The sequence below is a fragment of the Muntiacus reevesi genome, chromosome 20 (assembly GCF_963930625.1).
Source record: "Muntiacus reevesi chromosome 20, mMunRee1.1, whole genome shotgun sequence".
Lineage (NCBI taxonomy): Eukaryota > Metazoa > Chordata > Mammalia > Artiodactyla > Cervidae > Muntiacus > Muntiacus reevesi.
Genome location: NC_089268.1, coordinates 50,120,839 through 50,189,831, shown reverse-complemented (window position 1 = coordinate 50,189,831; position 68,993 = coordinate 50,120,839). Strand labels below are relative to the sequence as shown.

The 68,993-nt window shown below is 47.9% G+C and overlaps 4 protein-coding genes across 10 annotated transcripts in view; 2 read left to right on the top strand and 2 right to left on the bottom strand.

Moving 5' to 3' along the window:
• The window catches only part of PRP4K (pre-mRNA processing factor kinase PRP4K), a 24,346-nt gene extending 4,126 nt beyond the window's left edge, over positions 1–20,220 (top strand). Inside the window, exons 2-16 of one of the 3 annotated variants that reach the window (XR_010660001.1) lie at positions 2,862–4,058; positions 5,960–6,136; positions 6,490–6,645; positions 7,027–7,108; positions 8,422–8,632; positions 9,560–9,633; positions 10,843–10,933; positions 11,480–11,627; positions 12,577–12,714; positions 13,342–13,495; positions 16,031–16,145; positions 16,712–16,863; positions 17,965–18,051; positions 18,729–19,006; positions 19,334–20,220. Coding sequence is in view for 1 of the 3 variants with exons in the window: in XM_065911964.1 (XP_065768036.1) it covers positions 2,862–4,058; positions 5,960–6,136; positions 6,490–6,645; positions 7,027–7,108; positions 8,422–8,632; positions 9,560–9,633; positions 10,843–10,933; positions 11,480–11,627; positions 12,577–12,714; positions 13,342–13,495; positions 16,031–16,145; positions 16,712–16,863; positions 17,965–18,051; positions 18,729–18,932 (2,986 nt within the window). In the remaining 2 variants the exon portion in view is untranslated. Of the gene's footprint in view, positions 1–2,861; positions 4,059–5,959; positions 6,137–6,489; positions 6,646–7,026; positions 7,109–8,421; positions 8,633–9,559; positions 9,634–10,842; positions 10,934–11,479; positions 11,628–12,576; positions 12,715–13,341; positions 13,496–16,030; positions 16,146–16,711; positions 16,864–17,964; positions 18,052–18,728 lie in introns of all 3 variants that reach the window. The other 2 variants (XR_010660002.1, XM_065911964.1) reach the window with 2 other exon arrangements.
• A 5,403-nt stretch (positions 20,221–25,623) lies between these two features.
• On the bottom strand, positions 25,624–37,925 carry FAM217A (family with sequence similarity 217 member A). Its single transcript, XM_065912968.1, has 8 exons — positions 37,804–37,925; positions 33,586–33,690; positions 32,775–32,859; positions 30,212–30,296; positions 30,036–30,049; positions 29,336–29,410; positions 29,173–29,240; positions 25,624–27,010 (listed from the first exon to the last, which is right to left on the bottom strand). The coding sequence occupies exons 3-8, from the start codon at positions 32,832–32,834 to the stop codon at positions 25,795–25,797; spliced, it is 1,518 nt and encodes a 505-aa protein (XP_065769040.1). The 5' UTR covers positions 32,835–32,859; positions 33,586–33,690; positions 37,804–37,925; the 3' UTR covers positions 25,624–25,794.
• Positions 37,926–41,584: 3,659 nt separating this feature from the next.
• Positions 41,585–48,352, top strand: LOC136151252 (testis expressed protein 56-like). The gene is made up of 3 exons (XM_065912193.1): positions 41,585–41,777; positions 47,214–47,412; positions 48,079–48,352. The coding sequence occupies exons 1-3, from the start codon at positions 41,585–41,587 to the stop codon at positions 48,350–48,352; spliced, it is 666 nt and encodes a 221-aa protein (XP_065768265.1).
• A 61-nt stretch (positions 48,353–48,413) lies between these two features.
• On the bottom strand, positions 48,414–65,071 carry ECI2 (enoyl-CoA delta isomerase 2). 5 transcript variants are annotated; one of them, XM_065912399.1, is made up of 11 exons: positions 64,948–65,059; positions 63,784–63,911; positions 61,611–61,898; positions 59,407–59,505; positions 59,002–59,190; positions 58,711–58,780; positions 55,332–55,434; positions 54,498–54,618; positions 50,680–50,769; positions 49,232–49,375; positions 48,414–48,667 (listed from the first exon to the last, which is right to left on the bottom strand). In XM_065912399.1, the coding sequence occupies exons 3-11, from the start codon at positions 61,716–61,718 to the stop codon at positions 48,512–48,514; spliced, it is 1,080 nt and encodes a 359-aa protein (XP_065768471.1). In that variant the 5' UTR covers positions 61,719–61,898; positions 63,784–63,911; positions 64,948–65,059; the 3' UTR covers positions 48,414–48,511. The 5 variants fall into 5 exon arrangements, with proteins under 5 accessions (XP_065768471.1, XP_065768473.1, XP_065768468.1 ...); XM_065912401.1 differs by having other exon boundaries at positions 61,611–61,764; XM_065912396.1 differs by lacking the exon at positions 63,784–63,911 and having other exon boundaries at positions 61,611–61,764; positions 64,948–65,071.
• Between the last annotated feature and the right edge of the window lie 3,922 nt (positions 65,072–68,993).

Genomic DNA, 68,993 nt, shown 5'->3' with positions numbered 1-68,993 from the left:
GACCTGAGGTAGGTGAGGGGACCAGCAGTGTGTACTTTCGGGGGAGCGCCCAGCCCCTTATGTGTGGGGGGTGGCGTGGGCTGTAGGGGGGAGCAGGCTCGGCTGAAGGGAGGTTGGGCTGATGCTACAGGTCTTGTGGAGGGTTCAGGTTTTTACTATGAATGAGGCAGGAAACAGTAATCAGTTTTCTCTCAGGGGTGATGGTGACTTGATGTTTTAAAAAGCATCTTCCAAGCAGAAGCAAGAGCTCTGACGTCAACTGTAGCACCAGCCTTCTCAGCAGCTGGATGTGCGCATGCCCTCAGATGAGTCCTGTCCTCCTCCTTGAATGTGACGTCACATCTGTCGTGGGGACACGGGCAGAGACAGCACATCCTGAGCACTTGGTGCGACTGCTTGTATATGTATGAACTCATTGCAGTGACGTACCTGTGGTTTGTCAGCAGCGGTGTTTGCCCAGCTTTTACAGCGGAAGAGACTGAGGCACGGGAGTAGCTTGTCTGAGGGCACACTGGGGGTATCGTTGCAGGCAGTATCGGAACAAGGCAGTTTGATCAGGACCCTCGCTCTTTAAAGTGTTGTTCTGAGTGTCCATGGGCAGCTCCCCAGCGCCATGGGGAGTCAGTCTGCCCAGTGTCTGAACAATAAGCACGCCTGACTTTGGGCACGAGGTTTGTGCTGGGCCTTAGGAGCTGGACGTGTTAACTGTGCGGTCCTCGCCACGTGCTCGAAGGTGGGTACTGTTCCTTTCTCCACTAAGCTTACACTCACTGAGGCCACGCAGCTAGTCAGCAGTGGAACCGGGACTTAAGCCCCTGTAGCCTGGCTCTGGAGACTTCACCACCCAGCTGTTCGTTTTCTGGGGCTTTCCTAGAGGGTCTCTAGAGTGAATTCTAGCTTACTGACTGGAATTTTGTACTTTGGGCACTTAGATTTTTATATACCTGAAAATCATTCTCAACCTCCATAAAGGTCCTCCCTGCCTATCTCTATATCTTGAATTAGCCTGGTTCTATTTATCACACACTTTCCTGCTGTAAGTCAAGGTTAAGAAAAATTGACTGATACCTCACCTTCTGGATTATAGGATGGGAGAGTCTAGGGAAGGGAGACAGTTACCTCTATGAGGTTGAAGTCTTTGAGACAATTTGATGATCCCAGAACACTATTTATCCTGTGTCCTCTTATACTCCGTTAGAGAGAAGTCAGGCCAGACTGAGGCCTGACTCAGCTGAGGGCACAGCTTCCGCTGCAGCTCCCTCATGCTTTCTCCTTCCCCACAGTCCACGGTGCCAGAAGAGGGCATTGCTGGTCTGACACCCCAGGTTCTAAGTTCTTGCCCCGTGGTGGGTGCGTGTTCTCCACGGCCCGTCACTACTGTGAGCCAGTAACTTTTCAAGCATCCTCCGCTGTGTCGTGCCCCGGCCCCGCCAGGTTTACTGAAGACTGAGACCAGGCTGGGGGCCATCTGTTGGGCAGCCTGACTGTGGTTCCTGGGCCTCTCCACTGTCTCAGCTCTTGAGCTCCAGGGTCCTGTGCTGTATCTCTCCATCTCCTGGAACCAGTCCACCTGAGAACCTAGCTTCCATTAGACCAGTCTCTTCCCCAGGGTTGACACCCTGGCAACATTGATCTTTTTTCCTTTTTCTAAAATACCCCTTAACCTTTCTGGTTAATTTCATACTCATTCTTCAGGTCAGTGTTGCTCAGCCTATTTTTTAATCCAAATAAATACCTTGTTGATAAACTTCTCTTCCCCGAAGTCCCTGCTGAACAAATCACTTGGGTTTTTCTGTGATCCACAAGATACTTTCCTTGACCATTTCAAAACGATTTAAAGTGATCTGTTGGCCTTCCCATAATGCCCTTACTCAGGTCCTTATCATTGCCGTTCTCCAGTGTGGCGTGTGATTCTTTTCCACTGGAAATTTCCTTAAGAGAAGCAAGAGATTCTTATTTTCCTACTGCCTGATTTAATGCCTACATTATGTGTAGGTAATTTTCTTCTAAATGTTAAAAGAGATTGAATAGACTCATTAATTCTTAACTTGCAAGGAGCTCTTTGTAGTATATGGTACAAATATTAAACTTACTAGAAGTATAGGAGAATCTGGAGGACTTGAACAAAATAATCCATATCATTCTGACCGGATATCAGAAGGAGGATCGACTCCTTCGGGTGACCCTGGAGCCTCAGCCTTGAGGATGCGGCTGGTCAGATGTCAGGAGCAGACGGCATCCGTGGGGGGCCCAGGGCAGGATGGCGCGGCGATGTCATCACGCTGCCCAGAGAGGGGCACGCTGCTGTGGCGCGTGGTGGCTGCTTGCCGCTTGCGGCCCAGAATGACTCTGGGTAAAGCTCTGTGTTGGCTCCAGAGATTTAAGTTTGTGTGTGTGTGTGTGTGTGTGTGTGTTTCTCAATTCCAAATGGGGAAAGAGATTATTGTCCCAGTGTATGTCATTGTGAGTATTTCATGGGGAAAGAATGGGCAGGTTTCTTTAGTGTGGAGTGGTATGGGAAAGGCTGGTTTAAAAACCAAGTTACTGAGTGACTGTTTAAGAAGGTCATTGTTAACTTACTGCCCAAAACTACTGGTTTGAATTTCCTTTTTCTACTAAGTATAATTATGTTAACCTCCCCTGTTATGTATCTCCTGTAATACTTTCAGTATTTGAGTTCAGCCATGAGAAATAAAGTTGAATCACTGTTCAACTCAGTTCTTGCCATATACCTTTGAAATAAAATATTTCAGTGGCTGACTTATTATATCACATCGAGATATATTTTATCATTGCTATTTTGTTACAACTGAATGCTCCCTAAGTAATGTGTCTTTTAAATGTGTTTGATACATTTATAGGATGGAAGATGCTAATTCTGAAAAGAGTGTTAATGAAGAAAATGGAGAAGTATCAGAAGACCAATCTCAAAATAAGCACAGTCGTCACAAGAAAAAGAAACATAAACACAGAAGTAAACATAAGAAGCATAAACATTCTTCAGAAGAAGACAAGGATAAAAAGCATAAGCATAAGCATAAACATAAGAAACACAAAAGGAAAGAGGTCATTGATGCTTCTGACAAAGAAGGTCTGTCTCCAGCAAAAAGAACTAAACTTGATGATTTAGCTTTGCTGGAAGACTTGGAGAAGCAGAGAGCCTTGATTAAAGCTGAACTCGATAATGAGTTAATGGAAGGAAAGGTCCAGTCTGGGATGGGCCTCATATTACAAGGTTATGAGTCCGGCTCTGAAGAAGAGGGGGAGATCCACGAAAAGGCAAGAAATGGAAATAGGTCTAGTACTAGATCTTCAAGTACGAAGGGGAAACTTGAACTTGTGGACAATAAAAATAGTACAAAAAAGCGAAGTAAAAGCAGATCCAAAGAACGGACTAGACATAGGTCTGATAAAAAGAAAAGTAAGGGAGGTGTTGAAATAGTTAAAGAGAAGGCAGCAAGGAGCAAGTCAAAGGAGAGAAAAAAGTCGAAAAGTCCCTCCAAAAGAAGTAAGTCTCAAGATGAAGCCAGAAAGTCCAAGTCGCCCACCCTTAGACGGCGCTCTCAAGAGAAGGTTGGGAAGGCCAGATCTCCTGTCGATGACAAGGTTAAAGTCGAAGATAAAACTAAGTCAAAGGATAGGAAAAAATCCCCTGTTATAAATGAAAGTAGAAGTCGTGATCGAGGCAAGAAATCTAGATCCCCAATCGACTTGAGAGGTAAATCCAAAGACAGAAGGTCACGGTCCAAAGAGAGAAAATCAAAACGGTCTGAAGCCGATAAAGAGAAGAAGCCAGTCAAGTCTCCCTCTAAAGATGCTTCCTCTGGGAAAGAAAACAGGTCACCCAGTAGAAGACCTGGTCGCAGTCCCAAAAGAAGAAGTTTGTCTCCGAAACAGCGTGATAAGTCAAGAAGAAGTCGATCCCCACTCTTGAATGACAGGAGGTCTAAACAGAGCAAGTCACCTTCTCGAACCCTGTCTCCTGGCAGGAGAGCCAAGAGCCGGTCCTTGGAAAGAAAACGCAGGGAGCCTGAAAGGAGACGCCTCTCTTCTCCAAGGTAACTTGATTTCAGAGCCGTAATGGTTCCTACCATTGCAGCAGATTTCAGTGGAGAAGCTAAAACTTGTGGACGATAAAAACGGAGGTGATAAAGAGTTTTATAGTGTTTGATATAATCCTGTCCTGTCTGCTAACTATGTTAATGTTTGCTTCTGTCAGTATTTTGACTGTAGGTGGTTTTTAAATGTTGAACTTACTTTTTTTTCTGGTTCTTAATTTAGTATCTAATGTGCAGAATCACTCCTTAAAATCCAAGTAATTTGTTTGATAAGTCTGAGTCTACGCATTTTATGGGAAAGGTGTTTCTAGAGCAGGGATTGTTCTTTGAATAGTGTGGGCTGGAATTTTTAAAAATGGAGGTATCAGTTTAAGGATTGTGACCTGTGCTTTTGAATTGGTGTGATTTTGAATCCTAACAATATAGGTGGAACTACAGTTGGTTTTTTTGGTCCCCAAATTACAATTGAAAATGGGAAATTTTTTTGTTATTAACTCATATACCTGTAGTCTCAACTGTTGAAAAACGTAGGAGCTTTTAAAATGATTTTTTTAATCAGTCATAGTAAAAATAATTCATATTTACATAGTAAATACATTTGATCCACCAATTCTTGTCTAATAACTTCATGAATCCCTAGCTTTCTACTTTGTATGGGTATAAATATGAATTGATGTTGAAGTTTAAATTATCCTGTGTTTTGAGAAGCTTCAAGAAGGCAATTCTCATAAGAGCTACTGTTGATTCTTTACTTCTAAGTGATGGAATGGTCCCCTGCCTGTAGCTCTGCATGGAGACAGTGTTACTATCTTAATATCTCTTCTTAAGGATCCTGTTTTCTTTCAGTTGCTTTCAGTTTGAAAAGGAAATTCTTATGAGTTCATTAAGGGACTAGAGTTGAATATTTGAAACAAGTTTTCAGTGTTAGTTTACAGAAGAAATGCATGCTAGTTAAAGAGACGTTTAAACCCTGCTGGAAGCCTGTAAGCACTGTTCCTCTCCCTCCTCTGCCACCCTCCTGAGGCAGCAGTCTCTCTTCAGGCCCTTCTCTATGCACTTGATACTTCTTACAAATAGGATTCATAGCGTTCATGTTAGTGGTGGTTTTCTTTTCTCATCAAACACTGTGTGGCAGTATATAAGGATTGTTTGTTACATAATAACAACATGGTACTTCACATTGTGGATGTAGCATAATGTGTTTAACTATTCCCTTGTTGAAACTGATGAAAATTGAGGTTGGTTCCAGTTTTTCACAGTTGTGTGCAGAGATATCCATTGAGTCTGTGTAAAGCTTCTTTTAGGGTAGTTTCATAGAAGTGGAATTACACAGTCTGAGATTACGTATATTTACATTTTAGAAAGACACTGCCGCATTTCCTGCCAGATTAGTTATACCAGTATTTACTTCCATGACTTGGTGGACTGGCATTTTCTCTTAACTCTTACCTGTAATTCCTTTCTTCCAAGGTTAATGTTGATTGTAAAGGGATTTTATTCTTAATTGATACATTAAAAATAAGGCTCTTAATTGCAAGAAATTGTCAACAATTTAGAAAGAAAACAGTCCTCAAATCAAGGAAATGGAATATTATTCCTTATTTGGGCAAGTTTTATCTGAAATGAGAATCAGATAAGCAGGATAAATAAATAACAATATAAATAATCTTTAATAATTCTTCAAATTGCAAGACCAGAGGAAATAGACCTTCTATTGTGTGTCGACCATAACACCAAAATGTTATTGTTGTCGTCTGAGTTTTTGTTACAAAACATATTATTCTGTGTTTGCAATCTTTAGGTTACTGTGCCCTTTCTTAAAGTGTTCTTTATATGTAGGTGAAATTCGCTTATTCTGACTAGATTTATTCTTCTCTGAACCTGTATCTGGTCCCCTTAAGAACACGACCTCGAGAGGACATCCTCAGTAGGCGGGAGAGGTCCAAGGATGCCAGCCCGATCAGTAGGTGGTCTCCAGCTCGAAGACGAGCCAGTCGATCTCCTGTTAGGAGGAGGTCCCGTTCCCCCCTCAGACGGAGCCGGTCTCCCAGAAGAAGAAGCAGGTCTCCTCGGAGAAGGTAAAGACTCCCCTTTGATCCATCAGACTGAAGCTTTTGAAGCTCAGTGGGTAGGTTTTCTTAACAACCAGTTTTCTCTGAAAAATTGTAGCTGTGATGCCATGTCGTTTTTCTGTTGCCAGCATGTGATGTTTCACACACACAGATTTTTGAGTTTTGCTTTAAACTTAAATCATTGTTCATTAAAACATTTCCTCTGGCCCCTTAAAGACTTGATTTTTAGAACAGTTTTGGATTTACAACAAAATTGAGCTTTAGAAAAGTACAGAGAGTTCCTGTAATACCCATACCCCGGCACACTAACTGTAATTGACCTTCTATGTGTATGATATCTCTCTGTTCTTCTCGAATAGGGACAGAGGTCGGAGGAGCAGATCACGCATGAGAAGGCGGTCTCGGTCACGGGGTGGGCGCAGGCGTAGGAGCAGAAGCAAAGCCAAGGAAGACAAGTTTAAAGGGAGTCTCTCTGAAGGAATGAAGGCCGAGCAGGAGTCGTCATCTGATGACAAGTAAGAATGGAGCTGGCCTGTAACTTCCTTTCTGCAAATTAGACAAACGCGGAGTGACTTGGAAGTCTTTAATTTCCGTCTATAGTTTTGATCACAGCTGGTGATGACTTTTAAGCTTAAGGATCTTTCCTTTGTTTCCAGTCTTTGTGCAGTGAAGTAGGTGAGGAGAAAAAGGAGACATAGAAGGTTAAATTTACTTGCTGGGGCTCCAGACCAAGATAGTTTAAAAGCAAGGATAGAGTAAGGTGGCTTAAGGTTTCTGTTCAAACTTACTGCTGACCTACATTTTCCAGCTTTTATTTTTTTAATGTATGCAAGTTATGGTTTTGGACTCTCTAAGGATGTTTGAAATTAACGTGTATGGATGTAACTTTTTCTAAGCCTTGAAGACTTCGATGTTGAGGAGGAAGATGAAGAAGCCTTGATAGAACAGAGAAGAATACAAAGACAGGCCATCGTTCAGGTATTGATTTTAGTAGCATTTTGATCAACAGTCCTTAAATAACCATTATTTTAACAAAATTAAGGATTTTTACTTTAACAATTAAGTGTTAGTAGAGCACTTGAATAGGTCATGAGAAAAAGATAGTTTCTTAATAAAATTGAAATAGTTACCTTTTTGTATACATAGGAGTCCTGCATAAAGTTCTTTTGTAAGACAAACTTTGGAGTGTGCTTGCTTTTTTTTTTAATGTCGATAAACGGGAGAGCCCTCATAAATGAGTGTAACTTGGAAGAATTTCCTTTAGCATAAACATTGTATATATTATAGCCTGATATACATGAGGAAGATTTTTCTCTTTTTTTTGAGAAAGATTTTTCTTTAATGCCTAGTAAAAATGGTAAATTTTCTAATACAGATGTGCATGTTTAAATGGAACGTCTCAATAAAGTTAAGACTCCTTGAAAGCCGAGTGATGCAGGAGTCAGGCGGGAAAGGGTGTCACGTAGGCCTTGGATGATGAGCTGCGCAGAAGGCGGCCAGCTCTCCTTGGCTGTCGCTAGAGGAGGCCTGGCCACGGGGCCCTGCGAGCACGGCCATCCTCGTAAAGTGCCTTCTCTCACCATCATACAACGGGAGGTGAGGGTGGAGTTGAGAGAAGAATTCTGGAAGGCACGAAAGATGCTTGGATGCTGTAGGGAGGACAGCAGAGAAGAAAAGGATAGGATAGTTGTAGCAGCTTGTGTGAACTTGGAGCAACCACAGCATCTCAGAGCAAAGGGCAGAACGAATTACCAGCTTACTTGGGGTGTAACTGGAATTCCAGAGGCGACTTCCCTCCCTGGGGCACTGCAGAAAGTGGTACTGAACTGGATACCTTTGAAGACTTGGTTGAATCTTTTTCTGTTCTTACCCAGGTCCACAATCCCTTATCTCCAACCTTTTGGGCCAGATGTGCTTCAGAACTGAGAAATATGTGAATTTTAGAAAGGTAATGTGGTGCATACATGTATCTTACTTAGCCCCTGAGTAGGGGCGAGCGCAGCACCCCATTATCAGACACTGGGAGCGTTTTGCTGTGAGACACTTTGTGTTCACACTGGGAACATTCAGAGAGTCACGTCTTCAGGTCAGATTCTGCCACCTAATAAATGTGCACCAAACATAGGAACCTTCCACAGTTTTGTGGATTTGGAATTACATATAAGGGATTGTGGATCTAATTCAGTTGAGGCATCAATACCTTTCATTTTTTTTTAGCATTATTTGACACTTAAGTTTTCAGTGCAGTTCCCCCAGATCGGTGACGATAATGCTCTGTGTTGTGATCACAGAAATACAAATACCTTGCTGATGACAGCAACATGTCGGTGCCGTCCGAGCCCAGCAGTCCCCAGAGCAGCACCCGCTCCCGCTCCCCTTCTCCTGAAGATATCCTGGAGCGCGTGGCTGCCGACGTCAAGGAGTACGAGCGAGAGAACGTCGACACGTTTGAGGCCTCGGTCAAAGCCAAGCATAATCTGATGACCGTTGAACAGAATAATGGTGAGTGAGTTGGATTTCTGTTTCAACTATGCTTTTCTTCCCCGAGTTGTTAGCTCTGTCACTTCCCCCGGATGAGAGGCTGTTTGGGGCGGGGGCACGGGAAGGGGACAGGAGTGCAGTGTTCAGAGTGCCCAGTGAGTGTCCTCGTGACGGTGACCGGAGCTCACACTGGGTGCTCCATACGTGTTCAGTACCTTTGGTTCTGCGCTAGAGCATTTGAAAGCAAATCCAAGCCATGATTAATTTCGCCTGGGGAAAGTCTAGTTTGTATGTCTGTTAGATAAGGCTTCTAAAAAAAAGCATTACTTACACTTGGTAAAATTGATGATTTTTAAATATCTCATGTCTATAGTTCATTGGTTTGAATCAAAATCTGGATATGGAGTTTAGCCTTTTGAGGTATGAATTGGCGATTTAAAGAGGAGCTTTCCTTGTAGTATATAATTGTTACTTGTGTGTGCTCAGCCATGTCCAACTCTGTGCAACCCCATGGACTATAGCCCACCAGGCTCCTCTGTCCATGGGATTCTCCAGGCAAGAATATTGGAGCAAGTAGTCCATTCCTCCTCCAGGGGATCTTCCAGACCCAGAGATGGAGCTCCAGTCTCCCGCATTGACAGGTGGTTTCTTGAACCACTGAGCCAGCTGGCAAGCCCAGTTGTCGCTTAGTTATTAGCCTGCTAGTTCAGTGTTAGTGAAAGTTTCCATATTAGGTTTTCCACCTTTCTGAAATGGCATTCTCAGTAAAAAGTGGATAGCTTTGTATAGCTTGGGCTATAAAGTGATATTAAGTTGGGTATTAATGAAAAACTGACACAAAAGAGGAAAAAGTTTGAATTGCTGTTAGTGATTTTTCCATTGATTTATTATTTGTGTTTCAGTTTGTATCTCTCCATTTTCCAAATACTAATGCTAATTTCCATTCAGGTTCATCTCAGAAGAAGCTGTTGGCACCTGATATGTTTACGGAATCTGATGATATGTTTGCTGCCTATTTTGATGTGAGTATTTTTAGTCATAAAAACATAATTGTTAAAATAAGTACGTTTAGCAAACGTGTGTTTGGTGGTATGTACATGCCTAGCTGGGAGGGATCGGGGGCAGGAGGAGAGGGGGACGACCCAGGATGAAACGGCTGGATGGCATCACCCACTCGATTGGCATGGGTTTGGGTGGACTCCGGGAGTTAGCGATGGACAGGGAGGCCTGGCGTGCTGCGGTTCATGGGGTCGCAAGGAGTCGGACACGACTGAGCCACTGAACTGAACTGAGTGAGAAAAAAGGAATCAGAGGGCTTCATATAAGTTAAATGCAAAATGACTTAGATGTGTAGTTATTTTCTTTTTAAACAGCTCTTTTCTTCGATTTACAGACATCTGTGTGTTGTGGTTAGGGGGGACCAGGTGATATGAGTAATTTTCAGGCCTAGAGTCCACTCTGGGCTTCTGTATTGTGCGTGATTGGAAACTTAGGATTTGGAGCCTAATGGAATTCGTTGAAGAACTGGAAATGTTATAAGGACTGGATTAAGGAATTTTTTCTTTTAAACATTTTATCAGTTTTTTCTCTTGAGAAATGGTCTCAAAAGTAGCAGACCATTTCCATCATAAATGTAGGAGACATGAGAAATATGGAGGCTCTGAAGGGAAGTGGGGACACACACAAGCAGAGAGCGTGTAGCAGGGAGATTAGAGATGGACTGGGTGAGCGGTAGGTGGCGTCCAGGTCCCTGCAGACACCAGCGGCCGGCTTCGGTAACAAGTTGGTCTACAGTGTGGGCCGCACACACGGGAGACGGGTTAGGAGGGGGTGAAGTGATTCTGAGGCAGCTGAAGTGTTGGCACCCTTCATTTGCTTGGATGTGAGGGGTTTTCCGGGTCCTGGGGAGTGATGCATAAGGAAATGTCTTCAGAAGTACCAGGTACTCTTCTAGTGCAGCCGGTGGCATTTCATATGGAGATGGGAAGAGACACAGGGTGTTACATGAATAGGGCAGTAGAAGAAACGTGAAGATAATGTTAATTTTTCCCCTGAGCATTACTATGATACAACAGACTTTGGAATCATGTTTCTGTTGTGTTGCATTTATGTCAGTCATAGTAAGAGTTTATTTAACTTTGCATAAAATCTTCTTGTCAAAGTTTAAAGGAACTGCTTTAAATGTCTGCCTAAATTGGGGGTAAATAGCCGTGTTACTCCCTTAATTTCAGAGTGCACGTCTGCGAGCTGCTGGCATCGGAAAAGATTTCAAAGAGAATCCAAACCTCAGGGATAACTGGACTGATGCAGAAGGCTATTACCGTAAGTTCACAGTCCTTACTCATTTCAGAGTGTACCGTAATACTTTGTAACGTTGTGTGGCTCGGTGCCGTCCTGCTTGGGAGGACTCTGGAGCTCACACCCCAGTGCCGTCACTTGAGAGCGCGGCACCGCTCGCAGCCGCGGCTGCCTGTGCGGCCGCCCAGAAGCCTCGCAGACTGAAGTGCAGCGAGACCCGACGTGCACCTTAAGTCTGTTCTGTTACTGTCAGGCCTCAGGTAATCCCCCGGAGGGAGGGGGTGCCAGTCACGCCGGACTGCGGCGACCACGACGCTGCCTCCTCGGGGTCAGGGGCGTCGGCACCTGCCGGGGGAGCAGAGACTTGTGTAGTGCTCGGAGGCCTGCAGCTTCCAGCTCGTAGTGAGGAGGCGAGGCCTTGGCCTCTGGTGTGCAGGACGCCAAGCACACCGGCACGATGTGGCAGGCTACTACCACGCTGTGTCTCCTGCCTTTTGATTTCTGATGTGGGTTGTACTTTTGTTCATTAATGTGTGGTCAGAATTCTGATGTTTCAGTTTACCTTTTTAGGTGTGAACATAGGTGAAGTCTTGGATAAGCGTTACAATGTGTACGGCTACACGGGTCAAGGTGTGTTCAGTAACGTGGTCCGAGCGAGGGATAACGCGAGGGCCAACCAGGAGGTGGCCGTGAAGATCATCAGAAACAACGAGCTCATGTGAGTGCAGGGAGCTGCGAAACCAGCTCAACACAGGCGTTTGACGAGCAAGCGTGTTTTTAAACAGTGGCAGCAGTCTGCAGGACAGTTTGGGAGTTAGGAGACGGCAGAGCAACTCCGTGTGGGTATTTAATTTGCAGTCACTTGTTACATGTGACACCTTGGAACTGTCTGATGGTCTTCAGTTCTTTTCAGTGCCTACAGTGTGAACTCCTGTCCGCTTAGCCTGCTCCTCTCTGCCCTTGTCTTAGGGCTGATCTTGACTGTGACTGTCATAAGCCCGAGACCAGAGGTGCAAATTCGCAGGGTCGTGTTGCTTAGCTGTCTTGTCACGAAGCGTATGGCCTGCAAAAGCTGAAAACTCAGGGCTAGGAATCCTTCGTATCTTTTCTCTGTTGCCTTTTTATGAGCAGCGAGGTCGTTGCCATCCTGCTTTAACACAACCCATGCCACACACTGAGCTGCGTTAGAGTCAACTCAGTGTTGGTTTAGGAGCACTGGAAAGAAGCGTCTAGGTTTATGCGGAAGTCCTGGGGTGCCCTGGGCTTAGAAGGTCATTTCAGTGGAAGTCCTCAACTTCTTCTGTGTTATAGACACTAGCTTTAAAATATGGCCTGTTGTCAAACTGTAACTAGAATTGTAGCGGATGATATTTGCATCGAGGCATCTTGAGATAAAATGTGCCAGGTTGATTTCCCTTCAAGCAAGGTGGGTTTCTGGCTCGGTGTTTCTGTTTTGTTCACTAATTATTTTGGAAATTAGCTCGATGAAAACAGCATTTGGCCAAGTGAGAAGTATTGTGTGAGGGACGCGGAGACTTCCTTCCTCAATAGATTGTTTATTAGTACTTAAAAAAAAACTTAACACATCACTAAGTAAATACACATTATTTAGTTTTCCTAAATTCTTGATGTGTCCAGTTTTGAGCTAATTTTCTTTCTCATTTCAGGCAGAAAACTGGCTTAAAAGAATTAGAATTCTTGAAAAAACTGAATGATGCTGATCCTGATGACAAGTTTCATTGTTTGCGACTCTTCAGGCATTTTTATCACAAGCAGCACCTGTGCCTGGTGTTTGAGCCTCTAAGGTACGACGCCTGAACCTGGACATGAGCCTGAAGACGCGGCTTCCTCATCTCGCCATCCGCAGTTCAGACAAATTCTATGACCAGTTTCCTGGGTGTTTGATGTTTTTTTCCAGTTGGCTCTGGCGTTTGTCTTTTAACTGTGGTGAGAAGTTAGCATCTTGACAGTCGTTAATGTGTGAACACTAGTTGGCTGTGTACTGTGCCACAGGCTCACCTCGTGTGGCCTTTAGCTCAGCAGAGTTCCCTGAAAGGTAACTACTTCAAGGAAGGACTAAGCCAGAGTGACCAGGAGCGGGAGTCACGGAGGAGGGGTGTGGTTTCAGCCTTCCAGTCCTGTGCTCGTGTCACTGCCCGTCCAGGGTCAGAGGGACTTTCAGCCCTGTGTGTCTTCCCTCCTCTTCGTTTTGGAAGCTGGGTTGTGTGCACACAGTTCATACGCTCTCATTTCAGTGTGGAATGATTTGTCAAACATTTGGGCGGTGGGCGGGGGATTCTTGAACAGTGTTTTCATTGTATTTCATATTCTGAATTGATTTTACTTTATGCTTGAAAATGTTTTTGCTTTTTTAAATTTCCATTTTTCATTTTAACCTCTGATTTTGTTGTCTTTTTTTTCTTTCCTAAAAGTATGAATTTACGAGAGGTGTTAAAGAAATATGGTAAGGATGTTGGCCTTCATATTAAGGCTGTCCGATCCTATAGTCAGCAGTTGTTCTTGGCTCTGAAACTCCTTAAAAGATGCAATATCCTCCATGCAGATATCAAGCCAGACAATATCTTGGTAAGTCAAGCAATCAGACGGCCTTGTTCGTCCGTGCAGCTCCTTCTGTAACATAATTACCACTGTGTCTTAGAAATTACATCTTCCAAGAGTCATTCTGTGTGTTAATTACCCATTACAAATGACTTGACCAGTTTTGCACTCTTTGGAAATTGGGCCATGAAGTGTTAGAGTGAAATAATGAAGAGAGAGGAAGTAGGCTGCTGGCCCAGACTTCTCCGGTTGGTCAGTGGGTTTCGAGTCCCCCAGTCCTGAGGACTCTGATGCAGCCCTGTGGGCTTCCTCTGGCGTCAGAGCAGCCGTGCTGCGGTGAGGCGTGCTTGCCAAAGCAAGGCCTTCCTTTGTTGTTTTGTTTCATGGAGCAAGGGATGTTTAAGGGAGTCGCCCTCTCTGAAGTGGATGCGTGGAGTTGAGTTTAGGGTGCCCAGGAATAATCCTCGTCCTTTGTTCTTTACTCTGCGGCAGCTGTGGCTTTGGGGGCCACACCCGGGAAAGCCCAGCTGTGGTTGGGCCTTGTGTGAAAGGCGTGCCTCTTCCATTGCGTGGCTTCTGGTGTGGAGGTCAGGTTTCCCAGTGTGTGGTTCTGAAACCTCATCCCAGTGGGGTGCTTGGTCCACACACACCCCTTCCCTCCCCAGCCCTTCCTCCACCCTGGTCATGCCGTCAAGAGTCGAGGGCATGTTCACGGTTGGGTAATTGTAGCTTGTCTGCCCATAGGACATTCCACATGTTTAAAGAAAGATCCCTTTAAAGTGTGTTTCAAACTCCTTATCAGTAACTTAGCGCTTAGTTCAGATTTCTGTTTTTCTATTTAAATATCTTAAGACTATTTCCTTCCAGACTACCACGTTATTGAGGCGTTCCATTTTGTTATCTCTGGTCTGAGTATATAAGGTATTGCATCTCTAAGGTAACTTGGGGTTTGAAGCGATGAGTATTCTCAGTAATATGGTAGGTACACTATGAGTTGTAGTCTTGCCTAATCAACTTCATTATTGACTTTTACCCCAATTTTCTTCTCTTTTTTTGAATTACAAAATATACTGTCCATATCAAAGAATGCATTAACTACGTGCCAGTCAAAAGTAATCACACAGTGAACATCTCTGTAACCACTTGGAGGTTAAGTAATAAGACATTTGCCATTGTCTCAACCGCTTGTCTTTAAAATTTCGTTTATCTTTGAGTTAGTGCTTAACTACTATAGGTTTTCACGTGGATTTCAGACAGTTTGGCATTCTTCCTAAGAAGGAGAAAATAAATATCAGAGACCATGTGGAGCTGCTTGTTAATGAAAACCCCAAGCTTTTAGCCCAGGATTTCCACTGTCGGTCTGACAGTAATGCGCTAGGCTCCCTGAGGGCCAGTGGATGAGGGGTGCCCGGGTGTGGGTCCCCAGCTGCTGGAGAAGGCCCTCCGTCCACCCGAACGTCCTCTCAAAGTGGCCCCGGGGTTTTTGTCAGTGATTGTTGAAACTGCATCCTTAAGTAGCTGAATGCAGTTTATGTTTAAGAACGTTGAAGCACTTTCCATTTGAAGGTCTCTTTTCCCGATTTCCCCAGGTGAAGCCTGGTGGTTGACCGTTTCTATTGCTCTCTCAGTTCTGTGGACGTCACCTGTAGAGGGCCAGTCCCCCACTGACTGGGCTCTACGATAGCCCGCGAATGGCCCGGGGCTGTTTGTTTAAAGTGTTGGGTTTCTGTGGGGTGGGAACAAGAGGCCAAGTTCAAGTCCCAACTCGGAATTTGTGTGTGTCTCTTTTGAAGGGGGGAAGGGACTCTGGAATGTGACTTACCTCCACTTGTTAACCCCGCACGTGCTCCTGACTCAGGGTGGCAGCAGGCATGGGAGCACCCCCAGCCCGTCTCCGCAGATGCCCCTGTCACTGGGTGTGTGGGAGTATCTGCAGAGGGGAGAGGAGCCGATGACTCATAGCGTGTTCACGTTTACCAGTCTTGCCAGATGTATCTAACATCTTCTTGACTAATGCTTTCTTTATACTTAAGGGATTTAATTTTTTTAAGACTTGAGTGCTAAGTTTGGGATGGTCTAACAGCTTCAGATGAAGAATGTTTCTGTTCTGTTTTTGTCCACATTTAATCTGAATCCTTCTGCTCTCGTTGCCATCATAATTTTCTGGCAAACGAAAGTTAAGTCCAAAATCTCTTTTCCAGTGACCGTCTTCATGTTCCTTTAATAACGCGACTGTGTCCGGGTTTTCTGGGGGGTTTTACTTGGCTTCAGTGCTTTCTCTCACTACTCCAACCTTTTCTAAGTAGCATTGGTTAAAATTAAATTCACTTGGTATTATCCCTTATTTCCTCGTTGAAGAAAGTTCTTTCACTAATTAGAATACTATAGCTCTTAATTATTCATAATTAGGAAATTGAATTATAAAATAATTAGGAAAGGAATTTTTAAATGAGTGACTTTGTTCTCAGTATTGGAAATAACTTCTCAAAGCCAATTATTTTTATGATTATGTCTTAATTATTCCTGGCCTGAGTCAAACTTCCCCGAAAAAATGTTTTGCAGGTTAATGAATCAAAAACTATATTAAAGCTCTGCGACTTTGGGTCAGCCTCGCATGTTGCGGATAATGACATAACGCCTTACCTTGTCAGTAGATTTTACCGCGCTCCTGAAATCAGTAAGTTTCCTCCAGTGCTCCCGACCTGGGCCGTCGTGGGCGGTGGAAGCACCCGGCTCGCTGAGCACCGTTTGCTGTCGCGCTTGAGCGAGCGCCCGAGTCGTTGCCGAGGAGAGGAGCCCCGTGTCCTCCTCCGGTGGGGTGACGGAGTTAGTTGTGGCAGCAGTCGCAAACAGGCGTGGAAGGCCTCAGGTTTAGAAGACTGCCCTCATGATTCTGGTCTGGTCATCACGTCGTATTCATAGCTTGTCTGGGACCTGTGCGGTTTTCTCCTCTTTTGCCTTGGCTGAGCTGAGGCTGGTTAGCCCCTCCACAAAAGGTGAAATGAAAAGATAGAAGAAATATATACTTTTCCTGCCTCTACAGTTCCCTCCCCATGTCCTCATTTGTTAAGGTTTTTAAGAGCCCCTGTTAAGAATTAGTGGGAATGAACAAGAAACTAATGCCAAAGTGTGAAGTATTAATATGATGGTTATAGTGTCCAAGTTAAATTAATGCCCCTGTTGATGGAAATAAATAGTTGGTTGATGGTATCATTGTATACTAAAACTTTATTATGTTTTCAGTTATAGGTAAAAGCTATGATTATGGTATAGATATGTGGTCTGTAGGTTGCACCTTATATGAACTCTATACTGGAAAAATTTTATTTCCTGGCAAGACCAATAACCATATGTTGAAGCTCGCCATGGATCTCAAAGGAAAGATGCCAAACAAGGTAGGGTGTGTGGGTGAGCTTGTTTTTAAGGTCCTAGCCGTACCATCCTGTAGATTTGTGGGTGCCTGACGCTCACCGCTAGTGACTGTAGACCAATTTCTGAGAGGCAGATAGCTGGATGTTCTGGTTCCTGAGCTCTTTCTCATTTCTGGTGCTTAAATTAGTGGGTCTAAGCAGCCAAGAGCTACCAGGACAGGATGAGAGAATCCCATCTTCCTTTTCCTATCTGAAGTCTGTCCTTGTACATTTCTTTCCCCTCCGGAATTAAGCAGCAGGGTGTTTAGGGTGGGGCTGCATTGGGGGGGGAGAGGACGGGGCTGTTCCCACATCTCCGTGGCCTTCCCTCGTCCCACTGCCTGCCCCTGGGTGATGGGCAGAGCAGCGGCAATGCTCCTGGAGCTCACACCTACACTGGTGACAGTGCGGTGGGAACCAGGTGCTGGTTAGGTTGGACAGAGTTAAACGAGGAAGGACCTGGTCCTCAGGGAAGAACAGGCGGCTATCGGAAGCAGGACTCGTGGGCACTCGGTTTATTCAAGGTTGGACGCTGCTCGGCAAAGAAAAAGGTGCCGAGAAAAGTCACATGAAATGACATCTTAGGTTCTATTCAGATTCTCTTGTGTTGAACTTGTTTTAAGACAGAAGTTAGTTATGTTGGTTTTTGCTTTAATGAGGTCTGACCTGGTGTCATTTCAGGGCTGTTACTAGAACATAACGTTTTTAAATGTCCTGAGGTTTCTTAAACTGCCAAGAGACAAGGCCCCAATTGTATAATGTTTTTCTTATCTAAGAACAGCTGGTTTAAGTCTTTGTTTAGTCTTCAGTTTTGAATAATGAAAGTTCAACTTGATATTGTAATGGGTTTATTTAACTCACTGCCTGGGAAAATTAATTTCATGTTACTAAGTAGTTTTAGGTACATCATTTATATTTTTTCCAAATATGTTACTTTCTCAAGAGCAAGGAATCTGAAATCATTTTCAAATAAGTAAACAAACCCAGAGAGACTAATAGTAATATTTCTGTGACTTATATATTAGGTTATCAGTAGATCAGACTGTTTTGTAAGAGCTCAACATCCAACTTTTGTTTTATTGCCAGATGATTCGGAAAGGCGTATTTAAAGACCAACATTTTGATCAAAACCTCAACTTCATGTACATAGAAGTTGATAAAGTAACCGAGAGGGTAAGTGTCTTTGGGGTGTGCTGCCTTAAATGATTATCTTACAGTTCATGGATGGATTGAGTGTTGGATGGTCTAGGAGCTGTGACTATTTTAAAACACTAAAAATAATTTCTGTTCCTGTTGACCAATTTCTGAATAAGACACATCAGATTATAGAAAGATGAAGAGATGTAAAAAAGTTTGCCTAGCATGAGTTTATCATATTTAGGCATTTTTCTCCTTCCTTGGATCACTTTCTTGGTCTGGCTTCACATTCAGCTTCCCTGCTGCTTCCAGATCTAAAAACAAATCTGATCGTGTTACTCTCCCTGATTAAAAATTCTTCCCTGGCACCTCTTACCTATAAAATACTGCACTTAATTCCTCAGAGAGCCTGCTGTCCCCAGTGGGGGACGTCCCCCTCCTTGCGACTCCATGGACGAGCCACTCCGCGCCTGGTGGTAGGCCGATGGGCGTGTGCTGTTGCAGACCCCATGCTTGTGTTCACGCACCAGCTGTGATTCTGAATTCTCGCAGAATTCCTTTCTGTTCTTATTCTGATCTTTTTATAAAATTGCAGAACCATGTTTAAAAAAACCATCATGGCTAACTTGGGGTTGACCTTTTTCATTTAAGTTTTTAGGTTGTATGTGTCTAGTAATTTATTTAGAGATACACATTTAAAAAATTATTTGTAGGAGAAAGTTACTGTCATGAGCACCATTAATCCAACTAAGGACCTGTTGGCTGACTTGATTGGGTGCCAGCGACTTCCTGAAGACCAACGTAAAAAAGTACACCAGCTGAAGGACTTGTTGGACCAGATCCTCATGTTGGACCCGGCTAAGCGGATTAGCATCAACCAGGCCCTGCAGCACGCCTTCATCCAGGAGAAGATTTAACTGAGATGAAGAAGCTCCAAGGGTTTGAGTAACTAAATACAAAGACTGAAGAAATTTCACAGCAGTTTATTAATGTATATAAACTTATAAATATTTCTCCAGCAAATTTGAGGAAGCATGATATATTTGAATTAACACCAAGGGTGATATTTCTTTTAGAAATGTTAGTTAATCTGTTTTGTGTCTTATGTGAAATCTCACTGTAGAACTGTTTTAATCGCCAAGACTGCACAGAATTACAGTGCTAATGTAAATGGTTGCAGTTCACATAAAAGACAAAAGCACCTGTTATAAAATGAGTAGTAATATGGGTGGTTGATTTACTTTAGCAAACTTGGCTTCATTTTGGTCTTCAGATAAAGTGGCCAGCATAAATGCTGTTTATATTCACGTTTTCCTAGGTGTGTGTGTGCGGGCACGGCAGCATGCCCTGGGTGTAGTCAGTGCCGAAGGGTCTGTTCCTTCTTGAGCCTGCCTGCAGGGACGGCCTCCTCTTTTAAAGCAGGTTCTCTGCAGCGCTCAGTACACTGAAGGTAAGCTGGACCATCCACACCCCGCTGTGTCAGATGCTACTTTACCGGGACAGTTGGCAAACGAGGGACGCTAGCGTTGTGGCAGAATTCCCCGCATGTGTGAGAGCTGCTCTTGTTTTACTTTTTGGCGTCACAGCTGTGGAGTAGTTACAGTTTCTGTTCTGTTCACCCCGTTTGCAATCTAAAGAGAGTGAGCTTGATGGGTGGAGCACCTTCAGTGTACTGTTTCTCAGCGACTTTCCTTTTTAAACCCACTTGCTGTAGACTTTGTACACACTTTGTTAATACAGTTCCTAGCGACAGAAGCAGCGCCTAGCTCCCTTTCCTGATAACACATGTTGAGGCCTAATTCTGGAAGTCCTCATATTTAAAAGCTAGATAGACAACGTAATGAAATTTTTAACTATTTGTATGTCATTTTGAAAGTGTATGCTTTATGGTAGAAAGTGTTTTTCATTTGTTCATTGTTTTCATTATTTGTGATCATGTTGTCTTTCAATACAGGCATAAACCTTCCACTCTTGAACAAAGCAGCTGCTTTTTAAAAGCGGTAATTGCTTCTTTACCTTTTATTTCTTTTGTAAAATGAAGCTTTTCTTTAAGGATGTGACTTTAAAGTGTTGTCTACTGCATAAAACAGTTGACCCTCACTTACTGTAAAGTGAAGATTGTTCTGCTGCATGTGCGTGGACCATGCAGATTTCTGTATGTTCTCAGTATGCATCACTAGATAATAAAGTCTTTTGTGAACAAGGCATTGGTAGCCATTTTTAAAAGTTTTTGTCTTCAGTGCTGGTAAGTCAGGTAAACCACGTAGAATGAAAAGCAACCTTGCGTTTCTTCCTTTAATTCTTTAACTGAAAGAATTACTCGCTAAAGGTGTAACCTAACCAGAAATGTATAATTTTATTAATAATTAGGATCCTAATTATGTCATCAAAAAATTCTACCAGTATTGTCAGCTTTCAGTGTAGTGAGGTAGTTCCTGTAGGTTGTGGGGTAGCGTCCAGGATTTAACTAATGTTTCTGCTGTTTTCTCACTTTTCCTTCTGATGGTGCGGAAAGAGAAAAGGAGACGGGGCACAGGCCACTCACCGCCTTCTCCAGGGTCTGATTTGCTGAGACACCAGCTGCACCTTCTTAACAAGGTTATTTCTGACAGCATGTGTAGATAAACATTTAGCAACAGTTTAAATCAAAATCATGTCAATCAGTTTGGTTTTGCAACACAGGGATTAGTAACTTTTTTAACATGGTAGCAGAGAATTTCCAGAAATGTAATCTTTTCTGTTTGGGTGGTAAAAGCAATGCTTGTTTCCCTGAGGCGTGTGGAAAATAATCAGATTTTTAGAGGTTAACATACTATTTTAAAATTGTAAATGGGATTTTTTTATTCACCCAGGCACCTAAGTACAACACGCATGCACGTTTTGGTGCATTCAAGAATGGAAAATCAGAGTAGCAGCCTCATTCTGGTGGGTTCTGCTCCGTTTAAAGGCATGAAATGACCTGCAGCCCGCAAGGTGCAGACGCTATCCTAGGCCAGGCCAGCTCTGACTCTGCCCCCCTCTCCGTGCGGTCTAGCCCTAAGCCGACGTGAACGCCAGGCGTGCTCGTCCTCAGGCGGTGAGGCCTTGTAAGCAAGGCTCACGGTGCAGCTCTCCTGCGGGAACTGAGCGTAGCGATTTCCCACCATGTTCGCTCTGGCGGACAGATACATGCTGCACAGTGGAGTGTTTCCCACTGATTGTCACTCAAAACAGTTAACGTTTGTGTTTCCGGTGACTTTTCATGGCTTCGTTTTGTATACTTATTTAAGTAAGTTAACTTCCACTAGAAACAGTTCATCTTATGCCTTCAAAACTGTTACGCGTTCTTTTAAAAAAAAAAAAAAAAAACAAAGTTGCTTGTTACTTGTTCTTTGTGTTTTAGGTGCAGCTCAGTGGAAGATGATGGGACCAGAAGACATGAGCTAAGGTTTCTGTCCTATAAAAGATTTCAGAAAAAAGAACCCTCCATTTAGTTTCTGTCTGGTTTTTCCGTTCCCAGCATGATGATGTAGGGTGCACTGCTGTTTCAGTACTGAGAGGCGTGCTCCCATGTCCATTGTAAAGTGCTCACTCATCACTCTTCCCTCCCCCGGCGTGAAAGGAGGTGTCAGACCCAGCAGTGTTAGTGTGGACGGGGAGAGCCCGCGTGGCACGTGGCTGTCAGAGTCGGTCCCTGCAGACTGCTAGGAAAACCACAGCCACCAAGAGCGTCCATCTGGAGGCAGCCTTCCGCCACGCGGGGCGTGCTTCTTGACCAATGCCCAGGGGTGGGTAGAAGGCCTCGGTGCTGCTCAGCTCCCGGGGTCCTCAAGGGGAGTGAGGGGCGTCCCCTAGGTCGCTGGCGTTCCGGACTCGGCACTCCTGCGTTGCCTCCGTGAGCAGGCCTGGTCCTCGCCCGCTGGGTGGTATGGGAGCCCGCCGTCTCCAGCGGACACCTGGGGTGCCGCGGGGCCGCGGGCGGGGCCCCCAGGCGGGCGTGCCTGTGTCGCCGCTCTGCCGTTTCTCCCAGGAAGGCTTGGCTTTATTTCACGGTGTGGCAAAAATGGTATCAAGTGATTCTGAGACCTGAGGGTCTGTAAGTCCTAGAACGTGACCCACAGAGCGTAGTTTTCTCTGTAGTTGGCGGAGTGGTTGAGGCTACACGTCTTAGGATCATTTTTCGGGTAGACCTGTTGTCCTCCAAGGTTAAATAACTCTTAGGACCCTCCCAGCATGAGCTCACCCTCAGTTCTTATTAATAGCATCCTTCTCCTTTATTCCCCAGTGCCTGTTTCGTTCCACTCTTTTTCTCAAAATAGTTTTTGTGTTAAGAAAACACTTTTTTTAATCACTGAAATTTCCACTTTCTTTCCCTGAGACATACTCAGGACATGTCTGGTATGTGGTGGAGGCAGTGAGCTGTGACTTGCCCTGGGGTGCACGCCGCCTCCTTTCCACCTGTAGTTTATCGTGGTTCCATAGTGGAACTCTAGCTAGCTGAGGAGAAAGAATCTCTGCAGCAGGAATCCCTTGTCTTCAGATGCAGGTCAAGCAGTTGAGGATTTCCCTTCTAAATAGTGAGATAGGAAAGAAGCCAGATGTCTCACATACGGTCACTTAGTTAGGACAGCTTCCTGACGTGCTTTCTTTTTCATAGCATCCTAGTTCAGATGTGACTTTTTATAGAAGTGTTCACTACAAATTCATTTGTTTTTTATGTCAATTAATGTGCACCAAATTGACTTTTAAAATGCTTTCCGGTTACTTTGATAGATTTCATCATCGTGGCATCTTTCTCTTCTCCTTCCACATGTAGGGTAAGGGACTGTTCTTCTGAAGAATCTTTCCATTTAGTGATCAAGATACGGAAGCTGACCTCTGAAAATGCTCAATATGTATCCTAATTATTCCCAGTGTCCTTTGAGTTGTAACTTGCACTTCAGCAGCAATGTTCCCAATTGACCTACTAGGAAAATGTAATAAACACGCCTCTTGTTATCCTGCTGCCTCCTGATGTCTCATTGCCTGCGTTTCATGTCTGACATGTAAAGTGAGGAACACCATTTCTAACCTCCTGTCTCCCGCTGATCTCCATAGACACGCGCATCACAGAACCCGGCAGACGTTCCTGTCTCCCGCACCCAGCTCCTGCTCCTTGTCTTCCCAAAAGACGGGCTTTACGTTCTTACTGCACACCACGTCGCCCGTGCCCGGCACGTGCCTCTGAGAAGTGGGAATACGGACGGTCTATCCTGAACTTCCTCCAGGGCCGAGGCAGCCTAGGGCAGCCTCTCTGCCCTCCTGTGTCCTTCCTGCTCTCCTTGATACATTTCCTGAACTCGCCAGGCTCTTGATGATATGAGATAAAAGGTTTCCTACTCACTTTACAGGTTAGGTAAGGGAAGAACAGAGAAGTGAAGGAACCTGCCCGAGGAGTCAGAGCTGTTAGCGGAGCCCGGGTCCGCACGCAGACAGCTGGGCAAGGGGCCAGTGCCCGCAGCTGCTGCGGGGACGTCACAGGCCTGTGTGGAGGCTGAACCCCACATCTTAGCCAGACCTTAAAGGGCGTCTGCGACACGCCAGCCAGGACCCAGCAGTGAACAGCACGCGTGTCCCCGCCGAAGGATTGATGAGTGAAAATGAGATCTTACCGCTCTAAAGGGGAGGGCCTGCCTGAAATGCCAACAGGTGAAGCTGGCAGGAGTGAGGCTGGATAGAGGGTGGGTGTGTAGGTCCAGGACTCAGAACTGTAGGAAAGAAGGAAGCGCTGGTGGGGGAACCGGTCAGAATGGAGTTAAAGCACAAGCCCACTTCTGTGAAAATCTGTGGAAAGGCTGTTACACCGCTTGGCTCATGACCCTAATTGTGTGGGATTCAAGTAAAAGTCTATTATAAGGGATCCTGAACAATTAGGCTTATTTTTTTATTACTGTTGTTCCAGAACATTCTTTGAAATTAACCGAAAAACTAAGCATACCCTGGCCCCTGCCTCTAAGTACTATTTGAATCGTGTTCTTTTCCTAAAGATACAATGGAGGGAACAAGCGACAGTTGCCTCTTCAACATTCATTCAAGTCGCCCTTTAATCTCCACTCCAATATGCCACCTTACAGGGGGGATGATATGCAAAACCTTCATAGTGACGGCCTTTGTGGGAGAGGGTGAGGGTTAAGAAGATGGCTTTTCTGTTTTTCCTTTAGGTGATGTTTGAAGTTTTAATCATTAATAATTATTCACCAACCATCCACTGAAACCAAAGCCCACTGCCCCTGAAACACCCGGACTCCGGCCCAGGCAGACTGCGCCGGGCTTCCCGCTTCGTGCCGTTTTCCAGGTGTTCCCAGAGCCACCTGCATCAAACTCGCCCAGGACACTGTCTTCAGAGGGGAGCCCTGGGCCCCTCCCAAAGACCCTCTTTCCACAGGGCTCCAAGAGAAACCAGGACCATCTTGTTTCCTGATGCTCAAGTGCAGAAAAGGATGTCAATTACGCCTGTGTGCAGTCACTTCAGTCCTGTCTGACTCTGCAACCCTATGGACCGTAGCCCGCCAGGTTCCCCTCTCCTTGGAATTCTCCAGGCAAGAATGTTGATGAGTGGGTAGCCATTTCCTTCTCCAAGGGATCTTCCCCGCCCAGGGATCAAACCCATGCTTCTTGCGTCTCCTGCAAGGGCAGGCAGGTTCTTTACCACTCACACCACCTCGTTAATTACATCGTTTCTTGCCTGGTGACTCCAGCAGTAGAGTCTTGGGGACAATTCAGTGAATGAGAGATTTGGGCTATTCTGTGATCAGTGACCTTTCCCCGTTTCCCTTCAATATCCTAAAGCTATCCGATCTGAGGGAAAAGGGTTGTTTCAAACCTGTATCTGTAGCTGGACCTCAGAACTGACCTTGCTGTCACACCTGTGACCAAGGGCCTGGGGAAGGATAAGTTTCTGAGGCTTCAAGGAAGGACCCAGAGGATCTTGTATGTTAACTTAATAAAATAGCAACTTCTTTAGCTTTCAAAGGCAAAGCAAATGCCCAAAGATTAGGTCAAAGTAACAGACAAGGAGATTTGTGGAGATGAGAAGGGTATCAGTGAGGGGGAAAAAATCACTGAGGACAGATACCACATGATGTCCCCAATATAGTGGACTCTAAAAAAATGATGCACATGAACTTCTTTACAAAACAGGCAGACCTACACACATGGAAAACAAACTTAGGTTACCAGTGGCAGAAGAGAGGGAGGGATGTATTTGGAGTTTGGAATTAATAGATAACACTACTATATATAAAATACATGACCAACAAGGACCTATGTATAGTACAGGGAAGCTGCATTCAATACCTTGTAGCAGTCTATAGTAAAATCTGAAAGAACATATATATATACACAACTGAATCATTCTGCTGTACCCCTGAAACACAACAATGCAAGTCAACTATAACAGAAGATTACTGATTCTTACGACTGTATAATAGAATTAAAAAAAAATAATCATACCAGTGATAAGTCTGTTATACCATTTATTGATGATGGAATCACACTGGGAAATAATCACAACAAAAGAACCACCTTGAGTGGAATGGTTTTCCAAGTGAAACATTCCTTAGAAACATAACATGCAAGAGACCATCAGGGAAGCCCTTGGTTCATGTGTAGCCGTCTCAGCTGGACGCACAAGCTCCACTCCACAGCACGTTCAGGGACTGTGTGTGCGCATGATACCTGTATCTCGGAATAAGGAACTATATTTTAGCTGGGCTTCTTGGAATAGACCTGCTCACGTTGAGATGCAGGAAAGAAGACAGGTTATTTTTGGTCAGTGGGTGAGCACTTATCCTTAGCTATTAATGAAGGTGATAAACAACAGTTCAGCTTCTGAACACAGAACGGTCTGTTCAGCACCACATCTTTTCGGTAAAGTTTCTTTTTTGTCCTTGGGGCCTGAGTCTCTTCCCTGTGACTATCAGGAAAAGACAGAGGTATGGGTGAAATTGGTGTAGGAGACTTTGGTGGCAGACATCTGGCTGAGATCGTGTTAACCAGCAGCTGAGTCGTCTGGACAGGAGCGGGCTTGATTGTGAGTTCTTGGCATGGGTTTAAAACGGAGATTTTGGGGTTCTTAAAGTCATCATGAGCTGCAAGGACCTGTTTTGGGGTGGATGAGGCCTTCAGAGCTGGTCTAGAACTCCACTTGTATTTGCCAGCGCCATTCCAGTTCCACTTGGGAGCACTGTGTTCAGGCTTGTAAGAACCGAAACTGTTTCTTCTTTTCTCATGACTCTTCTCTGCATAAGCCATTTGCAGACCCACAGCGTCAGGCGGTTTGGGCTGTCTTGTCTTGGAGGCAGCTTTGGAGGAAGGGGGTCGTTCGGTGCCGACCGGGGCACAGAAAGAGGTCTGCAGTCTGGGCCTTTCTCTCTGAATGGTCAGCTGCTGAAGTCTTTCCATGTCCAGCAAACGAGCCATCAGCGGCTCCAGAGAGCTGTCCGGCGTTTCCACCGTCATTTTCCAACTATCAGATTTTGAAAGGGCTAATTTGTGCAAGTCCAAAGTACTGAAAGGAGGAGGAAGAAAATCAGGATATGGAAATACCTCATTCAGTTCCTCTGTGAAAGGTTCTTCAACATTTTCTATTGTTTCTGGCTTTAAGTTCAGGTCCATCTTTTTAAAATAGCTGAGTAGAGTATCATTTGCTTTTTCATTTTCTGATACATCGCTTTCATCTGTTAAATTTTCCTCCACACTGCTATTTCCATACTTCAGATTCCAGTTTGGAGCAGTTAAAAGTTCTCCACTGTTGTTTTCTAGAGTTGAGCATAAATGAATATGAGGCTCGTTCCTGTCCTTGAAAAAGTCTCCATCAGCGTATCTGCAGCAGAGACGTAATGGAACCTGCAGCGCGGGGCAGGAGCCAGCCAGCTTGTCCACTGAGGCACTTGTCAGCGGGGGCTTCACACCGAAGAGCCTTATGGGATTATTGGTCATATCACAGCCAGTTCCCACTGAAGATACTTTGAAATCCCTTAAAAGATGATTTATATAATGAATGGTTGGTTGCCTAGAATTAAAATGCTATTAAAATAATGAATAAGAAACCTTTATCAAAGACTAATGTTTAGCCCCCAATGGCTATCTGTAACAGAAACGTGTTAATTTTCAAATACGCTCTAACTATATACAACTATCTACGTTTTTAAAAGTATAGATCAAAATAATAACTGGGCAGTCCTTTGTACGTGCATAGGTGACTAGACCATTCTACCTACAAATGGTTAACTGACTATGAATGGCCACAAGGCTACACGTGGCTGATTATAGCTACTTGCCTCTGAATATACTGTACGTGTAACTATGATGTCTGAGAAGGAGGCTCTCCACCTCAAACTGAAATTACAGTGATGTTTATTGACCCAGAATTAAACAAAAGGAAACTCTCAAAGAGTGTAGTCAGGTTATTTAAGAAAGGCTTCTACTTGGGCCACTGTGCTTTTTAAAAATTGGTCTAACCAAAAAAGGAAGCAAAACAATGTCTAGCTATAAACAAAAATTATCCCAGATATACTCTATAGCAATTTTCATCTGATGGTACGCTTTCATTTTAGGGGTAATACTTCTAGGTATTATATTCAAATAAAACTGCAAAAAAGCCAGACCATAGAATACTGAATTTACAGTTAGTACGTTTTAAACACTTACTAGAAATACTGCCATGCAAAAATTTGATGCATTAATTGACATATATACAGTCGCATTATCTTCTTGCTTCTCTTAAAGCCAACTTACACTAAAGTCAACAAAGCAGTCTTGAGAGGTTTACAAAAATACAGAAAATGGTAAAAATTTATTCATTTAGCTAAGCACTAGGTTTAATGACTTGCCTCTGAAAAATCAGAGGAAAATCACCTTAAATCGTATACTTGATAACAGACAATCCATGTAGCAAACAAAAAAAGAGCACAAAATCTCAATGTGGAAGACTGTGGCTGGACCGCTTTGCCACCAGGGAACAAAGTGGAAATTATCCACCCTGGAGGTGGTCTGAGAGGCGAGACAATTACACCAACACACCCTGCAAGCTGTTAAACACTCGCATAAGCTGCCACGAATTTTACTCTCTTTGTTGACATTGAGGAGAAACATCTCATTAGCAAAATGATTCCCTGCCTCCAAGCTTCCAAGTCCGCACCATCACAGGCCTCGCCAGTACCGGCTGTGAACACCCATCAACTGCAGTCCGCCCAGCAGCCCACGAGATCGGCAGTTTCACTGTCTGCCCTGGACGGACCAGGGATCCCAGGCCCCGGCAGGCTGAGGTCACACCTCCCGTAAGCGGAGGAGCTGGGGTTAAGCCCGCGCTCGTGGCCCCAGCCACCGCCCTCTGCTGACTCCATCTGCGCGCTCTCGCTTCACCTGACCTCATCCTGCAAGCTCCTGCTCGTAAAAGCAGCCTTTCTCCCCGGCCGATCAGTACCATCAGGCCAGACACGAGTCAGTACCACAACCCCCTTCACACCTCCCATCTGCCCCCAGCTTCTGCACGAGGAGGGCCGCGCCCCGAGCGCACGGAGACCCCTCCACGGAGGAACAGCGGCTGCTGGGGCACCGCCCGACGCTCAGAGCCGGGGACCAGAGAGAAGCGACTCCGCGACGCCCGCAGACGACACAGGTGGGCAGCGACAGGCCACGGAAACGTCCCCGTCACTTTGACCTGCCACTTGGAGACGCCTTCCAGCTGGTTCTCACGCACACCGAAGAACCAAAAAGGAAAAATTCGGACGCCAGAGAGGGTCTGAAGGGAGGAAGGGGGTCTGGGAGCACGAGCCGAGCTTTCACATCCCGGTTCAACCTTCCATCGCTTGTCACCAGACCTCCCAACCGGGACTGTCGTGCGGGTTCAGAGCGAACACAGGGACCTGGCACGTGAAGTGCTCCTTTCCCGTTAGGGCTCCTTTTCATCTGGGCGAGAAGGCCAGCCCCTCCGCGCCCAGCCCCTCCGCGCCAGGCCTGCTCACGGCTTCCCCACTCGCTCGGCCACTCCCTTTCCCGGGGCTTTCCCCACGATTTGCACACAGTCCTTTTTGCTCCTGGTGGTTTTTTGGCCTCCCACTTCAACTGAGGAGCGAATCCATCTAGTTACCTTTATCTCCCTGAGTTAGGGGTTGCCGGTCATAAACACCTGCTCACCTGAGCCCCACGGCGCTTGCTTCGCTCAGAGGGTAACTCCACAGCTGGAAGAGCCCTTGTTTACTATTCTAGGAAGAGAAAAACCATAGACAACGTTTTAGTTACTGAATGCCTTTTTAGAAATAACAACAATACTTTCAGAGCGTGATGGATAGAACCCCACCTGTGTTCTCTGGGGCAGGAACTCTGAGAAAGTGAGCTCCAGCAGGAGCTGGTCTGCTGGGATTTCCAGGTGGTTCTATAAAGCGGCAGAAGACATTTAAACACCCAGCATCTCTACTCCCGACTCTTGTTCTAAGAATGTACAGTTCTTGTTCTAACCAAGCAACATGGGCTAGACTCTGATCATTCTCCCTCATACACATATTGGTCTGTACTGACCTCAGTAGGAATAGTGTAATCCATTTATAAAGATCAACTAAACAATGTTAACTAGTAAGACTTAAATAGCATTAAAATTGTCTTTATTTTATTAACCGTTAACTGTTTTACATTTTGATCAATAAAAGCAAATGAGAAAGATTAATTCTTTCACTACTTCAAAATACAACCGTTTCAACTGCCTTAAGGCATCTTAAGAGCTGAGACCACCTCCCTTTTGGCAGTGACTAGAACATATTATATTCATTACAATGTTAATTTCCATTTATAATATTGTTATATTGAAAAAAGCGATATAATAAGATATTCACTTAATGACCTATTTGCAGCTTTGTAAAACAGTAAACAAAGGCACTGACTTTGAAGAACTGCATAGAAATAAAATTTAAAGTTTAACTTAAAGGAAAGAAACTTTCTTTAAGGAACACACAATGTCATGTTAATGTGCTGTCAATTATTTAAAACCAAATATTTATCCTTACCTTGTTAATTTTGCCTGAAAGAATGTATATGGAAAAAAATGACAATTAATAGTTACATAAAACTGGTGATACTCAAAACAAGCCCCCTTTAATATGAGTGGTTGTTCCTATTACACTTAGGGATGTAAGTTTTCATATATTTATAAATATAAGCAGACACATCAAGGATTTCTTACCACCTGTGGCGCCATCCCTCCCAGGTGGGAGGCTTTTATTTTCAGGAACAGGTACTTCTGCATCCAAATTCCAGGGAGACAAGCTCTAAAACAACATTTGTTTCAGGATAAACTTAATGTAAGAAGATTTTACAAGCCCAAATACATGATTTTATAGGTCCTTTGGGTAAAATATGACAAAAGGCACGAAGGTCTATGACCCCCACCTCCACCCCATAAGGACACTCAGCATTTCTGAGGAGCGGGAAACGTTTACCTTAAACTATTATCAGCTGGGTAACACCTCAGGAAATGGAAAGGCTTTTACAAGAATTGATGGCTTTGTTTCAAAACTGATTTTAAAAACATGACAAAGCGTCCAGTCCAGTGTGTCCTGGGCACACGACGGCTCCTTCACCAGATTTTATCTGAGTACCAGATCTGAGAGTCTATGAAAGTCTTTCCATCAACAGAACAAAATCCTCTGACCCTCACATACTCAACACTGACTAGCCCACATCTCATTCCAGACTCCAGATGTTGAGAAACATGCAGGAAATGTTTTTTTTTTTAAAGGCAAGAAATGAACAAGGAAAGGTACAATATCTATTGAGGATTCACGTTCCAGACACTGTGCTGACCGCTATGGGGAAAGGCATGGGTGTGTGCAGGAGAGGTCTGCAGAAGTTTATCCTGGAAAAGGTGAAGTGAAGAGGTGGGCAGTTTACTTTTAAAAAAATTAATCGCTGAGGGCTTCCCTGGTGGCTCGTGGTGAGGAATCTGCCCGCTAATGCAGGAGACGTGGGTTCAGTCCCTGATACTGGAAGATCCCACATGGAGCAACGAAGCCCTCCCACTGTTGAAGCCGCGCTCCGGAGCCTGTAAACCGTAACCACTGAGGCTGCATGCCCAGGGCCCCGGCTCCGAGACAGGGGGCCACCGCCCTGCGGGGAGAGCAGCGCCGCTCGCCCCAGCTAGACGGAGCCTGCAGGCAGCGACAGACACCCAGGACAGCCAGAGTAAGTACACGCAGCAGCAAGGACCGAGGACAGCCAAAGTAAGTAAACAAATACACTTTTAAAAAGTAATATCTGAGGGATGAACTCAGCAGCTTTCTTATCTCAAATGAGAAAACCCTTTGTAAACTATACTTTAAGCAACATTCACACCAATGAAATGTTAGGTAGTGTTAGGTCATCATCACCACAGTAAGGAGAAGGAGGGACAAAGCAGCTTAAATACAGGATGAGAACTTAACTGATCCACAAGAAAGTTACCTCCTGGCAGGAAGGAGAGTTGGCCTTTGGAAGGTGGGCCTTGGTTTATCTTTTCCTAGAGGCTTTTATTTAGAAAAAAAAAAAGAAAAGTCAATAAATTTCTTTGTTCTCTGAGAGAACGTGCTTTGGATCTAGCCTCCGCATGAGAATCACCAGGGGTGCTCTTTAAAAATAACAGTTGAGGGCTTCCCTGGTGGCCTAGTGGTTAAGAATCTGCCTGCCAGTTCGGTCCTCGGCTGAGGAAGGTTCCACAGGCTGCGAAGCAGCTAAGCCCGAGCGCCGCAGCTATGAGCCCGAGCCCTAGAGCCCGCAAACTGCAACTCCCAGGCCCATGGGCCACAACTAGAGCCTGCACCCCGCAACCAGAGAAGCCAGCACAGTGAGACGCCCGCATGCAAGCAGAGCAAGCCCACGTGCAGCAAGGAAGACCCAGCACGGCCAAAAATAAATAAGTAAATACATGCAATTAAAAAAAATTAGTTGAAAAACACAGATTCTGATCGAGTATGATGAGGCCGGACACTTGTATTTTTAGAGCCTCCTGACAGATTGTCAAGCTTCTCTCGGCTCTGTAATCCCAGTTCCCTAAGGTAGAAAACAACCTGTAAGAGGAACAGCTCTACAGTAACTCGGTAAAGGGCAGCTGACGAAAACTGCACCACTGAGGTCACAGCACAGAAGGAAGCCAAGCCATCCGCTGAGGTCACAGCACAGAAGGAAGCAAAGCCATCCGCTGAGGTCACAGCACAGAAGGAAGCAGTCACCAGGTAAGGAAGGCCGTCAGCTGCCCACGACATCCGCCACATTGTAGACTCCCTACAGGTGGTAACTGGGCCCTCCTAGATGATATTCCACCTGCCGCCAATATTTTTCACAGAAAACATGTAAGGATATTAAACAGGTGAGCACTGTCAATGAATCAAGGTGGCATGTTTCACGAAATCCAATTGCAATCAGAAATGTTTGGAGACTTGCAGAGAAGCTGGTTAACCTGCCGTTTGTTAAAGGGCATAAAAATGTTCAGGGGAGTCTACTCAGTACTCTGTAATAAGACAAACGGGAAAAGAAGCGTGCATATAACTGAACCTCCTTGCGCTGGGCACCTGAAACTGGCACACATTGCCGACCAACTAAACTCCAATATAAAATTTAAAAAAAATTTTAAAGAGAACTTTTCCACCTGGTCTTGCGAACGCAGCCAGAGGTGGAGAGCAGCCTGCTCCCTGGGGGAGCAGCAGGGCGCGCGGGGCCCCTTGCGGAGGCGCTGACCGCGGCGGGTGGGTGGGGAGGCGGTCCTCGGCACCTACCTCCCAGGGGACGGCCGCGCCCGGGCCGGGCCCGCTGCTCTCACCGGCTTTCCCGCCCATCTTGCTCCTCGGTTTCCTGGGAATCCTGCACAGGCGTGGGCAGACAGCACACGGAGGGTGAGGCCCGCGGCTGAGGCAGAGCGCGTCCAGAGGTGAAGAGCACGCTTCAGAAGAGGAGAGCTTGGCTCACAAGCGGGGGTTCAGTGGGAACCCAGGCCAGCCAGACAAGGGGGGGGCACAGAAAAGAGCAAACGGGGAGACCTCGGCGACAGAAGACGGAAACGAAGGTTTCCAGGCAGGGAGCTGCTACCAGATCCGAAGATTAAAGCACAAGCTAGAATCGTCTGGAATTAAGACACAGGGTCGTGCGGTCTGCTTTTCAGCGTTTAAGCCAGGGGCCCCGTTGGAAAGCAGGATCCCCCTCCCGCACGGGCAGGGCAGATCCCCCGCGCCCACCCCGCCAAGCGCCTCGGATCGGCCGAAAGGCCTGCTTCCCGCCCCACACGGCCCTGGTCCCGGGCCGCCGCGGCTCGCGGCAGAGCCTGCGGGCGCAGCAAGCGTCGCGGCGTTGCCGAGGCGGACTAAGGCGCGGGATCGGACCCGCTGCGAAAGCGCAGACAGACGGCAGCTACCGCGGAGGGCAGGGCGCTCGCCGGGCGTCTACGGCCGTCGGCCCCGGAGGGACGCCGCTCGGGGACGCCCGGCGCCCGGGGAGCCGCCAGGCGGGGGCGACGGGGCGGACCGGGGGAGGCGCGCCGAGGACCGGGAGGGGAGGGGAGGGGGGCGTCCGGCCGCCCCGGCCATCACTTACCGCTCGGCGCCGCTGGCCCCTGGCTGGTCCCCGGCCGCGTCTCCGCGCGCGCTGCCGCCCGGCCGCCCCAGCCGCTCCGCGCGCCCGGCCTCCGGCTCGGCCGGCCTGCGGGGAGGACAGAGCGCAGCGCCCCGTTGCACGCCGACCACCGCCCCGACCTCGGCCGCGGCCCCGCCGCCGCCCCTGCCCCCGACCTTGACCCTGACCCCTCCCGGCCTCCCGCCGGACCCTGCACCAGGTCCAGGCTCCATCCTCGACCTTCAGCCCGGCCCCGCCCCCGACCGCAGACCCGCAGCGTGACCGCGCCCCCAACCCAGGACCCCGACCCTGCGTCCGAGCGCGCCCGCGACTCCGCCCCGCCCCGCCCGCCGGCCCGCTCCCTCCTCCGAGACCCTGATTTGGGTTTGTAGCAGGATTTGCTTTCAACGCGTTGCTCACCTGTTGCATCAGAGTTACTCATTTACAATTTCTCACTCGCTACTTTTTAAACACCTCGAAGGCGAGACCTGGCCTTTCTCTGAGTGACAGAGTGCCTGGCATAATAGTCCATACGTGTTGGGGTTAAATTAACCCCAAAACGAAATTCTTTTGTATGGGGTGGTTACTATGCTCAGGCCTACTGCCAAACACTTCATAGAGATTAACCAGTGTAATACTCAACAGCCCAGGGAGGGTGGTACTTCTAGCGATTCCTGTTTTATAAATGAGTAACCTGGTGGGTGTTGCGAGAGGGCATCAGAGGGCAGACACACTAAGACCATAATCACAGGAAACTAGCCAATCTGATCACATGGACCACGGCCTTGTCTAACTCAATGAAACTAAGCCATGCCGTGTGGGGCCACCCAAGACGGCCGGGTCATGGTGGAGAGGTCTGACAGAACGTGGTCCACTGGAGGAGGGGACGGCAAACCACTTCAGTATTCTTGCCTTGAGAACCCCATGAACAGTATGAAAAGGCAAAAAGATAGGACACTGGAAGAGGAACTCCCCAGGTCAGTAGGTGCCCAATATGCTACTGGAGATCAGTGGAGAAATAACTCCAGAAAGAATGAAGGGATGGAGTCAAAGCAAAAACAATACCCAGTTGTGGATGTGACTGGTGATAGAAGCAAGGTCCGATGCTGTAAAGAGCAATATTGCATAGGAACCTGGAATGTTAGGTCCATGAATCAAGGCAAATTGGAAGGGGTCAAACAGGAGATGGCAAGAGTGAATGTCGAGGACTGATGCTGAAGCTGAAACTCCAGTACTTTGGCCACCCACCTCATGCGAAGAGTTGACTCATTGGAAAAGACCCTGATGCTGGGAGTGATTGGGGGCAGGAGGAGAAGGGGACGACAGAGGGTGAGATGGCTGGATGGCATCACCGACTCAATGGACATGAGTTTGAGTAAAGTCTGGGAGTTGGTGATGGACAGGGAGGCCTGGCGTGCTGCAATTCATGGGGTCTCAAAGAGTTGGACACCACTGAGCGACTGAACTGAACTGAACTGAACTGAACTGAACCTGGCCTTAAATATTACATTTCCCAACTTAACAATTATTGAAAAATAGTGACTTCATGTGGGGGTCCACGTATTCCTAGCTAACACTGGCTGATGTATTTAAGTGGGAAAGAGTTTTCTGTTCTCTGGCTGGAAGACAGAAATGATGCGTGTGTGTGGACATGTGTGCATTTCACATGCGTGTGTACATGTCACATGTAGCTTATGCAGCCCCCGTCCTCCTTTCTTCCTGTTTCTTCTTTTCCTTTAGCTTCAGAACTTGACCTGATTCCTAATCCCTTCAGGTCCCTCTGAGCTGTGGCATCCGGGAATAAGCACATCCTCTAAGATCCTCTCTTTTTTTCCTTGACGGGACATACTCTTAAAAACTCTCCTATTCTCTCTGACGCTTCCTCCTGTCTCTGGAGACTTTTTAAAGGGTTTGCATCAGCATCAAAACCCTGCCTCCCTCCCCCGCACGTCAACACTTGGTAAGGGTTTCAGCATCACATGTTCAGCACTGCAGTGACCGCAGTCCCCGCAGGGTGTTCTGGGAGAGCGAGGGGCCAGGCCTCCCGAGGGGCGGAAGGGCCAAGCGGTGGATGTGGAGGACGAGGGCTGCAGCCAGGGAGCCTGGGCCTGGCTGCAGGCTGGTCTGCGTCCGGTCCAGCCCTGAGAGTCAAGGCACGTGGTTAAATTTAACCAGTCCAGTGGTTAAATACAGACGTGGGCTGTTTTCCAGAGCAGCTCAAGTCCTGGGCCAGCCTTCTCGACCAGCCCCAGGCCTCTGCGGGGATTCAGTTCTGGTGGTAGCCTTACTTCCAACCTGTTCCTCCCTATTAACCCATGAAGCAGGGCCAGGTCGCCTCTGTCTCGTGGCATTGGACAAGCTCTTCCGTCCGTTAGGACGGAGCTGGTCTGGCCGGGCAGAAGGGGCGCTCCTCGGGCCAGTCACCCTGTGGGCCGGGGCCTTCTCCCACCTCAGGTTCTCTTGCTGTGGAAAGGTGACACGAACCCTTGACAACTATTTTGGGAAGCAGCCTGACATACGTTCCTTCTCACTGTCCAGGCTTATGGACGAGGTCAGGAACGACAGTGCTTAGCTTCTTGTCCTCCTGAAGGGAACAGTTCTCTCCACCCGCCCCCCTCTGTCGACACCCTCCATGGCTTCATGCATCCCCCTCCTGCTCCCTCGATTCTCCCAGGTATTGCCAAGCTCGGGGCGGGTCGTGTTCTGCTGAACATGTGTTCTGATCTTGTGCAGTGTAACTATGTACTTGCTTTCAGAAAGTCGGGACCATCTTTTCTGATTACTAATATGCATTTCTTTGGCCGCATTGCATGGCCTGCGGGATTTTAGGTCCCTGACCAGGGATCGAACCCATACCCTTGGGAGCGGAAGCCTGGAGCCCTAATCACTGGACCGCCAGCGAAGTCCCAATAACATGCGTTTTTGTTCTCCAGTAAGACTCTAAGTCAGTGGGAAAGACTCCAATTCAATTATGGGCAGTTTGCATTTAGTGTATCCAGGTAACTTGTTTTCCCCTACTCTCCCCCGCCACCACCTACCTCCCCATTTTCCAGCTTCTGCTGTCTCTCAGTCAGGGCCAATTATATGTATTTCCAATTTAGGACTCCATTTCTGTGAGATTTACCTTAAATAGCCTAACTTCCTTGTATTTGTATAATTCTGCTCTAAGAAATATTCATGGGGTTATTTTTAGTTAGAAGTTGTGTTTTTGCTTTAAAAATTAAGCTTTAACACTTTCCTTCCTTATTTGGGAGGCCCCGATTCTGTCGTAAGAAATCTTGTTTAAAGTCTGTTCCTAGAAGGCGTGCGATAGACACGTGCATGAATATCTTTACAAATGTAAGACAAGCACAGACATCAGCCTGTCCCTCACCTGCCTCTGTCATAACTCAGTTTTTTTTTTCTTTTTTTTTTTAAATTATTTTTCAGTGGGTTTTGTCATACATTGACATGAATCAGCCATAGAGTTACACGTATTCCCCATCCCGGTCCCCCCTCCCACGTCCCTCTCCACCCGATTCCTCTAGGTCTTCCCAGCCCACCAGGCCCGAGCACTTGACTCATGCCTCCCACCTGGGCTGGTGGTCTGTTTCACCACAGATGATATACATGCTGTTCTTTCGAAACATCCCACCCTTGCCTTCTCCCACAGAGTTCAAAAGTCTGTTCTGTACTTCTGCGTCTCTTCTTCTGCCCTGCATATAGGGCCATCGTTACCATCTTTCTAAATTCCGTATATATGTGTTAGTATGCTGTAATGTTCTTTGTCTTTCTGGCTTACATAACTCAGTTTTGATCCAGTTCTCAATCACATTTCCCCCTTTATTTCGATTTTTCTGTGAGATTTGACCTCTTCTGTTTGAGTTGCTTTATATGTCTCCCTGTCCTCCAGGGGCCTGTTCTCTGTAGCTGGGTTTCCTTAGCTTTGTATCCCCCACTCACTTTGGATTTTGGTTTGGGTTTGGGGGTTAGGACTTACTCTCTGGATGGCATTACCCGTGAAGAACTTACCTGCTAGTGCAGGAGACCTAAGAGATACGGGTTCCACCCCTGGGTCGGGAAGATTCCCCTGTTGGAGGAAAGGGTAACCCACTCCAGTATTCTTGCCTGGAGAATCCCATGGACGGAGGGGTCTGGCGGGCTACAGGCCATGGGGTCGCAAACAGTGGGACGCCCTGGGTGACTTCGCCCAGCACTTACTTTCTGCTGGCAGGAAAGCTGTGGCTTGGGTCCTCCTGGTAGCTGGGGCCTCTCCACCTCAGCTGCTTGGAGCGGAACACTCTCTTGAGCACGCTCTCCTTCAGGAACCTGGAGATGATCCTCTCTCTCTGGACGTTACTGAACACCCTGCCCTCGGGGAGCCAGCCCAGCTTGTCACACCCGCCGTGAAAGAGGGGGAGCGGGAGGAGCTCGGGAGACACGGCCGTCCTCTGTGGGAGCAACGGCAGAGAAGGGAATGCCGGTTACCTGGAAGTCCAGACGAGAGACCAGCCCACCCTGAGGACGAGCGCCCAGGCCTGCAGCAGCCCCGCTGCGGGAGCAATCGCGCTGATAGCACGCGCCCCCGGGGCTGCCGGCGTCACAGTGAGCGGAGGAGCAGGGGCAGGCCGAGGGGGCTTCCTGGTCCTTCTTCAGAGGAGATAATACTCGACCCCAGGTTCAGCCTTGAAAGGTAAATGTGCCGGTGACCGAAGCGCAGAGTTGTAAGGAGGAGGGGTTGGGAACAAGGCTCAGTGGAGAGGTTCGTGTCCTCAGCATCCACACCGCAGGCTGAGAGCGGCTTGGCCACGGTGAAGGTCACGCAGCGGCCACGGTGAAGGTCACAGCTGGGTTCGGCACCCCGCCTGCCCCGCGGAGACCGTTCACGCCCACCCCAGCAGCGTTCCTGCCGCCGCACCACAATCAGAGCAAAGAGACAAAATCGGACTCCTTGAAGGAGACGTACCTGTGGCAGGAAACATTTATTCCTCCGAGAGTTTATTTAAAAATAAAAGGTAATCATCATGGCCTCCTGATTTCAGCCAAGGTCAGTAAACCTCAGATTGCTGGGAAGATTCCAACAGTTGTTATTTAGAGCAAAGAGTAAGAATGTGTGGGACAACTCGCAGACTTCGAGACCCAGCCTACGGTTGCGGGGTGCAGGGGGATGTGGGGGGACGGATGGGGAAGGGACAGTTAGGGGGTCTGAGATCAACACGCACACACCACTATATTTAAAATGGACGGGACTTCCTGGGGGTCCAGGGGTTAGGGATCGACCTTGCTGTGTGGGGGAGGTGGGCTCGATCCCTGGTCGGGGAACTGAGATCCCACATGCTGCAGGGCTGGGCCTGCGTGCCACATCGAGAGAGGGGCCTGCACGCCGCAACCAAACCCAACACAGCCACAAACCAACCTTGTCTTAAACATAAAATGGATAACCGGCAAGGACCTACCGCGTAGCACCCGGGACTCCGCTCCATGTGATGCGGCAGCCGGGACGGGAGGCGGGGTTCGGGGGAGAACAGATAACGTGTGTGTGTGGCTGAGTCGCCTTGCTGCCCACCTGAGGCTATCACAGTATTATTTGTTAATCAGCTGTACCCAAGTAGTCAATAAAATGTTAAAAAGAATACACGGGTCAAATGAAGAACAGGCTTGTGGCTGCCGAGGGACAGGAGAGTAGGGGAGGAATGGATTGGAGTTTGGGGTGAGCAGATGGGAGCTATGAAGCATAGATGGATAGACAAAGTCCTACCGCATAGCGTAGGGAAATATAGTCAACATCCCGTGATAAACCATAATGGAAAAGAATATGAAAAAGCATGTGTGTACATGTGTACCTGAGTCACTGTACTGCAGAAGTTAGCACAACACTACAAATCAACTACACTTCAATAGCAAAAATTTAAAAAGAACATGTAGGTCAATTTATGTGAACTGGAAAAAATCAATTTTAATAGATCCCTTCCTTGGCCTTTGAATGGCTTAAAACATGGTTTGCTCTTCCCCATTTAAGTGAAAGAGGATTTAGAGTAACCCAGTCACATCTGCTTGGAAGAGAGAAACTTCTGGCTTCCAGAATTTTCTACCCTCCCCCTCCACCAGTTCCTTTCTCTCTCCAAAAGCACCTGTGAAATTATGAGACGCACACTCTGTTCCAGGGGTTCTGGTTAGTTCTATACCATATTTAAAATGCATTTGTATTTAAAGCGCCTCTTTCTGTTTACTTCGTAATGTTGTACTTTTTAAATTTGCAAGTTGAAAATTCCAAAGGGGAATTCTGTGTCTCCTGTGCCGGGGACCGTGATACCATCATGATTTTCTTATAGTCCTGGCCAAGGGGTTTGAAGTTTGATTAAAAGCTGGCACACAAGGACTCTCGCTAGCAGTCCAGTGGTTAAAACACTGCACTTTCAATACAGGAGGCACGCACGGTTCTATACCTGGTTGGGGAACGAAGATCCCCCATGCTGCACAGAGCCACCAAAAAATAGGGAGAAAAAACAAACAACAACGCTCCTAGATTTCACCACATGAAGTCGAACTGAAGTTGCTGAGTCGTGTCCAACTCTTTTCGATCCCATGGACTGTAGCCTACCAACTCCTCCGTCCATGGAATTTTGCAGGCAAGAATACTGCAGTGGGTTGCCGCTTCCTTCTCCAGCGGATCTTCCTGACCCAGGGATGGAACCCAGGGGTCCTGCACTGCAGGCAGGCGCTTTACCCTCAGAGCCACAGGGGAAGCCCAGCGTTCACCACGGCGTTCCCTGTCTCTCACCATTTGGCTGTGTGTCTGTCCAGCCGGTTCATGGAACAGACCTCCTATGCTGAGCCTGGCTCAGTTGCAGCCTGCCCAGGATTACCCACAATAGATTTCATTATTTGCATTTTGCCAATTTCTGGGAGTAGTTCTTGGCAACTTCTGTCTTTCTTGGGGGTTGCGCTATCAGGTGTGGTGGTTTGAGATTATTAAGTATGCCTGCTTTTGTTATTTTATTTATTTATTTTTATTGAAGTGCAGGTAATTTACAATGTTGTATTAGTTTTAAAGGGCTTCCCGGATGGCACTGGTGGCAAAGAACCTGCCTGCCAATGCAGGAGACACAAGAGGTGTGGGTTCCATCCCTGGGTCGGGAAGATCCCCTGGAGGAGGGCAAGGCAACCCACTCCAGTATTCTGGCCTGGAGGGTCCCATGGGCAGAGGAGCCTGCGTGTACATCCAAGTGATTCGGCTATACATACACCACACATACACACGCACGCATATGTTTTCTTTTTTCAGACTCTTTTCCATTCTATCGAGAGGTCATTGCAAGATACCGAGTACAGCACAGTAGGTCCTTCTTTACCTGTTTGACCTTCCGTCTGCTTTTGGTCCACCATGGAGAATGGCTCCTCCAGTAAAGCCAGAGCTGAGCACCTTTTCTTTCCTTTGGTCTTCTCGTGTGAGTCTGGGTAAGAGAAAAAGCGGCAGGGGACCTTCTCACCTGGGTTAACCTGGACATGTCCTCAGCCGTGGACGATGACGCTCTCTCCCCGGTTCTGCTTGGAGACCTCGCTGCTGTGGCCGCGCTCCCAGGGCCGGGTGGGTCTGCAGAGCCTTAATTAGGTTCACCCAAGGTGCTCAGCTGCCACGGGGGCCGGATGGGAAAACGCGACTGAGGTGCACACGCCGGGTCCCCTCCTCCGGGAGAGCGCCCTGCCTTCCTTACGTATCGTCCATGTCTGGACAGGAAGCGGGTTTCTGCCTAAAATCCCCGTCAGACTCGGGATATCTGTGAAGGGCGAACTTCCGCTGGGTGGAAGGTGTGAGGCCAGCGCTCAGGGTTCCAGGCTGAGCTCGGGGCCATTGTGACCCTCAGAACGCCCGGCAGCCAGAGGCAGAGAACAGGGTCCATGGCGCCTTCCTGGAGATGAGGGAGAGCCTGGAAAGAGCCGCTGCCAGGGCCCCCCGCCTCCGGCTCTCCTTCCACTCTGGTCCGTAACTCAGAGCGTCATCATGGGGACAGCCAGGAACAACCAAGGGGAGCTGAAACTCCCGCTCCTCGAGAAACCTAAGACCCTGAAAAACTACAGCCAGCCCGAGGTTCTCCGTCACACCTTCGAGACTCTGTCCAGCCTTCACAAGGTGCTTCCCAATCACCTGATGGAGCTGCTCCACTCCTGCAAGAGTGAGGAGGACAAGAAAAAATGTATGTGGGCAGAGGGCGGGCGCCAGCTCTTTAGGAAGCCTGCACTTTATCGTGGTACCCACGCCCCTTCTGGAGTCCTGCGTGCGTGCGTGCTAAGTCACTTCAGTCGTGTCCGACTCTTTGCGACCCCATGGACCATAGCCCGCCAGGCTCCTCTGTCTGTGGGATGTGGGATTCTCCAGCAAGAATACTGGAGTGGGTTGCCATGCCCTCCTCCAGGGGAGCTTCCCGACCCAGGGATTGAACTGTCTAACTGCATTGCAGGCGGATTCATTACCACTAGCGCCACCTGGGAAGCCCCTCTGCAGTCATGAGCGAGGAGTCAGTCCTACAGACCAGGTGTGGTTCACGCCTGAGACCTCAGCCACGTCCAGCCTTCGTGCTGTGGGGCCACGTGCTAGGACCTCACACGCGGTTCACCTACACACTGCCTTTCCTAGATCTGGTTTGAAGCTTAGTAGGATAACTTCCCAGTTAAAGGTCAGGCTTTGAAGTTCATTCCTTGGCTCTGTTTCCCACCCCTCCTTCTTGCTTTTTCCAGGCGTGCACCGCCCTGGAGGAACACTGTTTTCCCCCAGGCCTTACAGGCTTTGCAGGTGTGGAGGTGGGGAGTGGCCTGCCCCCCCTGGACCCGTCAGGGAGGGTGATGACTGGACTGATTTGCAGAATTGGGTGGAGCCTGCCTCCTTAGTTGTTCGAGCTCAGGTGAAGGGCAGAGGTAGATGGTAGCCACTGGACCCGGGGGCCTAGGGAGTGAAGTGGCAGCCGCCGCACTGATGAAGACACAAGTCCGGGTGGGAAGGCGGCTATCGGGGTGATGATTTTAGAACACAATGGCTGATTTGGCGATTTGTTTCCTGGTGGAGGTGGTTTAGTTGGTAAGTCGTGTTGATTCTTGCCACCCCATGAACAGTAGCCTGCCAGGCTCCTCTGTCCATGGGATTCTCCAGGCAAGAGTATTGGAGTGGGTTGCCATTTCCTTCTCCAGGGGATCCTCCCAACCCAGGAATCGAACCTGGGTCTCCTGCACTTTGTCTTCTGATTAATCCCTATTCCCTGAACCTCCAGTATTGTGAATCAATCCCAAGATCCAGGTTATATTAAAGATTACATAAAAATAAAAAAAAGTGTAAGCACTTAACAGAATAGACAGACATTATACACTGGCATTTCACAAGATGAAATGCGAACCGCCAACAGACATGAGAGGTGTTCAAACACTCTGGTAATCAAGGAAGTAACAGAAAACCAAGAAGGGCGTTTCCCTGTGGTCTAGTGGCTAAGACTCCTCCAAGCTCCCAGCGCGGGGGCCTGGATTTAGTGCTTGGTCGGGGAACTCGATCCCACATGCCAGAGCTGAGAGTCTGCAGGCCGCAGTCAAAGATCCCGCTTGCAGCGACAAAGATGCAAGATCTTCCCTGCTGCAGCTGAGACTTGGGGCAGCCAAAGAAAGAAAGAGATATTTTAAAGATAAATTGAGGAGATATTTTTAAGCCATCAGAGTGGTCAAATTTTGTAAGATCAGTAATGATAAACACGTGGGGAAATTAATACCCTCACAATTGATGGTATAATTTCATTGCTTCAGGCTTTTTCGAAGGTAATCTGAAAGTCTTTGTCAAAGTTTAAAATGTATGTTGCTGGCTTACTGCATAAGTTGAACACGGTAAAAAGTAAGCAGAGTGTCCTGGGACTGCCAGAATGTAGACCCACAGACTGGGGCGTTAAAGCAACAAATGCATGGTCTCATGGCCTGGAGGCTAGAAGTCCAGAGCCAGGGTTTCAGCAGGCTCTGAAGCGGCTGGGAGAGGGCTCTTCCTTGCCTCTTCCCAGTTTCTTGAGTTGGCTGGGACTTCTTGGCGCCCCTTGATTTACAGACGCATCACCCGATTCTCTGCCTCCCTTGTCACAGGCGCGTGTGCACATGTGACACCCGTCTTCTCCACGTGCACGTCTGTCTTCTTACAAGGAGCACCACATTGATCAAGAACCTGCTCTGCTGCAGAACAGGGCTTCCCAGGTGGTGCTAGTGGTGAAGGACCTGCCTTCCGATGCAGGAGACATAAGAGACTCGGATTCAACCCCCGGAGTAGGAAATGGCAACCCACTCCAGGATTCTTGCCTGTAGGATCCCCACGGACAGAGGAGCCTGGCGGGCTACAGTCCATGCGGTCACACAGAACTGTACAGACTGGCTGCGCACACACCCTGCCCCGGATGACCTCGTCTTAACTGCATCTGCGGGTTGTTTCCAAGCGAGGCCACATGCGGGGTGACTGGGCGTTAGGAGACGCCTCAGTCCCCTGCACTGCAGCCCCTCTGCCTAAAGGAATCCTTGAGTGCGTAAAAGAATGCTTAGCTTTTTCTGATATAGATAAGTCTGTTCATAGTTGGGTATCTGGCGCCACTGAATGTTTTTTCAGAACATGTGGGCTTAGGACAGAACTGAGACAACAGAAAAATTCACATTTTCACATCCTGTTAGATACGCATGTCCTTCAACTTAGCAATTCCACTTGTACTTTACTGTTCCAGAGAAATACTGGCCCACGCTGCACACAGATGCAGGAACAAAGGTGTGTGTTGAAACACTGTTTATAAAGGTGAAAAATTCTAAAAAACCTAATCTCATTCAACAACAGAATGGTTAAACAGATACATTCATACTGGAAATACTGTTAAAGCCGTTATTAAAATATCTGCAAAACACCCTGCAGAGTTTTAATAACAATGATTCCATGTTTGCCAAAAGAAGACTGTAAATTCACGGACGGAAACATGTACATAAACGCGCAGAAAACGGTTCCAGAAGGGGACAGGGCAAATTCGGGGTGGGGCAGGACGGTGAAGAGAGAGGTCCCTTTGACTGTTGTTGACTTGAACTAAAAGGACCGCCCAGTATTTCCCCACCAAGCTGGGTTCATTCGGTGTCCGGGGGGAACTGCCCATCAGCGAACCAGGAGGAAGCCAGCACGTGGACAGAGCACGTCTACGGAAGGGAAAGGAAGCTGGGAGGGAGTCCGGGGGCGAGGAGGCAGGGGCGGCCTCCGTTCTGCTCGGGCTCCCCTCCGGAGCGCCGCCTGCTGGCCTCCTGCTCTGCGGTTTCTGCTCGCTCATTTTCCACACTGTGGACACGCTCCCCTGGCGGCTCAGACCGTAAAGAATCTGCCTGCGACGCGGCAGACCTGGGTTCCGTCCCTGGGTCGGGAAGACCCCCTGCAGAAGGGAAAGGCTACCCACCCCAGTTTTCTGGCCTGGAGAAGCCCATGGAGAGGGGAGCCTGGCGGGCTACGGTCCACCGGGTCGCAGAGTCAGTCACGACTGAGCGACTTCACTTTCACTGTCACTTTTGCTGGGTAGCTTGGTTCACAAGATCTAATTCCTGTTTAGTTTGTTCTGTTAGTACCTGGGGGCTATTTAAATCAGAGTCACCTTGTAGGATTTGAAATAGTTGTGTCAAAGAATGACTAGGAATTCCTAAAGATTCTCATAACCAGTTTATATCTCCTAATAATTTTTGAAAATCATTTAAAGTTTTCAAGCGACTGAGCGACTTTCACTCACTATACTTAAGTGGTTTAATTTTATTTTAATGGAAGTCTTTCCACGCATCTTTAATTTTTGTAGTTAAAATTCAATTTTAAAATGGAAACTGCAGGGAGCGTTTATGTGAGGTTGGAGAAGTGGGTTTTGATTTCTCCGTGATATCCCAGTTGTATGTTGATTTATAGTTTGTTCTCCTAGCCTTCCAGTGTAGACACAAATAGGTCCTGGCACACCTTTAGCAGTTGGTGGTAATCCTGCCGTGTAGACTGCGGCCCATGGAATTGTCAATATATTTGAAATCCTGACAACCAAGTAAACCCTACACTCTTGCTACTGGGCGGGGGAGCCCGAGCGAGGCTGGGTGGCCCGGCTGTGCGGTAATGGGGCTAAGCAACCGCGGCGAGAGCCCTGGGCGGGAGCCCCGTACTCAGGCCTGCTCTTGAGTCGCTTGGTGTGATTTTCTGGCCTCTAAGGAGGAACCGGTTCACTATTATTATATGATTTAGTCCACTTTTTCTGCATGAGGCAATAATGCTCCTGGGGGTCCCTACCAACTACCCTACCCGGGAAGGACCCTCAGGATCCAGCCAGTGAACTAGTGGGGGCTGGATGAGCTCGGATCTAACTCTGAGTCCAACGCAGGGCCGCCCTGCATGTCTGAGGTTCAGCTCCTCTTCCTGCAGCAGCTGTCTGACAGCTTCTTCTGGATGCACCTGAATGGGTTGCAGAGATGCTCGGAGCACGGCCTGCAAACTGGCTTTTGCTTCTCAAAGTGTTACCAGTTGGCAAAGAGATAAAAAGCCTGCCCTGCAAGATAACTCAGCTCTGTCATTAGACACCATGCATTTTAACTGACTTCTCTTCTCCCTCCCTCTTTTTTTGGGGGTGGGGGAGGAGATGGATTTGATGAAGGAAGCGGTGTCCTGGAACACGTTCTGACAGTTCTGTCTCACTGCCGACGGGCAGTTTGGTCATGGGCCATCCGTGTGAAGCAGCGCGTGTGATGTCAGTACGGTGTGGTTACTATCACTGAAGATAAAGAATAATTGCTCACTTATTCTTTGTTTGAGAATCATGGGCAGATCACACCAGCGACCCTCAGCGCCTGCTCTCTGCATTCCTTCACTCCCGTCTTGCTGTGCGTCTCTCAGATGTCCAGGACCAGGCTAAGGTCTAAATCCTGCTCACTGGTATTTTTGGAATGAAGAAATGGCAGAGCCAAATAGCAACTAAGTGGCACGAATAGCCGTTCTCAAGCCAACGCCACGCTCCTCTTCCCAAGCAGAGACGGGAAGGAACGCCGAGTTACACTCATGCTCCTGCACCAGGGCTTCCCTGCGGGCTCACACGGTGAAGAGTCCGCCTGTCGGAGAAGGGAATGGCAACCCACTCCAGTATTCTTGCCTGAAGAAGGCCTTGGACAGAGGAGCCGGGCGGGCTACAGTCCAGGGGGTCGCAGAGTCGGACACGACTGAGCAACTGACACAGGAAATGGCCCGGTACTTGCTGGCGCGAGGGTGCCCTTCATCTGCTCTCCCGTCTCCTGCAGGAAACAGGGTGGGGCAGCAGCACCTGGCAGGCAGGCTGGGTCTCCACGCCGCCCCCATGCCTTCTGGAAGTCTTAGGGCCCCAGCGCCTGCAACAGCTGGCCTCGGGCAAATAAAAGACAAACTTGTTCACTGGCAAAAAAATAAAAAATCTGCCTGTGGTGCAGGAAACCTGGGCTCAATCCCTGGATTGGGGAGGTCCCCTGGAGAAGGGAATGGCAACCCACTCCAGTATTCTTGCCTGGAGAATCCCATGGACAGAGGAGCCTGGTGGGCTACAGTCCAGGGGGGTTGCAGAGTTGGAGACGGCTGAGCAACTAACACTAATTTATTCTATTACCAGGTGAGAATTCTGAATTCTCTGGCTTAGAAAGGATCTTGGAAAGACATCAATTTCCAAGAGAGATTAATCTGACCCCCACACCAAGCAGTATGCCCCCGTGGAGAAGAAAACAAAACAACAACGCCAATCAGGGGTGGAAGAAGTGCCGCTTTTGGAGTAAGAACACAAAGGAGCCCCCAATGTCCACCATAGTTGTCAGGTAGGCGGCGAGCCTTGCCCCAGGCGGGCCTGCTTAGAGATGTTACAGGATGGCCACGAGCCCCTGATGCCTTAGCTAAAAAATGACTTGAACTTGTCTCTGGCCTATGTGGTGAGTGTGAAAACAAGTGCTGCTCTGCATAAAACCCATGAGCTGCCTTTTCACCCCCCGCCGCACCCAGGGTCTGCGGGAGCGCGCAGAGACGGAGCAGGGCTGGAGGGGGATTCTAGGGACCCAGCCACTGAGCTGCGGGGCTTTAATGCGGCAGCCAAGTCAGGAGGCAGCGGCCCGCCCCAACGCGGCCAGGACCCAGGGTACAACCGTGAGTGGCAGAGCCTTGCCTCTAATCCTGGTCCACCAGATCCCTGCTTTTTCACGTAAGCACGGAGAGCTATACATTTTCCCACTCAGCACTGATTTTACTGTATCCTGTAAGATGTGTTTTTATTTGGTTACAAGGACAGTAAGCTTTCAGATGTGCTTTTCTTAAATGAGAATGAAGACGGGCCAGTACATGAGGAAATAACCACTGATAGGGGATATTGTGTTCCTGGGAAACGGCCTAACTCTCCCCATCTTTTGGGCAGATGATAGGGGCGGAATGAAACTAGGATTCTAACTGACCCTCTGATTGTCCTGCTCCTTTCTGCCCTCTCCCCCTGCCAGGTGGCTGAAAAAGAACATGCGACCCACCGGAGACCTGGCCTCGGTCACGCAGAGGCTGTCGGCGTTCGGGCCGATCGAGTCGGTGACCCTGTGCGGGCGGCAGAGCGCCGTGGTGGTTTTCAAAGACATGGTCTCAGCCTGCAACGCGGTGAACGCGTTCCAGAGCAGGGCGCCGGGAAGCATGTTCCAGTGCGCCTGGCAACAGCCGTTCATGTCAAGGGAGCTGAGGCTGCCCCCGACCACGAGCCAGCGGAAGCTCCCCAGGCGCGTCTGACATCACTTGTCCTTCACCAAGGCTCCAGCACAATACAATCACAGCACGGGTATTCGAGCGCTGAAGGAAGGCACAGTGAGCTTTATTGGGCGCGGGGGCTGACAAGCGGAGCCGCGGGACGACGCTTCCCCGGAGGTGCCCGGCGGGGCCGCGCCGGCATCAGAGCTTCGCCTTCCTGGACAGGAAGCTCGCGATGGCATTCACGCACTCGTCCGACAGCCACCTCTCCCTCAGGACGCTGCTTTCTTCCGCGTTGACCGCGTGCAACTTTTCTTTCTCCCGGTTTCTGATGATCTGCTTGGAAATTCTCATGGCCTGAAAAATCAAAACCAACAGCTGGCTGAAGAGGGATCTGAGAGGAGTTGGGATCATTCTAGAATTGACGCTGTGTGGCTCGTTCCTTTGATCCTGTGACACCTTATGAGGTAAGACAGGGCTTCCCCAACGTTCGTGTGTGCACGTGGCACCGTGGCAGGTGTGGGCGGGGCGTGTGACCACACACTTCTGGCTCCAGGGCTGCGTTCTGAGCAGGGAGGACAGGAGGCAGTCGCTCACTGGCGGGCGCGTGAAGAAGCGCAAGCGTCCCCGCGAAGCTCACCTGTCTGCCTGCTCAGGGCTCCAGGCCAGAAGTCCCAGCAGAGGCGGCCGATCAGCCTCCTCGGCCACGGCCAGGAGGAACTGCCCTTCTGTCTCCACAGCCCAGAAGTGGAACAGCCATTTGGTAAGTTTCGTACTTCTCATGTTATTATGGTTTCTTTTAATGTCAGATTTACATGTGCTCAGAGCAAGCCAATTTTTTTTTTAATTGCCTATTTAAGGCAAACAGTTCTTGCAAGTAAAAAAACAAACAAACAAACAAACAAAAGCCCGAATACTAACATTTGGGGGGAGCTTTGAATATGCTTTCAGCCTGGCCCAAACTTCTTTCTGAAAAGTGCCATCGGGAAAAACTTCGGTAACGAGTCCTTGGGCACACGCTTCCTGGGCCGTTAACTTCTTCCCAAAAAGGAGCATCTCTGCTGCCTGAAATGAAAAGCAAGGTTAGGAGGTGACTGCAGTGAAACAGGCTCAGTGACTCAGAGTGAGCTGCTCTCGGCAGACACGCGGACAAGTCCTTCGGTCTCTGAGACCGCCAGCATTTCTCATCAGGGGAGAAACTGGTGGCCCCCAGGCAGCGGTGTGCAGGCTGTGTGCTGGGACCGTCAGGCTTTTGAGCAGGCTTGTGGAGGTTGCTGCTTCTGTGTGTGTCTACAGTGGGGAGCTAAGAGCCGGGACCCGGAGCAGAAATGCCAGGTACTGGGTCTATGACAAATGGCAGCTATGATTTCTTGTTTTGTATACTATTAACAATTATAAAAAAACAACAACAGCAGCAGCAAATGAAAACTCATGGTCATAGAGAATGACAACCAACTTTTAGAAACAGCAACGGTCAAAAGTTCCTTCCCTGGAAATTCACACAGTGGTCAAGCTCTGACCTGCCCAGGGACTCAGATGAGCTCTAATTAACTGGAGGAAAGCGATGAAGACTAACGTTCAGGCTCTAAGAAAACCGGGGTCACTGAGTGGGCATCTATCTCTCCGTTTGCCATTGTTCTTCAGAGACTGTTCCACAGCCAAATGCTCGAAGCCTGTGAGTTGGGTCTGCCCGACTTTTCGAAGTTCAGATCTGTGTAACCCTTCAGGGAATGCGACGGAAGAAAGAGATTTAAAAGGGGAATTCTTCAGTGGCCTCGTGGTTAGGATTCTAGGCTTTCTCTGTCATGTCCCAGGTTCTGTCCCTGCTCGGGAAACTGAGATCCCGCAAGCCGTGAGGCATGGTCAGAAAAAAAAAAAAGATTTAAAAAACCCACATTTTCCCCATGGAAACCCGACAACAACAGGCAGAGGCTCCATTCCGCTCCCCTCTCACATCTCGGGGGTCTGCCAAGCACCCCGCCCCGGCGCCCATCCCGTCGCGCTCCCCTCAGGGTCCTGCACACACACACGGTGGGCACCGAGCTTTCCACCGCCGCAGGGACAGACCGGAGCAGCCACCCGGCCCCTGGGTGCCCACCCTGCCCCGTGGAGCAGGCTGGAGGGAAGGCTGGAGAGGCGCAGGGGCAGCCGGCTCAGCGGGACCCGTGGTCTGCGGAGGGCAGCCTGAGCGCGGGCCCCTCCACGCCGGCCCCTCCCCTCGGCCGGCCGCTCCGTGACCCTCGGCTCTGCGGGGCAGGCCACGTGCTTCTCCGTGTCGCCCCGTTACGAGGGAAAGAAGAGGGCATACAGGGCGGCTTTCAGAGTGGAGAGGCTCATTAGCGTTTGTTTTCAAGGCTTCCGAGACCCACCTTGCTTGAGCCCATTATCCTGGGAAAAGTGTAAGAGGAGCAGCCTTCCGGACTCTGGCCCAGGTGACTGAACGGGGTGTGAAAGGTTGCCTTTTTAGAGAGAAAATGAGAAGAGAAGATCATCTTTTCACATGTGATTTCACAAACACCACCCTCTGTTTACGGCCTCCTTACAATGCTGAACTGAAGCACTTTGTCTGTTACACAGCAGACCTCACTCCACTGGGTCTGCTTTCCTGTGCTTCAGACACCGCTTTTTCCTTTTTTTAAAAAATAAATTGAAGGTTTGTGGCACCTCTGTATCAAGCAGGTCTATCTGTGCCATTTTCCCAACAGTGCTATTTTTAAATTAAAATGTTTTTAAAACAGCTCATGGTTTTTTAGACATAATGCTATTTGCACACCTAACAGACTACGCTGTAAATCAAAAAATTCCTGTGACTCACTTTATTGTGATATTTGCTTTATCCCGGTGGTCTTGAAGTGGACCCACAATATCTTCAAAGTGTGCCCATATACACACAAACTGGCTCTCTGAACATACACAGTTTGATGAGTTTTAAATAAATGTATAGTTATGTAGCCATTAGCAAAATCAAGATACAGAATATTTCTATTGCCCATAATGGTAAAGAACCTGCCTGCAGGAGACATAAGAGACAAAAGCTCAATCCCTGGGTCGGGAAGACCCCCCTGGAGAAGGGAATGGCAGCCCCCTGCAGTGTTCTTGCCTGGGAGATCCCATGGACAGAGGAGCCTGGCGGGCTACAGCCCATGGGTTGCAAAGAGTCAGACTTGACCAAGCAACTGAACAACAACGATTAATGACGCTGAGCATCTTTTCACGTGCTTATCAGCTATTTAATGCCTTCTCTGGTGAAGTAACTTGCAATACTTTGTGCACTATTTTTAAGTTGGCTTGGTTACCTTTTTATTATCGAGCTGTAAGAGTTTTTACATGGTCTGTTTTCGAGTCCTTTTCTTAGTGGTGTCTTTCTCATATTTTTAAGAGCCGTTTATACTTTCTTTCCTGTGAGCTAAACTATTCCTCTCCACCTTGCGTCTCTATATTATGCTGTTGATCCATCACTTTATTGATTCATTTTTAAAACTATACTGGCGAGGTTAGCCTCTATGGTTGTTTTCTCAACTGTCTTGATTTTGCCCCAGAGGTTTTTGATTGGCTTTAAATACCGAAACTACTTTAATATTGGTTATTTAGACTACAGAGTCAGTCAGTTATTTGACTACAATAACTGTGTTTTCCGTGTTTTCCTAGATGTCAGAAATATTGTGTTTCTTGATGAATGAAAAGTTCTCAGGAAATTAACTCATAATCGACAATTCTGTAAACAGCATATTTAGTCTTCATTTTCCATAATCAAGATATGGCTGAGTTTCTTTTCAATGAATATTGTTAGAAGATAAAAACATATGATGTGTGACACATAGAAACCAAACTAACAAAAGTAAAAAGCAAACAGTTATTAAAGTCACCTGCCTTCTCTTTTGCCCCCAAAAGAAAGCTTTTTGGAGAAAACGTGCTGAGAAGGAAGGAACATAATCAGAAAACAAAGGAGCCGAGCTTGCTAAGCGCCACAAACAGGTGCGTGAAAAGCTACAGACAGGCGGCATTTAACCTGCTCATAAACATTATCATAAGCAACACTGAGCGGACTCTCAGAAACAAGAGCAACAGAGGTGGAGACGGTCAGATGCTGGCGTCAGGCTGCCTAGTGGCCCCGGAGCTCCTGGACCTCTGTGCCGGGGTTTTCTCATCTGTGAAACGGGGATGACAGCCCCTGCCTCCCGGGGCCGTTCCTGCGGGCGCTTACTGAATACACGTGACGGGCGTCAGCAGTCTCCTCTGTACTGAGCACTCAATGACCTACTGCTGCTGTGACTTCCACCTTTCTAGGAGCTCAGAGGGGCAGTGTGCTGTTTGCTGATGGAGACACTAACGGGCAGGCGTGACCTACTGCCCACAGTAAAGAATAGTTGGTCGCATGGGTCAAACGTTAACCCACATTTAACATGGTATACATTCAGGAAGCCAGGAATGAGCAGATCCTATAAAAGGAATTCCTCTCCACAGCTGCTTTCTTCTGTGTCTTTCTCTGATTTGAAATTGAACCTTGGTTTAATTCAGTTGGGTGATCTCAGCAGTGGTCACTATTTGTCAGCTATCTTAACTGTGGGCCCAATCTGTCAGCATATACAATACACACACATTTCCCTCTGACTTCAGTTTTAAGTTTATCATAAGACAGAGTCCTAGGAATCTTTAAATAGATGATGCCCAAGACAATCATTTGGAATCTAGTGGGACAGTAAGATGCAAATATTACACTATGTGGCTTTCAAGTCCTATCGAATGAGACCGCCAAGTTCAGGTCAGGAGCGTCTGCTCTGACCCTGCTCAGAGCAGATCAACTTGAGGGGTCACTGAAGACACAGAATGGGACTGAAGACTGAATTTCTGCCTCTGAGCAGAAAGTCCCACCTACAAAGGTTAGGTAGCCAAGCGTCTATAATTGCACTTGCTATTTTTACAGGGAAATTATTAATAAGTATTAGATTTGACAATATGCCCAATTGGATTGAAAGGAATCCGGTCAAAGATGGAGCAGGCAGTAAAGGACCCTTGTAAATGGCCCTGTTACTGGAGAAAGTGCCTCCAACAAAACCAGGAATCTCTTCAGCGGCGAAAACCAAGTGTTCCCCGCGAGGATGTTTGTCCATCGGCAAATTTCACTGCCACAAGAGCAAGAGTCACTCTAAGACTCTGATAACCCTAAGAGGTGGTGATTAGTTCTACAGGAAAAGTTCTAGGGTCAAGGTGCTAAGATAAATGTTTATCACATTTTTGTTTCTAAGGAAAAAAAAAAACTAGACATGCTAGGGTTTCCAGTGTCAGGGACTGGTTAAATTAGGTAAGCTAAATAACCCAAATGTTAGCACTGCTTATCTCTGAGTGGGGAGAGGAGTGATTTTATTTTTTAAAAATATTTAGCATTTGTCTATCTGGCCACAGCGGGTTTTGTGGTGGCACGCAGGCTCGGCACAGTGGCATGCACACTCCTGGCTGGCACTGGGGTCCAGTTCCCTGACCAGGGGCTGGACACCCCCCCCCCGCCCCCCGCCGTGTTGGGAGCGTGGGGGTCTTAGCCACTGGACCAGTAGGGAAGTCCCAAGGAAAGATTTTTAAATTAATTCTTCTCCTTGTACTTTTCCATAGTTTCCAAATTTTTATTTTCTACTATGACATACATCACTACTATCATAGGAACTGAAGTGAAAATTTATATAATTCAATGGTGAGCATGAGGCAATAACTTCTCTGAGCTTTGGTTTTCTTATCTGCTAAGCAGGCAGTGAAAGTAGATAGCGCCTGAAAGTCCTTTCTTCGTCTAGATTTCTAGATTCCAGGGTTCATTCACACTGAAAAAAATGATCAAATAACTCACCTGCATAACCTTCAAAGCTGCTCTTTTTTTTAACCCCTGCTTGCAAGTCTGAAGGTCTCCTGACTATTTTAGAGCAAAGTTGAATAACTCTCGTGTCACATGATGAGAATAAATAGAACTGAAAGGGCTGGGACAATGTTCATGACGACACTGGTGTTTAAGAAGATTCAGGTTAACAGTGAAGGGAGAATCAGACGTGTCACGGCAGACTAATTCTTTGGGGAAAATGTAACTTTCATCCCTTCTACCCCCGACCGCACACCCTCTGCTTACTACTGGCAACGACAAAGCAGCGTTTGGAGGGGCGCGTTCTCACCAGCCTGCCGTCACTCGCTTCTCACGGGGACTTACCCGGTCGGTCGCGTACACGGCATCAAACAGCCCGAGGATGGTGACGGAGATCCCCACGGCCGGCCCGTTGACCACGGCCACCAGAGGCTTCGGGAAATCTATTACACAGTCGACGAAATCCCTGCAGACACGGAAACAGACAAGTGTGTTGAGCTGTTCCCAAGCAGCGTCACCGAGGTACAAGCAGGATCGGGGTCCGGAACGTGCTTCTCTGGGCGGGCTGCGGGCGTGTCCACCTCCAGGCGCCTCCCCGGCCTGCGGCCCCTGATTCACCCGGGCCCCGTGTGCAGGGCGCGGGAAGGGTGCCCACAGGAGCCCGGGGGCCGGCCTAGGTCCAGATCCTGCGTCCTGGGCATTTGATGAGGGCCGTGAGCCAGCGGCCAACTCGGAGTCAGCATGGGCCGCGAGGTCCCAGCATGCTGGGCGGCAGAAGCGGCTGGGCGGCAGAGCGCTGGGCATCAGGGCCCGTCTCCAGTCCCCTGGGCGCAGCGGCCCCGGCAGCGAGGCCTCCCCCAGCCCGGGAGACGGCGCTGGGCCCCTCTGCCTCAGTGCGGCGGCGGTGGTGCTGTTGCTAAGTCGTGACCGACTCTGCCTAGACGCGGGAGAAGTGAGAGCGCGCCAGGAGCTGGCTGACTGGCCCTCCAGTCGGCTCCTGTGAGGAGCGCTCAGGGGAACGGGAGTCTCCGCGAGGAACCAGACGCCCATCCAGACGGCGGCCTGGCAAGTAGGCTTGTCGGAAGTCACAGCCGACCACAGGAAAGAAGTGTTTCTGTTTTCTGCAACCTTAGACCCCCTGAGGAACGGGGCGAGCCCCCGGGTCAGACGGCCGCTCACCTCAGGAGGACCTCTGCGCTCCTGGCCATCTCCTCCGGCCCACCGGCGGGCAGATGCGTGAAGTTGGTCAGGTCGTTCCCGCTGCAGTAGTAGTCCCCAGTGCCTGCGAACACAAGCCGCGGGCGCGCCACTCACGCACCCGCCGCTCCCGGGCACCTCCCGGGCACCAGGCTCGGCAAGCCGTGAGCCCGCCGGGGTGCCCGCCCTCGCGGCCGGACTGGGGCGGCCGGACGCTGCATTAAAGACACGCTGACAAACGCAGGCAACGCAGCTGGGGCAGGAAGGGACGCCAGGACGGGAGAGCCGGCAGAGGGGGCTCTGGTCTCATCTGGGGGCACGGGGAGGGGCTCTGCCGAGGCGGGGACAGCTGCAGTGAGACCTGAACGCTGACGGGGGTGGGGGCGCGGAAACAGGCTGGGGGGTGTTCTCCGGAGCGGACAGCAACCGGGAAGGCTCTGGGGCGGGTCGCCCGGCGCCCGATGGGCCGAGAGAGGCACCATCAGAAAATAACAGGAGCCTTCAGTTTGGTCTGCTCAGTCCAAGACAGATGAGTTAGAAGGGAAAGCAGAATTCAGGGAATCTATATAACATGAATTAGAAAGGCAAGTCTGATCGACATAATTGTAACTCTACACCTTAAAAATCAAGAGTGAACTTACTTTTAGTTCTTAACATTTTTAAAAAATTTAAACATTTACTGTTACTACTTGGCCAGGCTGAGTGGCGTATGCGATCTGTTTCCCCGACCAGGGATCATGTCTGAGTCCCCTGCATTGGGAGCAGGGACTGCACCACCGGGGATGTCCTGAAGTTATTTTAAGTGCTTCTGGACGATATAAAAAAATTGGCCATTTTCTGCTTCTTAATCTTCAAGGTAGAGATTTTAATATGTATCTAGTATACATGAAATTTTAACAGATTCTTAAAAAAATTAGAAAAACTGATCATATGTGATTATAAGCTAGGAATTGGTAACAGAAATGCAAAACAAACAAAAATCCTTTCTAAAAACTGAAGGACCTATTATTAACGCTTAGATAAAAATAATAAGAAACCAAAAGTGAAGGGTATATAGAAAATAACTACAGAACAAGCATGTGTGCTAAGTCACGTTGGACTCTTTGTGACCTTTGGGACTGCAGCCCGCCAGGCTCCTCTGTCTACGGAGGGTCTCCAGGCAGGAATAGTGCAGTGGGCTGCCATGCCCTCCTCCAGGCGATCTTCCTAACCCAGGGGTCAAACCCACATCTCGAATGTCTCCTGCATTGGCAGGCAGATTCTTTACCTTAGCGCCACCGGGGAAGCCCAGAGAATAAGCACTGTTTATCAGCACTTAATCTTCCGGTTTTCTTACCTGTAAAACACTAGTAATAATGGGGCCTAATCTCATAGGGTTATAGCAAGAAAGCTTAGAAGAGTTAAGAATTAAGAAAGCTACCAAATAAATTAAAATGCTTAGCCCAGTGCTCGGCAAACAGAAAGTATGAAACAAACGTTAGCCGTTATGACCGCGTATTATGAAACTCAGCGGTTTTACTTCTACAACATGGATATCTTTGCACCTTCGCTGAAAGATGTATCTCTGAGGATATTCCCTGCAGCATGATTTTAATAGCGAAAGACTGAGGACAGTCTACCTGTTCACTGATAGAGGAATGACGAGATAAACTGGAGTCCTGAAACTTTCCTACTTTGCAGCTTGGATGTGCAGGTGTGACTGAGGACCAATGTTCAGGACGCGCAGTTAGCAGAGAAAGGCGGGCACACTGTGTGTGTATCATGTGCTTCCTTTTCTGTTTACCAAAGGAGGGGTGGGGAGAATCTCTCACACACACGCACACACACGGGCAGTTTCTAGAAGGCTCAGGAAAAGCTGAGGTTTTTTAGGACACAGGACTGGGGTTTTTAGTTTAGTTAGTTACATGCCATTTCATAGTCTTTGGATTTTTAAAAAATGATGTGCCTGGATTGTACGTTTAGTTTAAAAAATGTTAACTGAGAAATCAGAAGCGATTCTTCTCCTGTACCCAGCCAGTGCTGCCTCTGGGCTGCTCCCGTTGTCTTCCTTCTCCGAGGCGTACACGTGGGATGCCAGAGCATCTTTGGGGCGTCTCCGCCTCACCCTCTCTCATTAGCTGTTAGGGATCTTTCTCCTTACCTCTCTCTCTCTTTTTTTTTTTACTAAAAGTGCTCTGATATCTCTATATAATATTATCTATTTTACAAATTTCAATGCAAATTAAAATCACTCCTGGGAATTCCCTGGTGGTCCACTGGGTAGGACTCTGTACTTTCACCGCCAAGGACGGGAGTTCAGTCTCTGATTGGGGAACTAAGATCCCACCAGCCACGTGGCGCAGCCAGAAAAGAATATAAATAAAATAAAATGACCCCTGCTTCTGCCACGCCAACACAGAGTAGTAGCTCCACCTCCCAAGTGCCTGTGTGAGCCCTGCCCTTCACTGCCTCATGTCACCATCTTGACCACTCTGCGGGGTTAGGAAGACACTGTCGGCTCCACTTAGGAAGCAGAATTCACCCACAAGTGGTAAGAAGTGAAGCTGGGATTTAAACTCAAGTTGATCTGAGTCTGGAACCTTAGCCTTCGCCGCTACATGCATGCAAAGCCAAGCCCCGACCAAGTTCAATCATCACGTTCTCCTCAGCCCAGGCCACCAGCACCCGTATTTTCCAATTACTATCACGGTGCTGGTATAACTGCTAATGTCTTATTTCTTAAACACTTTTCTATATGGTTAGTCTCTACAGTTATACTTTTTAACGCTTTTGCAATACACCTCTACAGGATGTTCCATCATGTGCTTTATGATGGTTATTTAGAGTATTTATAATGTTTTGGGAGATTCCTGTGTCACAGTATGTGAACATTCTACATATTGTCAAATGCTGTGTTTTTAAAATGTAACTAACACTTTTTAAACTCATTTATGCTGCTGTCAGCAAGGGGCATTTATTCTACCATAACCTTGTCAAAGCTTGGTATAGTATGACATTTTGCTAATTCAGCCAAGCATTAATATAAAATGGTATCTCATCATTTTTATTTGTGTTCTTGCTTATTAATCTGGTTGCATTTTGCTTGTTTCTTTGATGCCAAGACTTTCTCATACAAACTGTCTATTCATTTTACTCACCAATTTATCGAACAGGTTCAGCACTTTTCTTACCAAATTGTACCTGCTTTTTACATGATAGAGATATCAATCCTATGTCTTACCACATTGTTTATGTATTTAAGAATTAGGGTATCTCAGCACTAGAAAAGATGATAGAGCTTATTTACTCAATTCCCTTTCTAGAAAATCCTCCCCTGCCCCCAAAGAGAGATTTAATTAAGAAATCCAAGGAAAAGTCTTACCTGTTAAAACAGTTATGACTGACTCATCCTTGCTTGCAGCCTGAAGTGCAGCTATGATGTCACGATACATCTGCGTGAAAGAGGGACGACGAGGAAAGAAGACTGAAAATGATCATCCCTACCCAGGGGGTCCTCCCCACGTCGGTCTGCAAGCCCACTCTCTTCAAAGTGCCAAACGCTTACCCCGGCTGTATTTACAGAACCCAAAGGGATGCTGACACGCTACGGTTTTTGAGTGAAACAGAGGAAGCCAAGTAAAGCAGGACGGACTCCCGTGGCAGACGGCGTTACCTGAGTGGTGAGAGCGTTTTTTTTGCTTGGACGGTTCAGCCTGATGGTGGTGATGCCGTCTCCGGAGGTCACCACCAGGCTGTCGCCTTCCGGTTGCTTCCTGTCTGCTGCAGGTGCCTCTGGGCTGGGGGACTCGGAGGAGGCGCTCAGACTGGACACCAAGTCCACGTACTTCTGTCGGGCAGCTTCCTAATGAGAGATGGTGATTTCAGCCCACAGTTAATGAGTAAGCATTTTGAGACACTTCCTGTCCTAGCCAGTACACCTGATGGCAATGAAGGTCTTGGCTGGACATAGGGACCTCTGTCCCCAGAAGGCTCATCTTAATGTCTCAATAGGGAGAAACACCCACCTCCCTCAGGAGCACAGTAAGTGAAATAAAAGCAGGATGGGAAGTCCATGTACCTTGGACAGACTGCCAAGAGCATTCCATGCGTCCCATTTGGTCTTATTGATAAAGTCCAGCATACCTGGTTTGGGCACGTTACAGGGTCCTTCAGTGGCCTATGAAAGGAGAGGGGCAGTTACTGGTCAAACGCACGTGCAAACCGGAGCCTTGAACAGCGGAGGTCCATAAAATGCACACTGGCATGACTGCGCCTTCCCCTCCCAGGCAGTTTCACAAGGTACAGAGACTGATCTGAACTTTCCTCCCCCTTGCCCTCTCTTTGATGCTGCTGCTAAAAATGTACGAACAGGAGAAAAGAGACCGGAAAGCCAAAACATGCTATGATTGGGTTATCAGCCCCTAAAATAAGTGATAACTGCCGCGTACGAACATAATGCAAGATCAGGGTTTGGGGAAATGCTTTCAAAACACGAATCATTCTTTAGGTTTATATAATGATAGTTCAAGCAAACAATCTTCAAAGGTAACTAGCCAACAAACTTTTAGAAAACACGGTATATCCTGAAAGCTCATTCAGAGGTACTAACCCCCACCAATTCCTCCCAGATCTGTGGTGGTGGGTGTCCAGTAAGTGAGCCAGAGTTGCACCTGGAGGGAGGCAGGGGCAAAGTTTGGGGGATGGGTACCAGAGCCACCGGCCCTTAGGACACTTGACTGAAGGACATTGTGGGGGGGGAGAAGCAGTGAGTGTTTTGAGATTAAAATATATATATATATATATATATATATATATATATATATATATATATATATATGCACTATTCTTTTCAGAAATGGCAACTTAAAATTCCATTTAATAACCATGCCTTTGATTTTCATAACATAACTAGCTAAAAGAGAAGAGAAGAAGAGAGGCTTTGAAAGACAAAGACAGTAAAGGAGGTTAAGATGGTCCAAAGAAAAAGACTTGTTTCTCAAGAGTTAGCCATCGGGGATGCTAGAGGCAACACGGGCCCCAAGGCTGCCCCCACGTCTGACACACGGGTGCGAGCCCAGGGGCTCCTGGAAGCGCGCTCTGAGCGGGGCAATGACCTGGAGGACGGCTCACAGGACTCTCTCCTCCTCTCGGTTACAGTCATTGCAGCGGCGGGGGGCAGGGGGGCAGGGACGCAGGTCAGCAGGGGAGGGGCACACGGGTGGAGTCTGGGAGGGGCGAGTGTGCCCGCCCCCCACACTGGCCACTGCAGAGTCGGGGCTGTGTACTCGCCCAGTCCCTGAACCGATGTGTGGCACACACAGAGCCCCGCTCACCGGGGAAGCTCGCCCCAGCCTCCTCGGTGTTCAGAGCTTCCCCTGGGGCCAGTCTCAGTAACTGCAGCCTCCGCCCCACACCCCACTCTCACCACCTGGGTGGCCAGTCCCCTCTAAATCCCATCCTTAGACTCTCCAGGCGAACAAAGACAGTCTATCACGCTTGGCCTTTCAAGGGCTTAGAAACTACCTCCCAGAACCCAAGGGCGAGGGTCAGACCCCTGTGGGGCATGGCTGAATTCTGTAACATACACACTTAGTATCAAAGGAAGAGGGGCTTACAGGGATACAGGAAGAGAGAAAGAGGACACAGGAGCCCAGAGGGTCTGACTTTCTGGATAATTTTCAGACACTGTAACTGAAAACTCAAGTTCTGAAATGTTTTTATAAAATTTTTCAAATATATATGAGTACAATATTATAATGAACCTCCAATATTCAGCTCCCAAATTCAATTAACTCTCATTTTTGCTATGTTTGCTTCAACCATCCTTTTCTTTTCTATTTTGCTTAATTTTTTTCGGGAAAGGCAAACACCACACTGTTTTTCACGCCATGTACTTAGTATGCACTCCTAAAAAAAAAAAATCACTTTTTCTTATATAATAATGATGCTATTAAGAATAGTCCCTAGGTGCCATCTAATACTCAGTCCCTATTCAAATTTCCCCAACTGTCTCAAGGCCACTCTGAAGGCTGACTGTTGGTGGTTGTTTTGGTTGTATCTTTGAAGTCTCTTTTACTCCGGACTGATCCTAAGGAGTGACTATTTGCCTTAACGGTACCCTGAAATCTAATCTAATAAACTCTCACGCATACACTCTTTAGAGGAAAGGCAGTAATGCACCCTAAAAGCACTCAGGCTGCCTTTTCAGAGCAACAGACAGCATGTCTATCTGAGGACCCACGTGCTGAAGATGTTTCTCTTCCAAACACCCGAGGCGTTTACCTGCTTGTAGAGCGCGTAGAGTTTCAGCTTCACTTCAGTGCCCGGATCCTCCTTCAGGAGCTTCACCTGGTTCACTGCGCTGTTAAAGTCCTTCTGGCTGGTTCGCATGGCGGGGCTGCGCGCGTGCAGCCCAAGGGCTGGGACCTGCGTGGGGCTGCAAACCAGCACACGCGTTCCTAACCGTTTCCAACTCCTCCACGCCAGAATGCTTCGTTTCTCCAGCAATACTTTCCTTGCACTTGCCCCAGCCACCCGGCTGCGAATGGTTAGTGGTTTCCACACCGGTCCCTAGATAAGAAATCCAGACAGAAGCTAACTTCCATAAGGAAGGCCCTCAGAGAAAAAACCAGCCAGAGGCCGAGGAGCCCAGGAATGTTGCCACAGGCAGGAAGTAAATGGGAGGCCTGGGAGGAGGTGGCAAGCAGGAGCGCCAGGGGCAGGCCCTGAAGGCTGCCAAGCCTCTTGCGCAACCGAAGTCGTTTTAACCCACTTGATGATGGCAAAGAGCAAAAAAAAGTTATTTTTACAAGCAAAGTTGATTTATGAGGGACCTCCCTGGTGGTCCCCTGGCTAAGACGCTGCGCTCCCAATGGAGGGAGCCTGGGTTTGATCCCTAGTCAGAACGCCAGATCCTACATGCTCCAAGACCTGGTGCAGCTAAAAACAAAAAACCGATGAAGCAACTACGTGGAAGGGACATTCAGACTGTAAATGCCCAGAGTTTGTGGGGATGATCTGAGAGTTTCAGCCTGGGTAAAGTTCCCCTCTGCTGATCTAAATAACTCTCCAAGACCTTGGGGCACTAGTTCCTGCCGTGGTGAACGGGACTCTCATCAACAGTGGTAAAAGCTAAATGGGGGCACCGCGGAATCCGCCTCTCTGGCCACCCCAGCGAACTACTCCAGCATCGAGAGACTTTTATTGTGAAGTTGGCAGCTGGATATTGTCTCTTGGAAACTGAAAGTCACTCAGTCGTGTCTGACCCTTTGTACAATCCATGGAATTCTTCAGGCCACAATACCGGAGTGGGTAGCCTTTCCTTCTCCAGGAGATCTTCACAACCCAGGGATCAAACCCAGGTCTTGCGCATTGTAGGCGGATTCTTTTACCAGCTGAGCCACAAGGGAAGCCCAGCTCTTGCATGGCAAAGTCAAAACTCCTGGCTTATTAAGAGACACTCTCCTGTATACTTCTGGCTTGTGAAATGATTATAATTCCTGCCATGAACCCATGTCAAATAAAACACTGACAAGACAATCTCAACCTCTGAGCATAATGGCAACCTACTCCAGTATTCTTGCCCAGAGAATCCCACGGACAGAGGAGCCTAGAGGGCCACAATCAATGGGGTCGCAAAGAGTCGGACACGACTGAGCGCACATGCACCCCACAGACAAAATAAGGATACCGAGACCACGGGGGTAAAGTATACAGGAAGAATTCAGCGTCCCAAGATCCAGAAACAGCCTCTGCGGTTGAACCTGTGTCCCTCTAGAACCAAGTTTCCCTACTGACTTCGTGAGTCATCCTTCTGCCCACAATTCCATCGCCTTTCTTATCCCCTCTGACCTCAATCCTGGGCGAAGCGAGCACTACGCCATCAGTCAGATGACTAAAACTGCTTCTACTGATGCTATCGTTCTTGTACTAAAACTGCCATTCAAAACAGACCCCGAAACGTGTAAACTCAGGCTATTTCTCCAGAGCAGGATAAGCCCACAGACCTCCAAGCCACGGACCACTTGGCCAGAGAGTCATAAACCAGAGACATCCAATGATTACTGTCACCAGAGGATAACTAACTTCAGCTTCTCTGCTCTCCCCGCTTCTCCCCCCCCAAAAAACCCCTGAGGGGGTTTCTGCGGCTTCTCCCACTTCCTTGGTGTCCTGCAATGAATCCTTACTGTGCTGCCAGTTCCTGCCGCTGGAACCTGCTCTTCTGCTCCGAGGGCACAAGAGCCTTCTGCTCTATGATGTAGTCACTGATTAACAAAGTATAAACTTTTATCAGGTCAATGCCTAACTCTCTGTTCAGCAAACACGTGCGTCCCAGCACACACACACATGACAGGGGGGGAGAAGGAAGGTAAATTTTCAGAAGGAAAACTGGTTGGTGTTGCAGATGGCGCTGCTTTCTTAAGGGAGGTGGAGGACCTACCCGGGGGGAACCTACCTGGCCTGGATGCTAGGCTGTGACGCTCACTGAGCAGACACACTCAGTCCTCACCTCCACGAGTCTAAAGAGCCAGCAGAAGAGTGGGAACCGCAAGCGTGGCCAGCTGAGTCCTTTTTAAACACACACTGTGAGCAGAGGGGTGGGAAAAGCATCACAGCACAGCAGTGAGGTCACAAACAAACCACGGATGTTCACAGCAATGACCCTGAGTGATAGTTAATAGCACCCAAGGTGATTAAAATAAGTTATGAATAAAGCTCAAACATAACAAATGTACCACCTCCTCTGCAATAATGGAACTTTCAAAGAGTGAGTCCAAACGTTGAATTAATGCCATTCAGTAAAATTCTGCTTTTATATTAGGCTTCCCTGGTGCCTCACTGGTAAAGAATAGGCCTGCAATGCGGAAGACCCAGGTTCGATCCCTGGGTCGGGAAGATCCCCTGGAGGAGGAAACCGGCAACTCACTCCAGTATTCTTGCCTGGAGAATCCAAAGACAGAGGAGCCTGGAGGGCTATAATCCATTGGGTCACAAAAGACTTAGCGACTAAAGGACAAGTTTTATATTAAATAACTGAATCCACTTATTGTTTTCCCCCTAAAAAGGAAAAACTCTGAATGCTACACGAATCTGGCAGCTGGCAAGTTTCAAGTAGAAAACGAATGGAACATTTTAAATGTCCATGAAGGCCGAAATGTGCTTTTTTTTCCCCCCACAAAATACGATGCAAACGTATTTATTTTAAAATCGAGTTATAAAAACAATTACAAAGCACGACCGTTTAATACATAACCCGGGAACGTCCCTCTCCTCGAAGGCGGCCGGCGCGTCCCGCGGTCTCCCCGTCGCCTGCGCGCCCCGGGTCCGGCCCCACATGGCCCGCCTCGCCCCCCGCCAGGAGTCACCCGGAGGACACCCTCCGCGAAGCACCCGGGTCACCCCCCGGGCCCGCGGGGCGCTCCTCCGGCGGTCCGGATCCGGCAGGCCTCGCACACAGCACCCCGCCCGCCCCGCGCAGCGGGACCGGGCTCGGCGGGCCCCTGACGTCACGCTCCCGGCCAGCCCGCGCGGCCCGCAGCGGCGGGAGGCGGAGACAGGCAGCGCGCTCCCGCAAGGACGCGGCGTCCAGGGGCGGCCCTGGGCCCGAGTCAGTACGTACCTGCGGAGAAGCCCGGAGCACCAGCGCCTGGCAAGCCGGCCTGCGACCCCCGCCATGACCGCCCGAGTACAAGCGCGGGACTGCCTGCAGGCGCCGGGCCTGATGCCGTCGGTAGGAGGGAGGGCCGGGGGCGGGGCCTGACGCCATAGGTAGAAGTAGAGGCAGGGGGCGGGGCCAGGGCCGGGGGCGGGGCCGGGGCCGGAGCCTGACGCCATAGGTAGACGCGGGGGGCGGGGGCGGGGTCAGGGCCGGGGGCGGGGCCGGGGCCGGAGCCTGACGCCATAGGTAGACGTGGGGGGCGGGGGCGGGGCCTGGGCCGGAGCCTGACGCCATAGGTAGACGCGGGGGGGCGGGGCCTGGGCCGGAGCCTGACGCCATAGGTAGAAGTAGAGGCAGGGGGCGGGGCCAGGGGCGGAGACGGGGACGGGGCGGGGCTTGACTCGATGTAGTTCAGTTCATTTCGGCAGCTCAGTCGTGTCAGACGCTCTGCGAACCCGTGAACTGCACCACGCAGGCCTCCCTGTCCATCAACAACTCCCGGACTTTACTCAAACTCATGTCCATGGAGTCGGTGATGCCATCCAGCCATCTCATCCTCTGTCGTCCCCTTCTCTTCCTGCCCTCATTCCCTCCCAGCATCAGGGTCTTTTCAAATGAGTCAGCTCTTCGCATCAGGTGGCCAAAGTACTGGAGTTTCAGCTTCAACATCCGTCCTTCCAATGAACATCCAGGACTGATCTCCTTTAGGATGGACTGGTTGGATCTTCTTTCCAGCCCAAGGGACTCTCAAGAGTCTTCTCCAACACCACAGTTCAAAAGCATCAATTCTTCACCACTCAGCTTTCTTTATAGTCCACCTCTCACATCCATAGCCTTGGCTAGACGGACCTTTCTTGGCAAAGGAATGTCTCTGCTTTTGAACATGCTGTCTAGATTGGTCATAACTTTTCTTCCAAAGACTAAGCGTCTTTTTATTTCATGGCTGCAGTCACCATTCACAGTGATTTTGGAGCCCAGAAAAATAAAGTCTGCCATTGTTTCCACTGTCTCTCCATCTATTTGCCATGAAGTGATGGGACCAGATGCCATGATCTTAGTTTTCTGAATGTTGAGCTTTAAGCCAACTTTTTCACTCTCATCAACAGGCTCTTTAGTTCTTCTTCGCTTTCTGCCATAAGGGTGGTGTCATCTGCTTATCTGAAATTATTGATATTTCTCCCAGCAATCTTGATTCCAGCTTGCACTTCCTCCAGCCCAGCGTTTCTCATGATGTTCTCTGCATATAACTTAAATAAGCAGGGTGACAATATACAGCCTTGACATACTCCTTTTCCTATTTGGAACCAGCCTGTTGTTCCATGGCCAGTTCTAACTGTTGCCTCCTGACCTGCATACAAATTTCTCAAGAGGCAGGTCAGGTGGTCTGGTATCCCCATCTCTTTCAGAATTTTCCACAGTTTATTGTGATCCACACAGTCAAAGACTTTGGTAGTCAATAAAGCACAGTCAATAAAGCAGAAATAGATGTTTTACAGGAACTCTCTTGTTTTTTTGATGATCCAGCGGATGTTGGCAATTTGATCTCTAGTTCCTCTGCCTTTTCTAAATCCAGCTTGAACATCTGGAATTTCACGGTTCACGTATTGCTGAAGCCTGGCTTGGAGAATTTTGAGCATTACTTTACTAAAGTGTGAGATGAGTGCAATTGTGTGGTAGTTTGAACACTCTTTGGCATTGCCTTTGGGATTGGAATGAAAACTGACATTTTCTAGTCCTGTGGCCACTGCTGAGTTTTCCAAATTTGCTGGCATATTGAGTGCAACACTTTCACAGCATCATCTTTTAGGATTTGAAATAGCTCAACTGGAATTCCATCACCTCTAGTAGCTTTGTTTGTAGTGATGCTTCCTAAATCCAGCTCCTTAGACCACTCGGCCACGCTACCTCCCTGTAGTGATGCTTCCTAAGGCCCACTTAACTTCACATTCCAGGATGTCTGACTCTAGGTGAGTGACCACACCATCACAATTATCTGGGTCGTGAAGATCTTTTTTGTACAGTTCTTCTGTGTATTCTTGCCACCTCTTCTTAATGTCTTCTGCTTCTGTTAGGTGCATACCATTTCTGTCCTTTATTGCATGAAATGTTCCCTTGGTATCTCTAATTTTCTTGAAGAGATCTCTAGTCTTTCCCATTCTGTTGTTTTCCTCTAGTTTTTTTGCGCTGATCACTGAGGAAGGCTTTCTTATCTCTCCTTGCTATTCTTTGGAACTCTGCATTCAGATGCTTATTTCTTTCCTTTTCTCCTTTGCTTCTGACTTCTCTTTGTTTCTCAGCTATTTGTAAGGCCTCCTCAGACAGCCATTTTGCTTTTTTGCAGTTCTTTTTCTTAGGGACGGTCTTGATCCCTGCCTCCTGTACAGTGTCATGAACCTCTGTCCATAGTTCATCAGGCACTCTATCAGATCTAGTCCCTTAAATCTATTTCTCACTTCCACTGTGTAATCATTAGGGATTTGAATTAGGTCATACCTGAATGCTGTAAAAACATCCTGTAATAAGGTGTCAGTAGCCTCTAATTCAGCTTGCTGAACAGAGGTTAGGCTGGATTGCCACACCTTTGTTATGGGTCCAGTATAACCATCTTTGAGAGTTTTATTTGCTTCAGTGAAATAAATAGGGGCACTAGTAAGAGGAATTATTTTAGTAATAATAGGAATTATCCATTTGTGTTTAGCAGCAATAGTAATCAAAGGTGACTTTGGAAAATGGTTATGAACCTCACCTATGAAATCAACAATGTCAATTTGCCAATTCATACTGGTAACAAATATCTGTGAATTTGCTCATTAGTGAAAGGAAGATCAATTTCATACAGAGCATCACCAGAAAGTTGTAATCTGGATCTCATTTTTGAAACAAGAAAGGAAATAAGCATTATGTAAGTAGTCATTATTTTCTTAGGAGTGTGGGACAAAAATCCCCATTCGAGGATTATGACAACCTTAACCTGTGGTTGCCATAATATTCCTGTGAGGGAATCTAAAGTAAGAAGAATAAGTAGTGTCTGCCTACAATGCAGGAGGCCTGGGTTCGATCCTTGGGTTGGGAAGATCCCCTGGAGAAGGAAATGACAACCCACTCCAGTACCTTTGCCTGGAAAATCTCATGGACAGAGGAGCCTGGTAGGCTACAGTCCATGGGGTCACAAAGAGTCGGACACGACTGAGTGACTTCACTTTCACTATCACTTTTGCTGGATAGCTTGGTTCACAAGATCTAGTTCCTGTTTAGTTTGTTCTGTTAGTACCTGGGGGCTATTTAAATCAGAGTCACCTTGTAGGATTTGAAATAGTTGTGTCATAGAATGATTAGGAATTCCTAAAGATGGTCATAACCAGTTTATATCTCTTAATAATTTTTGAAAATCATTTAAAGTTTTCAAGGAATCAGTTCGAATTTGTATTTTTTGTAGTTTAATAGTATTTCTTTGCAATATATATCCTAAATAGGCATATGGTTCCGGCTCTTGTAATTTATCAGCAGCAATATGTAACCCATATTCTTTTAATTTAATCTCTGTATTTAAGAAAATACATTGAAGTTCCTCCACAGAAGGAGAAGCTAAAAGAGTATCATCCATATAATGGATAAAACAGGCATGAGGGAATTGTTTTCTAATAAATTCAAGTGGTTGGGAGACATATAATTGACATAATGTAGGACTATTAAGCATTCCTTGTGGCAATACCTTCCAGTAATATCAAGACACTGGTGTTTTATTATTAATTGACGATACAGTAAAAGCAAAATGGATAGCATCAGATTATTGTAGAGGAATAGTATAGAAACAATCTTTAAGACCAATGATTTTTATTTTCCAGTTTTGTGGTATCATAGACGGTGATGGAATGCCTGGTTATAAAGTACCCACAGGTTCAATTATAGCATTATAGCATTACTTTTTCTTAAATCAGTTAAAATTCTCCATTTTCCTAATTTCTTACTAATAACAAAGACAGGAGAATTCCAGGGGCTAGTAGTTG

Bases quoted from the DNA above. Each gene is read 5' to 3' on its own strand.
- LOC136151252 (XM_065912193.1), top strand. From the start codon at position 41,585: ATGGGGACAGCCAGGAACAACCAAGGGGAGCTGAAACTCCCGCTCCTC. The intron at 41,778-47,213 runs GTATGTGGGCAG...TTCTATTACCAG, and splicing joins TGAGGAGGACAAGAAAAAAT to GTGAGAATTCTGAATTCTCT. The intron at 47,413-48,078 runs GTAGGCGGCGAG...TCCCCCTGCCAG, and splicing joins ATGTCCACCATAGTTGTCAG to GTGGCTGAAAAAGAACATGC.
- FAM217A (XM_065912968.1), bottom strand. From the start codon at position 32,834: ATGGGCGGGAAAGCCGGTGAGAGCAGCGGGCCCGGCCCGGGCGCGGCC. The intron at 29,241-29,335 runs GTGGGGTTCTAT...TTCTCTTCCTAG, and splicing joins TCCTGCCCCAGAGAACACAG to AATAGTAAACAAGGGCTCTT. The intron at 27,011-29,172 runs GTGAGCAGGTGT...TCATCTTTTAAG, and splicing joins GCAAGCGCCGTGGGGCTCAG to GGATTTCAAAGTATCTTCAG.
- ECI2 (XM_065912396.1), bottom strand. From the start codon at position 65,003: ATGGCGGGGGTCGCAGGCCGGCTTGCCAGGCGCTGGTGCTCCGGGCTT. The intron at 59,191-59,406 runs GTACATGGACTT...ATCTCTCATTAG, and splicing joins CTCTTGGCAGTCTGTCCAAG to GAAGCTGCCCGACAGAAGTA. The intron at 55,435-58,710 runs GTAAGACTTTTC...TTGTGTTCGCAG, and splicing joins AGTCATAACTGTTTTAACAG to GCACTGGGGACTACTACTGC.